The following is a 70,257-nucleotide window of genomic DNA, read 5'->3' on the forward strand; positions in this document are numbered from 1 at the left end:
TGGGCCCCATTTTTAACTGCAAAAGTGAGGGGGCACTGTGTTCTACCTGGAACATAGGGAACAGGGGACAGTGGCAGCCGAGCTGAGGGCACTGGAGAGCGCTGCATGGACCCTGCTAGCTTACCCCTCACCATGACACAGGTGCAGCTGGGTTCTTGGGGTTTGCCCTCACCCCACCCCCTTTGTATCTTGTGGGGCCCTGGTTTCCCAGAGCCAACTTGACAGACCGAAAGGGTGATGGCACAGGCACAGTGCAACCGGGCAGGGAAGTGCTGTCCAGCTGTCGAGTGGCACCGTGCCCATCACCCAGGGAGGGCAGCAACTGGCCCTCTGAGGCCTTTTGAACTCCTTCTCAGGGTAGAGTGGCAAAACAGCTACAGTCTACACACTGTCCCCTATGTTCAGGGTAGTACAGCCTAACAGCTAAAGAGTTGACATACAAGTCCCCTGAGTTCAGGGTAGTACAGCCCCACAGCCACAGAGTCACGGGGTCAGAGTAGTACAGCCTAGTAGCTAGAGTCTATATACAATTCCCCTGGTTCAGGGTAGTACAGCCTAGTGGCCAGAGTCAATATGCAATAGACAAAGCTCCCTATGTGGAGCAGGTAAGGAGGGGTAAGGGGTCCTGGTCCCTCCCTCTCTTTTGCGTCCAAAGCCAGGGCCCTGTCAGCCATGCTAGTTCAGCAGGGAATCCCACCGCAATACACTCCTGGGTAACAATCCCCCGCTCAGAGCTACTTCCTACCCATATCCTGTCGGAAGCCCTCTCCGTCTCTGCACTCCGGTCCGGGGGCTTCCCCTGCAGCCCTTCTCAGCCCAGCCGCCACCGCTTGGTCCCTCAATGCTTCCTCCCCTGGAGATCTTGCAGCAGCAGCATCACCTTCCCCTGCCACAGTCAACCCTGACTTGAGGCTCCACAGGCCTTTATAGCCGGCCTCCAGGTGGAGCATGCCCAGCAGGGCTGTGGGCGGGGCTTCCTCAGCCAGGTGAGCCGGGTTAACCCCTTCAGGCCCAGAGTGGGGTTGGCACATCCCCTCACAGACCAAAGCAGACTCCCCCCACCGCAACAGCAGAGGCCGAAGGCAGCTCTCCTCCTGCCCCAAGGACCGGCAGGTAGCGAGGTCTCCGCTTTTCAGTGCTAGAGGGAGCGCTGGGAGTTCCCAGTGTGCTGCTGGGAGGGAGCTCGGCTTGTTCCCGGCTCACGACGGGAAAGTTCTGCCGGGGGAAGCTGCCAGCCAATGCTCCTGCGCGCTGAGAGGCCTGCAAGTGCCCGCGCCCATGCTGGTGCAGGGAGTTGTCCTCCACTGGCTGGTATGTGGAGAGAGAGGCCGTGAGTTGGCGGCAGATTGCTCCTGGCTGGGACGGTGGAGGGGCAACGCCAGGTGTCCTCTCCGCTCTCCTGATTCGGGGCAGACGCTGGGCTGGCACCGGTGGCAGACGGGCAGCTGCAGAGGCTGCAGGATTCCCACTCGGCAGCAGCGGCTTGGCCCTGTCTCCTCCCTTAATGACATTGGGTCACAGCCACAGACCCCCCCACAAGAGGTTCACACACAGACCAGGCGCGCTGGTGCTCTCTCACTCTCTCGTGCACGTCCACACACGTTCTCTCCAGGTCTAAACTGTACAGGGGGCAGAGGTGCCACCTCTCGCACACACGTGTGCACACACGCTTGGCAAATGCACACGAAGGAGACTGGAACCTTCTTGTGCTAAGTGTGTCAGACCTTCTTCATGCCCAGTGAGGATGTGTCGACCCTACCATTAGGGCCCCTGCCAGCTGGCTTGGGTTTGTGTGGCTCAGCCTTGCGGGGCTGGTTAATCATCTGAGGATGCCTAGGCCTGTGCCCTAGGGTCGGGCGGGGCGGAGGGACCCTGGAGTCTCCATTGCAATTAAACGCACCACAGGTGTCCGCTGGCATGGGCTGGCCATGGTGCGTAATTGCAGGGTGGCAGGGTGGCCACTTTCGGAGGGGTGCTTTCTGTGCCCCCCATGGCCGGACCAGCTGGTTTTCTCCTGCCCTCCTCCCCACTGCTGCCTCTCCCCAAGGCGCTGCTCTCCCCGCCCGGCCTCCAGAGGAGTTCTGGGCCCCAGTGATAGGGGTGCCCCCACCCCAGTGTCACAGCCTGCTGGCCGGCCCTCAAGCTAAGTAAGCGTAAGGGCGTCTGCCGGGCGCTCACCGCGCACCCCGAGCCCTGCCTCCCTCTGGAGCACCCAGCACGTGGTACGGGGCAGCGATCCCTGGCCAGGCAGCCGTTGTCTCAGGCAACAATAGAATCCTCGTCCAAACGCGCCCGACCGTGCTCCAGCAGCGAGTGAGATCAAAGCGCCCGCCAGCCGCTGCCTGCTCCGCCGCTCGCTATTGTGTGGTGACTCGCCGGGGTCAGGCCGGCAGCCCGCTGGGCGAGATGCTGAACAAACAGAGGAGGGCAGCGTGCCTCCTGGCTTCCTGGCTGCCCACGTGAACAGGGCCCCGGGAGGTCTGGGCTGCCGTGTTGTTACCTGCCAGCTCACTGCCGGCGGGGCCTGGAAGGAAGATGTTCCCTGGTGCCCCACGAGCGCGGCTCAGCCACAGGGGGAGGAGAACAACGGCCACCAGGGACGCAGCTTCGGGAGCGGCATTTGGAGAGAGGGGACCCAGAGGTAGGCAGCCGGGGGCGGACGATCCCTCTATACCAATGGGCAAAGGGACTCCTGAGCGTGGACGAGAACAGCTCCTTCCTTCCAGCGTGGAACTGGAATGCCTTTATGCAAGCGACTGCAGCAGAGCCCCCTGGCGGGAGCTGTTTGCCACGAGCCTGGGCAAAGCACCAGAGAAGACAGGCAGGAATCTGTAAACTGGAGCCTAGGCTGTAGGTGCCAGCTGAGTGCAGGAGGGATAGCAGGGACCAGAAGCGAACATACTGGCCAGGGGGTTGCACTGCCACGTTAGAAGGGCCCCTGAAAGGTGCCAGTGCTCAGAGTGGCTCATTCCAGCACCTCTGAGCCCTCCCTGCCCTGCGCCCAGAGAGACTGGGCGAGCACAGCCAGCCTGCTCTGGCCTGCCCGCATGCAGGCAGCCCTGTGCCCAGCGGTGTGCAGCTGGCAGTGCAGACTGGGTGCTGCAAGGCCATGCAAAGTGCCTGCTTGTGTGCGGGGTGTAAGAGGGGCCGTGTGATTGGGGGCACAAAGCATCACACGGGGGTCAGGGAGGGCTGAGTCCCTTGGCCCGAGAGGACGGCCAGGAGCTGGGCTGGTTCCATTAGGAGGGGCCATTGAAATCGGAGTCAGGCGATTCCTTCGGTACTATCCTGTGTCTTGACAAAGCCCTGTCTCCCTGCGCATCTGCCCTTGCTCACGATTCCACGCCTACCTTTCCGGCCAGCACGCTGCCCCAGCCAGGCTCTCTCCTCCCATCTCCCCAGCGCGCCTCTGGCCCGGTCTGCTTGGGACACACTCCGCCCTGGCACTGTAACAATATGGCTTTTCTGTAGCCATGATGGAAGGCCTGAACCAAAGCCGCCTTCTGCAGCCAGACTGAAGAGTAGCAGCCATTACTGTAAGGCCTGGAGTCACATACTCACAGTTCCATCTAAATTGTATTACAAAGTGTCACGCCAGGCTGTGAGGTGGGGGCTTTGTCCTGATAGCTCCCCCACTGTCACCAGATAAAGAAACAGATCTCCAGATGGGTAAAGAAAACTTAAGACACACCATTCTGTCTGGCAAGAAACTGCTATCAATAGAGGATGTTGTGGAATCCTCATCCTATGATCAGTGTCATTACACTTTCCTATTGTTTGACTGTGTGATCTCTGGTTTGTAACTGTTTCTGTCTGCTGTATAATTAATTTTGCTAGGTGTAAATCAATTAAGGTGGTGGGGTATGATTGGTTAGGCAATTTTGTTATGATTGGTTAGTAAAATTATACTAAAATAATTGGTTATGGTATAGCTAAGCAACACTCAGGTTTCATTATATAAACTGGGGTTCAAGAAGAAGATCAGAAGTAACAGAAGGAAGAAAAGGCTGGAAGAGGACCAGGAGGAGGGGGGAAGACCTGGAAAAGAAGAACTCACCTCCGAGACACAGCCTAAGACCAGAGAGACTAATATTGCCTGGCCAACAGGGGAAGTCTGCCTGCCTTTATCAGGATTGGTGGGCATGACACTGTGTGCTTAGCATGTGCATTCTGCTTGTCTGGGAATTGTCAATAAATAGAGGATAAGGACATTACTGTGTGAGGCTCTTTCAGCAGCTACAGATCCTGCCAACCTGCAGGTTGTTACACCCTGAGCCCTAGGAATTGGGCAAGGGTGGGTGTGTAAATTCACAGGGTTGCACCTTGAGCCCTAGGAACTGGGTAAAGGTGTGTGTCCCTACAGTGTAGAAGGGATAAAGAAATTTGTGCGGGTAACAGCACTGGCTGGATCAGACCCTTTGTAGTCAGCCTGAGTTAGCTCTAGCGCAAGGCCCCCTCCCATGTCCAGTGCCTTGGGCAGTGGCTAGTGTTGTTTCATCCATCTGACTTCACATCAGAGCTTAATTGCGTCTTTCGGGTAGCCTGAATGAAGGGCAGCTCGCATGCCCGTCAACTTCAGCGCCGTCTGTGATTGCTCACGGGTATAAGCCATGGGTAGGGACTTGGACCACAGTCCCCCAGCGGCAGGATGCCTTAGAAATCCCTGCCTGGACACTGCAGGGCTCTTCCTGCTTGAGTTCCCAGTTCCACTGTCTTTCCAGGAGCTAAGGGCTCACTCCGGACCCCTTTAGCCCCGTTGGTGCCCCATGGGAATGTGGATTCTGCAAGGGACCGGAGAAGATGCTGAAATGGTGCGGTTACAGCCATGACTAGATAGTCACAGCCCTTTGATCCAGCAGAGAAAGGCAGGACAAGAACCAGGAGCTGGAAACTGAAACGGGCAAATTCCAGTTGGAAACAACACACCTACTTTTCAGAGAGGATGATTAACCCCCAGGACATCTCCCCCAGGAAATGGCGGCGTCTCCATCGCTTGAGCTGTTGCAGTCTGGCTCAGATGCCTTTCGCTTTAGCCAAACCCCAGTGACCAGGCTCAATGCAGGGGTAACTGCGTGAAATTTAACAGCCGGCACTTACGGGGCCCAGACTGGATAATCGCATGGTCCCTGCTGGCTGTTAGCGCAATGAGACCACGTGCGCACTCTGCTCTGGCCTCCCCCCAAACACAGCACGAGGCCCAGAGCAGGCCGGAGTTCGCAGAAGAGATGGATGATGCTAGAAAGCATCAGGAATGACACTGAAACTAACCTGGGAGGACTCACTCCTGGACTGCCGGGCCCAGCCAGCCTTCAGGGGTCGCCCCCCCATCTCCCAGCATCTCCTTCAGCCGACGCGCGTGCGGGTGACAGGATCCAAGCAAAGCCAGCTCGCCCTTCCTTCCCCTGCAGGGCGAGTCCGCTCATGCCGCTTTGCCTCTGCTGCCCGGACACTCCCCAAGTCCTGTGCACAATCCAGCCAGGGGCCTCTCTCCGCTGAGTGCACAGGGCTACGCTCCGCCCTGCATTTCCTCCCTAACTCCTGGCTTCTCATTCAGTGCCTCCATTCTTGCTGCTGCCTGTTAGGTGGATTACGGTAATGCTCAGGAGCCTGGTGCGCTAGGCGCTGTACGAATGCAGAGCAAACCGACAATCCCTGCCCTGGACAGTGGGCAGCCACTGAATTCCACCTTGGCTGTCGCTGATCCTGCGGCCGAGCTGACACGGTCTGGTGCTCGCCCAGCTAAGCACAATTCTCCTGTTGGGGTCTCAGGCGGCATTTGGCCCTTGCAGGCACTGCCCGGTGCAGGTGTGCTGGGAACCGGGGCTATTTCCAGGAGTGGAGACAGGAGCGTGTTCCCTGGCAGGTCTGTGGGATGAGCTGTGTTCTGAGGCCGCTGCAGGGCCGCACAAGAGGAATGGTGGGATGGGCGCCACCAGGCACTGAGCCGGAGGGTAGTGAGTTCCTCGCTCACCTGCTATGGAGCCCCAGAATCAGATCCCGCACTGATCGGAAGGGGAGGTCTCTTCCAGCCATCACTTGTTCTAGCAGGTCCCCTTCGCCTCCCCGTGGGGCTAGCTAGAATTATGAAACATGGTTGCTGGTTTTTAATGTAGTGGCTGGAACTCAGCGCCCACCTGGGGCTTCTGGATGGGTAATAGCTAATTAGCACCTTGCCAGGAAGCAGGGGCCGTGGCAGGCTGCTTTGAGCACGTGTCCATCATCCCAGCTTTCTCCTCAATTAATGAACCTTCGCAACTAATTAATGTTGCAAATCCCTTGAAACTGGCTGGAGGCCGGCGGCCGGAAGGAGGCAAGCGCAGCAAGGACCAATTAACGCCACCAACTCTCTTCCAGCTTCGGGAGGGGGAAAGTCAGGAGCCCTTCTACCTGTTGGGCTAGGCTGGAGCAGCCCTGACTCAGTGCAGGAGAGCACCACGAGAAACACGAGCCTGGGAGCTTTGCAGTTTGTCATTGAATTTGTCAATCGAGTTCCCGGATCGGGGTGGGCAAAAGGGCCTCCGCAGGCCAGATCCGGCCCATGGAGGCCCTACCACTCCACTCCACTGCCCCCAGACCAATTAGGGCCTGGCGGTGGGGAAAGCGCATGAAGTTTCCTCTGCCCTGCCAGGAGCACGTGGTGCTTAGAAACTCCATGTGCTCCTGGCAGAGTGGGAGGAGGCTTCACACGTTCTCCCGCCCCCAAGCCCTGATTGGCCTGGGGGCAGAAGGCGGAGCATGCAAAGTCTCCTCCTACCACCAGGGGCATGAGCGCCTAGAAGGAACGGGGGGAGGGCAAAGACTTCACACGCCTTCCTCAGACCAATCAGTCTGTGGGTGGGGAAGCAGGGAAGTATCTTCCGCTTGAAGCTCCGCCCCTTCCAGTGCAATCCAGGACCACTTTGAAGTAGCCCCCAGCAAAAAATTATCACTCACCTCTGTCCCAGATGCTGTGGCTGGCAAAGGTCTCTTGGCCATTTTCCTGAGAAAATTTGCTTCACCATCCCAGCCAAACACCACGCTGAGTAATTCCACTCTGGCCAAAGAGTACCCTGGATGGTCTCAGTTGGGCACAGACTGCCCCAGTGGGCCGGGCACTTCTCTTGGGAGTCCAGGAACGTCCCTGTTTTCATTGATTCAAATAGTTCAGCTTGCTGCGGATGGCTGGCCTGCTCGAGTGTGCCCTGCGCTGTTTGCCAAGTGTGAGCAGGCTAGTGGCACCAGGGTCCGGCGTGTTGGGAGAGAGGAGGAGAGTGGAATTAGTGCGGGCACCGTCAGCTGCTCCGTGTGAACAGGAGTGTCTGTTTTATACACACACCTCTTACAGAGCTGGCTTCCAAGGCTCACAACCTGCAGTGAGGAGGCCACGCAAGAACCTAGATGAACACTTTCAAACCAGCTGTGCCCCAACCTCTCATAGCCGCTAATTCTGTCAGGATGAGGGCACCTGGTCTGGTCCTGAATTTTCACTCCAGGGCCAGGTGGCGCAGAGCCGGCTGTTCGAATGGGCAGCCACTCCCTCCACTGGATGAAGGGATGGCTGCAGACTAGGACTGGCAAGCCGTTTGAAAACTGAATCGCGATTCAGCGTGCTGTTAAATATTTAATGCCATTTATTTAAACACGCCTGGATATTGTCTACATGTTCAAATATATTGATGTCAGTCAGAACCCAGGGTACAAAGTACATTTGGTTTTGATGGCAAAGGCAAAACCCAGCTCATCTACGTGCTATAGTGCAATCTCGTTACGATGAAAGGTGAACTTCCATATGTAGAATCACGTACCGCTAGAAATGAAAAGCCCAGCTGTGGCCGTGCTGCTAATCAGCTGGGTGGCATTTGAATCTCTGCTGGGTGGCTGCCCAAGCGCTGGCAACCCCCAACCCCTGCTGTGGGCAGAGCTGTGCCAGCGGGGTGGCGTTTCCCATTCACACAGCTCCTGCGTCGTGGGGAGGAGGAGCACAAACTCCAAGGGAGCGCCGGGCCTTTGGCATAGAGTCTTCACTTAGTGCCACGGGGCATCGAGTTAATTAAATCTAGAGTTGCTGACCCATGGGCCGGTGCAGCCTGGAGGGAGGGCCTGCTTTGCCCAGGGAGCAGGAATAGACACAGGCAGGGCTACGTGGATCCCAGCTGGCTGTGGATCTCTCTCTCCAAACGGTGTCCGGCTGCAGGCTCCCAGCCCTGCACGGTTTGAATGCTGATTTGCAGATCTGGGTCAGGCTGCCGGTCTGTAAAGGATTCTTGCGGCATATGCATGAGCTGGGCCTTTGCTCGTGCTTCCGTGCGCTGGCATGAATATGTATGACGCCGGGGGCTGCGATAGCCCTGATGATGCACCGAACTGTCTAGGAGGAGCTCTAATGAGGGCAGAATGTCAAGGTCCCACGGGAGCCGGGCAGCGACTTCTCCCGCAGATGCCTGGCATCCGACACCCAGGAGGGGGAAGTTACCCAAATGTCACGGTGTCAGGCTCGCTAAGAACCCATTAATTAGGCAAATGTGACCTTCCCCACTTGTTTGTTCTCGTGAGCCGGCTGGAAGCATGTGGTGCTCAGCACACTGGCGCTCAGATACACACCACACAGCCAGGCCAGGCTGGCCAATGCTTGCACCGCCAGGAACGCCTGCTATCCCCTCCCGAGGGCCAGAGGGCACTGTGCAGCAGCAGTGCACACCAGGAGTCCTAGAGGCACCCCTAATGCTTGCAGTCAGAAATATGGGGCAGCCGGCCATCCACAGGACTCACAGGCCAGGCAGATGTTCGGAGGACCCCCAGCACTCCCGTGGCCTCCCTTGCGTGCTCTCATGCTCCCTGGATGTTCCCAGGCACAAACTCTCTCCTCTTCCACCACTCCAGCCTTGTTTTCCCTGGACACAGTCCTGCTGAACCCAGTGCACCGCCAGGGAGCCGCTGCTATTGTTCTCAACCTCTGCCAGCCGCACCAGGCCTGCCTGGACGCTGACCGTGCCCATGTTGGAAGCGATGGCTCTGGCACTGGTGCCTGATTACTGCTCAGTTGCACATGACCACCTGCCCTGTGCCATCAGGGAGCCAGGGTGCATGCCCAGCCCAACAAACGTAGCTGGGGTTACTGTAAGCTTACAGACGAGGGGTGGTGAGGATTGGGGCCAGGAGGCAGAGTGGGGGGACTGAGTCCGGCAGGCAGAGCGGAAGCCTGAGTCTGAGGGGGCTGGAAAGCAGAGCAGGGGGCAGGAGGGCCAGGGGATGGGGTTGGAGCGGTGGAGCAGGGGGTCTGAGGCTGACAGGGCAGGGCAGGGCGACTGAGCAGGAGGCAGGGGATTGGCTCCAAAGGGGCCAGGTGATTGGAGCTGCCAAAGCCAGTGCTGCCCATGGCTGCTGGTGGCCCTAGGCACATGCAGCCTCTAGTGCCCCGAATTTAGTGGAGGCCTGTACAGCTGTGTAGGCCTAAGGAGGGCCCTGCCTGGTCCTATCAGATAAAGGTCTCATTGGCTTCCCCGTTAGGTGTTTCTCAAGCTCCTGTTCCCAACACACACTAGCTCTGGGGGAAAGAAGCAGCAGATGCTACACTTGGCTGAGACGTTCAGAGCTCACAGAAAAGGAGCAAGGGCACAAAACAGACTTTGAACCCCAGAACCTTAAACATCATCTGGGAGGAATAAATTCCCCAAGGTGAGGGGAAGGGCAGACCTACATAACTACACTACACTGGAAAAAATTCTAAAACGATTTACATTATATTTACAGAAATGACCCAGTAGAAATGAGCTGAGAATGTGGAAGATTCCTACTTGCACTATTTCAGAAGGAACCAAAGAGGCGTTGGCCTATACCACCCTTTAAGACCTTGGGTTGGTGTCTGAGAAATGCTATGCCAGATGTGGACCAATGGACACTGCTTGCAAAAAAAAGTTTCCGGATTCAGACACACAGAGTGTACACAATGCCCTGTGTGGAATACACACAGGGACCCTCATTTGAAGAAGAAATCTACGTCGAGTAACAGTTAACGTAGTGGCAAAAGCCGCCTTAAAAGCATGGAAATCAGAAGAAGACTTGGGCATTCCTTTCTATCTTCAAACAGCCTACACTGCTATTGATAACACACTGCAGCACTGCATGAGGCTTTCACTTCCATCTCCAACTAAAACGTACACCTGTTTCATCAAACCCGCTACGACAAAATATTAAGGCTGTGTCTAGACTGGCAAGTTTTTCTGCGCGCAAATACTTGCCAGCTGTCTACACTGGCTTGATTTTGCGCAAAAGTACTGACGTTCTACTGTCCAAAATCAGTGCTTCTTGCGCAAATGCTTTGACGTTCCCGTTCGGGCAAAAGCCCTTTTCCGGAAATGTTTTTGCGCAAGAGGGCCAGTGTAGACAACTAAAAACTGTTTTGCGCAAAAAAGCCCCAATGGCGAAAATGGCAAACGGGGCTTTCTTGTGCAAAACCGTGTCTAGATTGGCACAGACGCTTTTCTGCAAAAAGTGCTTTTGTGGAAAAGCGTCCGTGCCAATCTAGACGCTCTTTTCTGCAAATGCTTTTAACGGAAAAACTTTTCCGTTAAAAGCATTTGCGGAAAATCATGCCAGTCTAGACGTAGCCTAACCGTGTGCCCCCATGCTTTCAGATCTATTATATCAACTGATCAGCACATCTGGCTGCTCCCTACTCCATGTAATGGGCCCCCGGCTCTGCCTGGACCCTGCTACGGCCCCGGTTTTGTGGCGGTGTGTAAAGAAAAGCGAGACTCCAATGGAAAAACGGCAAAGCAGGCGAGTTTTAAACGTCATTCTTTCGGTGTCAGTCGAGCTTTCATCAAACTGCCATGAATGCCTCAAGCAGCGCTGTCATGTTATTCTAGGGGGCTTTGGGTTTAGCCATCCCCATTAGACTGGGACACAATACGGGGGGAGGGATAGCTCAGTGGTTTGAGCATTGGCCTGCTAAACCCAGGGTTGTGAGTTCAATCCTTGTGAAGGCCATTTGGGGCAAAAATTTGTCAGGGATGGTACTTGGTCCTGCTATGAAGACAGGGGACTGGACTTGATGACCTTCCAGTTCTAGGAGATAGGCAAAAAAATGTAATGTGTGTATGAAGTGAATTCTAACGCAACCAGGGTAGACACAGATACAGTTGGCCCAAGCTGGGAACACAGCTCCGCCTGCTGGCGCGCACAGGCATTTGCCACTACTTTCCAATCTTGAATCTCAGATGCTCACTCACTGGCTCTTCTATAGAAACCGGAGCGAGTGAAGCGAGTGACCTGAACTCCAAAGTTGCTTGCTGCCTTCTGTGCTATCCAGACTAAGCCATGCCACTCAGCAACAAGATAACAAGCTGCAAAGATATTTATTGATGCCACGAACGAGGGCATTTCATTGTACAGCAGGAATCCAGCTCAAAGCATCTGAATCAGACCCCAAAGGGAATTATTTGCAGAGGCAGATGGCATCGCTTCGGCCAGTGTAACAGGTGCGCGATCGGACCCTAGGGGGTAACTCCTTCCCCTGATCAAAAGGGCCATTTTCTTTCTGAATTCATGCTTCACATTGTTCCACGACTGCTAGACAGTAACAACAGCCATGTGCTCTCTGGATCCAACGCGTTAGCACATGGTTCTGTCCCACGAGAGACTCGGGGCAGAGGGAGGCCTGTTGGCATGGAGAGTCCTGGAAGATCGTACACTCCAGGCTGTGGCAGCAAGCCATTCTGAGCTAGGATTTCTTCACATCTGCTGTGAGCTGCTGGACCAGCTCTTCCACGTACACTTTAAAAAGAGGCGTAGGGTCCTGAGAGAGAAAACTGGTTAATGAGACTGAATCTGAGCAGCAACAGGAAGTGTGCAACCGCCGTTGTGCTGGTTAAACCACGAACAGTCATTCACGTTCATGGCTGTTTTAGACCTTGCCTTCTACCCTCACTGCTGTTCTCTCTCCCTGTACTACGGCACCAGGACTTCGCTACTCACTAACCTGCAGCTCGCCCTAGGGATGTTCTCCCAAGCTCTTCCCCTCTCTCCCATGGAAAGACAGCTTCACTCCTAACAGTCCAGGAGGAAAAGGCAGCATGGTGACCAATGAAAGTGAATTGGATATGTACAGAAAGTAACCTAGCCTGCGGAATCCAGCCGATCTATTGATCTCACAGGACTCTGAACCTGGGAAGTGCTCTGCCGTAAGCCCGTAGGGTAGCAAGTGAGGCTCAACATCTCACGGTATCGTACTGAGCAGTTTTCCATTCCCTCTGAACAGGACTTTGGTCACGATCACCTCGCTGAGCCGAAAGAGCCTAAGAAGGGCTAGGAAAATAGGCAGAGGGCTGGCAGGACTCAGACCAGACGTAAGCTGGGAAGAGGCAGAGCAAGTGGGTACTTAGTGGCTGTGCACTTCGAATTCAGAAGGAATGGTGACAACTGATCAGTCCCTCCGTTCAGCTGTGCCTGGCAGCAATTTCAGCCAGGCCACCTGGGAGGTCAGTGCTGTGGGACAGCAGATGGTCAAGTACTGGAGAGGCCGCATCATTTTCCCGGCCGAGCAACGTGCGGCCCAGCTCTCCTCTTGAGGGCACGCGGCAGTGTCTGGAGGAAAGTGATAACTCTGAAATACCCCATCTGCTCAATTCCAAAATTTCAGGGAACGTTTTACACGTGTCTGGGTAGAACCCTATTGATCTGGGGGAGAAATCAGCCAATTAGGGGAGATGAAGGACACTAACAAGCCCTGTAATTGTCTTCCACAGATCTAAGGACCAATCGACAGCGGCCATCACCTTCCTGCATAACACCCCGCTCCTCTCAGCTCTGCCTGTGGCCGGCTGAGTTAACAGCTTGGCCTGGAGTGACTTTTCTCCCAAACACCGGCAAGGACATTTCAGGAGGGGGGCGGCTGAGGAGCAATGATGCAAGTCAACAAGATGTATCACCCATACGGGGGGGGAGAGCACACCAGCAGGGGGGTGGAGGGATGTGACCTCCCCGGTGATTCCGCCCCATACCCTGCTCGGAACCCCCCACGCTCTTCCCTTCCGTTACCCATCCCACATTATCAGGGCGGGGGAGCTGGAGGAGCTGCTGGCAGTTCTGCTGCCACATCTGGGTACAGGGCTGGGAGTTTTGTTCCTGCCTCTGCTGGGTGGGGCGGCGGGAAAAGGAGCAGAACGCCGGCAGCTCCTCTGGCTCCTAGCCTCGCTACTGCGGCTGAGTGAGAGGCGCTTCTGCCCCCCGCATTTTGCTGGAGCTAGCGAGCGGCGCTGGGTGCTGGGGCAAAGGCGGTGCTTTCTGTGGCCACCCTGAACCCCTGGGTGGAGCCTGTTAGGCAGCGACTGTGCAGCTCAGTGGGAACTTAGGTGGCCCCCACTGCCTACCGTTGCCATGATCTCTGGCTTTTTCCTCTCGGCTGTGCCAGACCCCCCCACCCTGAAAACGGTGGCTTGGAATCCCATCCCTCATGCAACTCTCCAGTCATTAGCCCCACAGTGCTGTAGCTTTCTGCGACTGCTGAGATTGCAAGAGGCGTGAAGGAATCCTGGGGGTGAGCGTGGGGCACAGACCGGGAAACTCTCTTTTGATGTACTCTGACTGCCAGTGGGATCCCCCAGCCTCTACGTCATAGCACTAAGCTTTGCAGAAATACTCAGCAGGAGGAAGTGAAACTGAGGTGCTAAGAGGGGTGCAGGGAAGACCCGGATCCTGCAGTCACATCTATGTCCCCTCTGAAGCATGGAAGTGACCCGAAAAGAAAGAAGCCAGCAGACCCAAGCCATTTCCAAGATAGGGTTGGTGTGCATGTGTGGGGGTATAACTGACCCTACTCAAACACCCTCAAGGAAATCACTCCTACCTCAAACATCTCCTGTTTAAAGCACATCCACCTTAGCCGTGCTGATAAACGTGGGGCTTTCGAGGTGCCTATGTCAGAGCAGATCAAGATCAGCACTGCATGGGCTCTTTGAGAAGGGCCTAGACACACAGCTAGTGCGCGCTGCCCGGGGCGAGTGCAGATACCGCATTCCCGTATCGCACAGAACTCACCTTCTTCTCCAGGAGTCTCTGCTTTTCCACCGCTTCTTCCAAAGTCAACCCAACCCACTCAGCCTCTTCTTCCGGGATCACAAATTCCTGTGACAAGAGGAACTGGATAACGGTACAATCTTTACTGGGGCAGCTAGTGACCAGCTCCACTGGACTGTGGGACTGTCCCAGGCGACAGGAGGGTGGGGGAGCGAAATAGAACAGAATCATGCCCAAAAGAAGTGAGCAATTGTGCATGTGCACTTTCCATTTCTGGCGAGCACACGGGAAGTTTATTCCCGCCCCGCCCACTTCTCTTCTATTTAGCAAACAGGTTGGTTTCTTACTGCACACCCGCTGCCAGGCTCGGTCTTAGGTCAGCAGAGGCCATGCCAGAGTAGCTTTGAGGCCTGGGTGTTATGTTAACTTGGCTCTGTGCTGACTGACTGCAGCCGGGAGCGGCATTAAATGTTAATAAGCAGCATCCCAGACGCGGGGAAAGGGTTTAACTGCAGCAGCAGCTCAGATAGCCCCCGTCAACACAACGGTGATGCTAGATGCTCAATGATCATTTCAAGGCCTTATTGGCAAACTGGCTAACTGTGAAAACATGAGCCTTTGTCCTTCTGACTGATCAAAGGGGTACTCAGCAAACAGCCTACGTACAGTGATAATTGGCCAAATAACATTAGAAAAATATTGTTCCTACCCTCTAGTTTTAACCCTCAGAACAAATTCTTGAACTATTCGTCCCGCCACTGCCTAGCAAACGTTACCAGTTAGGAGGGACAGACGGACAAGACTCACTGTATACACAGAGTTGATAAACAAAGGGTGAACTACACACCCGGTACTTGTTATAGATCGCCTCTCTCTTTTCTGGATCATTTGGATGCAGGCTAGGGTCCCTCCGAGCAAGCCGAAGTAGCAACGTTCGTTTCAAATCCATCCCTAGCTTGGAACACAGATCAGCCTTTGGAGTCTGGAGGAACAAAGTTTGAGGATTCACTGATGTGGATGGATGGCTTTGAAGGACTGTAAATTACTTCTCTGCAATGTCAGTGAAACAATAAGTCCTCCTTCCCGCACCTACTGGTGGCTACTCATCAGTGCTGCTTGCTATTTTATCGGCAGCACTGTGGTAACAACCAGGAAGGAAATTTAAACTGAGCACTAGGAAAACACTTCAAACATCTGACCACAAGCTGGTAGAATGAACTGCTAGGGAGGTCACTGAAGTTCTCTCACTAGAAGGGCTTGAGCCAGACAGTTACAGCACCTAAGGCAGGAAATGACCGTTTAGATTTACTTAACTCACGCAGAGATGCGGTCAGTCAGTCACAGCTGCCCTAACATTAAATGCCAGCCCCCTCCAGTTAGCCAGAACCAGTTAGCCTTTCACATCCCTAGGGTCTACTCTCCCGTATAACCCAGTAAAGCAGATCCACATGTGCCTTGCCTTGAGGATGTAGAAATCAAATCCATAGGCTGCGTCGATCAGGTCCAGGGTTCTCATGGTGACTGTAATGGTCAATTTCTTGTCCAGGATCTCACTATACAGCTCCCGCTCAAACAGCTGCGGCTTCCAAGTCTTCTTCAGTCTGTTTGAGAGCTAAGAGAAATAAACATGATTTCCAAAGAATAAATCACCTCTCTGTTAATGGCCATGTGACTCAGAAGAGACAACAATCGCACCCACAAACACTGGCTAAATTTGGACTGGGCAGCACAGAGCCCCCAAGGTAGGAATGGGCAAACAAGACCCACACACAGATATACCATGTGGGGACTGCAGAACCTAGCTCGCAATCTGAGCAGCCAAACTACGCTGCCATCTACTCCATTTTATGCAAACTAAGCTCCTGGCAAGCAGCTATGGTCCCAAGTTGGGGTGCCCCAAGTCCTGCCCAATGATTTCCGCTTGCTCCCCCACATCATCTTCTTTCCAGTCGGTGTTTGTTAGTTTTCATTCACATTCAGGTTTCGCTTGACCCAAGACTTGAGATATTTCAGTGCTGCGCCAAACCCAGAACTCAGGGTCATAGTAGGACAAACCAAGGGAGAATGTAGAACAAAATGAACTCTTACAAAAAGCGCAAACATGCCCTGTTTGTCATCCCAAGACCAGCCCCAAGCCAGGAAGCCTCATCATACCGTAGGAAAGCAGACACACTGTTGTTGCCTTGGTTTCACACACTTACGTTTGACATACACAGTGCGAACTGTCAGTTCTGCTGCGCAGCAGATTTACTGCTGTGTCAAGAACTTAGATCCAGATTCTCAAAAGGTATTTAGGTACTTAACTACACAGATTTCAATGCGAGCTGGGTACGTGATACCCTAGAATAGGCCCTTTGAGCCTTTCAGGAACTACAGAGTAAAATCATGTGATTGCAGAACTTAGATCTAGGTGTGATTTGCTGAAAACTGGATGAAGTGTTTACTGAAGAAGTCTGGAGGTACTGCGTTTCAGTAATTCCAGAGCAAGTTTGCAGACAAGTGAAATGATGTTTGTTCTACCTAACACCCTGGCTCGCTCACACCCTGGGTTCTGAGATTTAAGCTGGGCTCTTTCTGATCTGCACATCACCAGCACTAGAACCTAACACTAGAACTCTGGCAATTCTGAATATGCTGCATGAATATGCAGAAAGCAAACACCACTGGTTTGGTGAACTTACTATATCCTCTCTACATACATGCACTCCTCATAAATCTTTCCAAAGATTATGTCTAAGAGGAGGTCTGATATGAAGCTGTGAATTCGTGCCATCACCACTGAAATGGTGATGTCACCATGAACACTTTAAAATGGCCACTTTTGAAATATTTGCATTTGTCTCGGTTTCAGAAACAATGCATCAATTCAAGACATAAAATTGGGTTTCTTCGTTGTTGTGATGCTTTGAGGTTACAATCTAACGCAGTGTTTCTCGAGCAGCGGTCCACGCACGTGAGGGTCCACAGACTAGGTCTAAGGTTTCCAAGCACATCCATTCAACATTTTTTAGGGGGCCAAAAATGAATGAAGGCTTAGGAAACACTGATCTAAAGGGTAAAGCAACAACTAACATCAGACTTGTACAGAAATCACGGACATGTAACTGCACTGCTGACCTTTCTAGTCAGCATCATTACTGTTGTGAGCAAAGGCATACGCAGGCATGACAGAAACCTACCATGGATAATAAGAGTCTATTCTAATAATGTTTAGCAGCGTAAGCAGAACTGTAAGTAATTGCAGAGCAACCATGCACCTCTATCAAATCTCTCCATTTGTTCTTCCCCATCTGCATTTTCCTGTAGAGTCTCTTGTACATCTGATGTAACATCTAGTCCAGCAGATACATTGATAAGCACCACTGGATGCAATGCCATGTCAAATATGCTTTTATGGTTGTTAATAGGGATGTCAATCTGCCAACGACCGCATGATTAATCGATTAAGCCCAGGCTTATCAGTTAATCCACTCGACTATATGCAGGGGGCTCCCCAGGCGTGGGGCCAGTAGTGCACTGGCTGCCAGCCCTGCCTCTGGGGACTATTGAATAGTCATGCAACTGCTAAATTTTGATGCGGTTACACAACTATTCACTTACACGCTATCCCTAGTTGTTAAGAGCTGTAACATGCTCTTCTTCAGAGCAGAGGGAAGGAATTATTTCTGGACTTTGTCTTTGCTACTTCTCATTAGGTCACATTTGTCTCTCACAGCTTTTGCATATTTGTAATATGAACCTGTCATCTCTAACACTAATACTGTTCTGTGAAAAAGTGTTACTGAATTAAAAAACTAGTTCCTAGACTATTTCAATGGGTGGTTGCATATGAAATTACAAATTAAAATATACCAAGCTGACCAGATACTACATCGTATGTATGAAAGCTCACAAATGGAGAAGCAATATTAATTAATACACATTACTACAAAGCACAAACTACAGGTATGCAATCTACTGCTAGCAGTGCACAACCTCTTCTGTGAGAGACTGACCTGGACAACACATTTCAATTGAAAATTGATACAGTGAAACCTTTGTTATCCGGCACTCTGTTAAACCAGAAAACTTTGTTAACCAGCATTGCCCCCAGCCACAATACTGTCACATCTTCAGGCGCACAGGCCTGGCTTGGTTTACCATGATTGGCTTTATTTTGAGTTAAAGATTATTAGAACTTCTTAAATAAAAAATTGAAATGCAAGAGCAACTGCCTCACACTACAAAACTACCAATATTAAAAACTGAAGTTTTACTATTATTGTCCATTGGTTTTTCCTAGGTTGATGGGGATTAGGGCGTTCCAGTTATCTGAGGGTCCCGAGTGTGCTGGATAACACACGTGTTAGTCTGGTGTAGCTGAAACAAAAAACAGGACTGTGTAGCACTTTAAAGACTAACAAGATGGTTTATTAGGTGATGAACTTTCGTGGGCCAGACCCACTTCCTCAGATCAATATGTGGAAGAAAATCAGGTTTTATTGTAATCACACGTGATACACTGAGGAGGTAAGCGACTAGTCCACTACCCGATAAGCATATGCTTATTGGGGAGTTGAGTTCTGACTTGACTAGGTGCATCCCCCCACCCACTGTTGCCTCTATCAAAGAGAGGCAGCAAGGGAGGGCACAGGAGTCAGTGCTGGGGGGAGCCAACTTAAAAGCCAGTTCCCCTCAGCACCATCTCCAGGGGAGCAAGGGAGGAAGAGGCGTAGTAGGGGACTGGGCACCAAGCAGGAATCAGCTGATTCCCAGCTCACTGCTGGTCCCCATTGCTGCGCATCTGTTTTTTAACTGTATTAAGACTCTGGAGGCTTTTAATACATTTAAAAAACAGAAGTGCATCCCAGGGGACCGGGTGCAAGCCAGGAATCACCTGATTCCTAGCTCACACTCAGTCCCCCACTATACCTCTGCCTGGTTCTTAATACATTTAAAAGTCAGAGCCGTAATGGGATTAGCTCCCGGTCAGGAGCTAACTCTGTTGTGGCTCTGCAGTTTCTCCCGTTATTGAATAATCAAGTAGTCGATGGAAATTCCATTGACTACTCGATTAGCTGATTACCTGCAATTCAAGATCCCTATGATACACATTAACAATTAAGAACATATGAAGTCAGCATGTTGAAAATGTTTATATTTGTCATTTTTGCTGCATGCTAAATAGCATTTCTGAAAAAAAAAATCCCCATCCAAAACCAATAACATCTTTTAATACATTGTCATTTTGTAGCTTTAAACAATAAGCACAAAATTAAGGTGCTGAAATTAATTTCAACAGTAAAAATTGTAGTCAGTCGTGCTGCAATGTTTCTGGAACTATAAAAAAGTTACACTCATTTTGGGTACCGCTCTTTCACCTTACCCACAGGCTTACAACGCCATTTGACAGCGCCACATCAAACCTCATCTGAAAACACACAAAATAAGCTTTCAAGTAATACATAACACGTCTAAGGGTGCGTACTTCCAGCATCAAAAATATGGCACTGTTTGGAGAACTGCCACACATCTAAACCAGAATAGACACCAGCTGTCTTCCAGAGATGTACTGACACTGCAATGCCAACAGGAGTAAAAACATGTTTGCATCTGTAAAGTCAACAGATAAAATTGAATATGCACAGGTAGCAGGTTTTATGAAATAATAAGGTTTTTTTTACAGCCTAACAATATATCATTAAATAGGCATTAATGGAAGTGTGACAGTATGGTTATACATAAAGCATATCTGCAATAAATCAAGAGAAAGTTCTTGTTTTCAATATAAATCAGAAATAAGATCCAGGGCCTTACAAAAGGAGAAATAAAGTGGCTTAAATTTATTTACCTTTTGACATGTAGAACTATGCCTCCCAACTTCATGGCCAGAACTAACCTTGACACTCTCACAACTCTGCTTCTTATAATAAAAGTTACCTGTAGAATACCAGGTAAAAAGCCATGACTTTCAAGATGCACAGGCCTCCTTCTAAACCTCTTGGGCTAACTTCTTCAGACCTCACACCACCTATCTATTGCTTTGCTTCTTATCACTCTTCTCCCTATTGTAGCATTGCAGCTTTGATTATGTTCCTTTTCCACAGGTGGTTGGGTCTCTGTTATATAATCCCTTACAACGCTGCATATATAGGGATTATTTCTCAAGGTTAGCAAACAAAAGAATATCAGATCACAGTTTGTATGATGCTCTCAGTAACACAATGAGAGAAAGAGGAACAATTAACCCTCACTTGGAACTCTTTCTGCTACTGGTGAAGAAAAGAGTATGAATTACAGCACCTGCCATTCAAGATCCTCACTACTCAAGAGTGTGAGGAGAGAGGAAACAGAGATAGGATTCAGCTTTCCTTTCCTTCTGATTTTGCTGCTAGAGTGTGGTGATGCCTGCCATTCACTGCACACTCTGTTCCTGTTCCTAGTACTAGCCCAGTGCATCCATAGACAAATGAAGCCATAAGATGAGAATGCACCTAATATTACTAGTTATTTGGTTTGCCCTTTTAGATGCGGCTCACCCATACTTCATACTCACTTTGTCATTCCCAGCATACCGAAAGCCACAAATCCAGCCTTCCCCTCCCCAGAGCCCTTTCTGAGATTCTGGGGGGTAGTAGATTTTAATAGGAACATCTTGCACTCGCTCTCGTTGACCGGTTATTTCATTTAATTTATATTTCACCCCATGGGGTTTCCAATGAACTGGGGTGGGCGGTGTTTTGTCTTGTAGTGACTTGAGATAATGAGCAGGCAGACGGGCATAGATCCCCTCCCTCAGTTTCAAAGTGTCCCAGAGCCGCAGCGGGTACTTGTGCAGCGGCATCAGGCAGTGAGTCCTGTTGAGAGACAATAGGGCAGATTAATGATAATATTGGTGAGCACAGACAAGACAGCCATGAGACAGGCACAGTAAAGCCAACCATAAGGTACTAGGGATGTAAGTAACAAGACACTACTCAACTAGGTGCTCAACTAATTGCTCCCCTCATCCCTTAATGCATCTATCAGAGAGAGTCAGCAAGTGGGGGGGGGGAGGGGGAAGAGAGGAGACCATCTTAAAAGCCAGTTCCCCCCCAGCACCAGCTCCATGGAGGGGGGCAGGAGAGGCAGAGGGGTAGCAGAGGACTGGGCGCAAGCTGGGACAGCTGATGCCTGGTTTGCACCCAGTCCCCCTGCTGCGCCTCTGTCTTTTCATCCCCCCCCCCATCAACTCGCTGAGTGGTGGGTGGCGATTTCACCCATTCCTTGATTGGCTGGTTACATGCAATGTAACATGCCCACGGGGCGCGCCTCGCTCTGTCTGTTCCTGCGACAGGTGCCCAGGGGCAATGCCCGGGGGGGGGGGGGGGGGGGGGGGGGGGGGGGGGGCTGCATCTGGGCCCTGGCTGGGCACCCCTGGGCGTGAGTGACACTTGAAGCCGGCAGGACCAGCTCGGGAGGCGACGCTCCGCCCCCGCCAAGTTCCACTGAAGTCTCCTCTCCTAGCGCGGCCCCAGCAGGCTCCCCCCACCGCGTACCTCAGCACCGCGGCGCCGACTCGCTCACAGGCCGACTACCCAGCTCCTGCCACCGGAACCGGAAACGGGCGGCTCTCTGCTTCCGAGCGCGGACATAGGCTGCCGCTGGTGTCACTCTCAAGCCCCGCCTCCCCCGTCGGGGGCCGAGCGGAACGTGCGCGCGGGGCGGGGCGGGGCAGAGGGCGGCTCCATGGGCCTGGCGGGTGTCTCAGCGCTGCGCCGGTGGGGCGGGGCTCACGGGCCTGGCGCGGTGGCAACAGGAGCCACGCCCCCCGCCCCCCCATGGCCGGGTGCTCCCCCCCCTTTATCCTCGGCTCTGGGCTCCTCGCCCATGCGCACGGCTTGTCGGTCCGCGCGGCGCTGCTAGACCGGGGTGGGCAACCATCTGTGCCCAGGGGCCGCTCATTCCCGGGGACACCCTGGGAGGGGCGGGGCTCCCCACCCCCAAACCATGATTGATCTGGGGTGGGGGAGCCCCTGTGCCCCTCCTTCCCACTAGGCACCCTGCCCTGCAAGAGGCTGGGCTCGCTCCCCCGCCCCCAGGCACTAATTGGCTCGGGGGTGGAGGAGCAGCAGGGCCTCCCGCGGCCGGATCCAACCCACGGAGGACTTTTTGCCCACCCTGTCCTAGACTATGCCTTGTTTAAGTGTTTCCTGTCACAGACTAACTTGGCTACCCCCTACAGCAGGCATGTCCAAAGTCCGGCCCGCGGGCCAATTGCGGCCCGTGTTCCGGTTTAATACGGCCCCACAGGTAATTTGGCAATATCTATCTTTTATGGCCCCCAACGAATCCATATGTATTGAGATGAATACATTGTAAAATCTCAGTTAATGTCAGTTGGTCTAAATCAGTTATAAATATATTTGGACACAGCATGTATAGTTGGTGTTATGGTCCTGTTCATGTTTTTTGAACTTAAAAGTTGACAGACAACCTTTATTACCAATAATATGTAATGTACTTTACAATGTTCCTGACATATATTTCAGCTTCTTGGATTTTTTTTTCAACTGGCCTTCAGATATGAAAGGCAGAGTGATTTAATACCTGTTTAGATTTGTCATCCATGTGACGAAATGAAAAGTATGCTGTTTGCAATAAACTTTGCATAAAATAGTTAATTTGCATTTAATTTTAATGGTTCAAATAATGTCAGGCAAAATGGTCGGCCCTCACTCATGTTCGCTTCATAAAATCTGGCCCTCTTTGAAAAAAGTTTGGACACCCCTGCCCTACAGCTTTTGAGCAATTTACAGTAGCCTAACTGCAGGTTCATTAGATAAGAGAAATTCTATGGGGAGACGATTTCAGCCTTCAGGGCAACATTTCCACATAATCCTCAAACATCCCCATGAAAGAAGAGACTGGTTGGGACTGCACAACTTTGTTTTGCATTTTATTTGATTTCTTGTCCTAGACATACAAGTATAAAATCCCATTTCAGAAAGTGCCATTGCAGATTGGACAATCTCAAGTACAATTACATATATTCCATTATAAAAAACAGAAGCTTTAAAATTCACTATACAACATAAAATTAAACCACAGGCATTACAGCCCAAAAAAATCAAATATTTAAATATTGGCATCTGCTCAAATTCTACCCAAGGTAATTGACAAAATATTTTTTCCCCAATAAAATTACACAAGATAATTCTTTCCAGTTGTAGTGATAGGGATGAAGAGGAATAGGACTAGCAAAATAATTATAGGGATTCCCTCCCCACCCCCCCATCCCAAAGATCAATGTGCTTCACAGCATTGGAGACTATATTAAAAAGGCATAGAGTATTATTGCTCCATCTAGTTAATACGCAGCATCCTAGCTGCAAATGCAGCACTCTGTGTATGAAAGAGTTGCAAACAATGTATTATCCTCTAAGGCCAAGTGCTCAGCTTACAACTAAGTTGTAACAACTGAAGGGAAAGTGCTTAAAAACTGGTGATTAAGTTATAGGAATCCCAGAGTGTATGAAATCCTGTGCCAACAGGGTACAAAATGACTAACTACTGCATTGCTACAGGAGGTTAAAGGAACAATAAGACAGCGCCCCTGGTCTATATAGCAGCATTATAATAAAGGCCAGTAGATTTGGGACGTTATGTTTCGATATAAACATCCTGTCTTCATGTTGCTTAGAAAAAACAAAAAAGTCTGACCGCTACAACATTTAGTGTTACCATATGGTCCCTGTCATACAAATTCACCTTGCTGTAACAGAATGAAGAGATACAAGTGTTTCTAAACAGCCTGCAATAGCCAGAACCATTTTTCCTCCTTCCAGTAGTGGCTTTTTTTATCTAGGTAAAATGAGTGTTATTTGCTCAGCCGTACGTCTGTTTGAAAAAATTAATTTGTAAAGAAATATGGCAACCAATGAGACGTTCTCTCTGCTTTTATTCCAGGAGCAAGGTACAACAAGTCAGCTCAGCTTGCAGGTCTTCCCCAGAAAAACCAGCACCAAATCTAGTCCAGGCCCCATGAAGAGAGTTGGCTGGAACTTTAAGTTAGCTTGGGGCTGAGTTAATGGCTAGAGAAGGGAAAGTTTGTGGCTGTAAGCAGCTGGCAAAATGCTGGGCTGTTTTTCAGAAGCCAAATAATCCTGTCTAGAGAGAGTGGCTTTCATTAGCAGCTCTTACACTCTTCCCCTCTCAACCACATTTTAAACAGCCTTTTCCATCTTCCTCCGCAGCGGACTATCCTGAAGGAAAGATCCATGATGTAAAACAGCAGTCAGATGCCATATGGTATACATGAAATATACAACACTCTACTGACATCAGATCTAAGTATGAAACAGGAAGCATTCCTGAGGGAAAAGCAGGAAGTAGCATACATTGAACACCCCCCTCCCCTCCCCCAATGCCAGATGTTCAGGCACTGGCTTCTTTTTGCTTGCCACAAATTGCACACACAAGCAGTTAAGAGTTGCAATTTTCCTCCTGCAGTTCAACTTGCTGAGGTGTCTGATCCCTGGGTTGGTATGTGCACTTTGACATTGGTATGATCTCAGCTGTGGATGCAGGCGAGCCAACAGTCTCCTGGGGCCCTTGAGAGGGTGGGTGGGAGGAGCCAGGGCCAAGGGCAGCCAACCTTCCATGGTGTCTGGAGCATGGCTTCCCCCCCCCCCTTAGTGTTGCCCTGAGTGTGTGGTGCGGTGCTCAGGTGGTGATTTAAAGGGCCCAGGGCTCTGGCCATCACCGCTGCAACAGCACTGAATCACTGGGACCACGGGGCAAGTCCCCTCCTTTGCCCCCTCTGTTGGAAGAGCCTGTGTGGATGCAAAGCAGCAGCATGTGGATAGGGAGCTCTAGTTAAGGTCAAGTTGAAAAGGTGTCCTGCCATGTTCCGCAAGACCCTGCTGTAACAGCTGCCATGGGCCTTTCACCACTCCCCACCAGCTGCTGACCTGCCGCCTGACAGGAACAGGCGTGCAAACCGTTTCCGGTTCCGGTGGCAGCCTCCCGCACCCCAGCAGCTCCCCAGTCACACCATGAGGGGACGACACGCCTTAGACAGGCAAGCACAAGTAGCAAAGCTACCCTGTCCTGGGAGACCATTTGGGGACAACAATCTTGCGGCCCACTGAGATGAGGAAGGCCCTCTCCTGTGGCCCACTCACTAGCCCAGGTTGCCCCTCCCTGCTTTAGTTGGTGGTTCCCAAATATTTGGGGGCAGCTACCCTCGCTAGCAGCAAAGAGGCCAGCTGCACTAGTCAGTGCCCACTTGCCATTCAGTGTCAACGTGCACGCCAGCCGAGGTCCCTGGGACTGCTGCAAGCCCATCTCGCAGCAGGTGCATGACAAGGCCCAGCTCCATCGCCTCCCCATGCGGAGGAGGGGAAGCGGAGCGCTGCAGTGCCTGGGCACAGGACAGTGTCTTAGCAGAGCATGTCCCTGGAGCTGTGTGCATGCCCACGGGTCCATCTCGGGAGCACTGTCGGACCCGCTGTCCTAAGGATACTACAGCGACTTGGTGCAAGCCCTACACCCAGGGGCCTGACCCCAGTCCCACACAATGTGCAACCAGGGCTGGCCTTACCATAAGGCAAACTGAGGCGGTTGCCTCAGGTGCCAGACTGGGGGGAGGAGGGGGTGCCACTAGGACCCAGAGTGTAGAAAATTGTGTCTGCTGCTGGTGCATATGGGGGCGTCATTTGAGCTCCCCGCCTCTGGTGCCAAAATGTTGTGGGCCGGCCCTGTGTGCAACTGACACCTCACTGAGCTACGTGTGACACAAACACGGCTCTCCCCAGCACAGCATCATCTGCTCACCAGCTGGAACACAGCTGGCTGGGCTTGCAGGAGAGCATACCAGGACATGATCAGTCCCTACTGCTGCAAGAGGCGCATGGAGGGCAGCTCAATGCACAGGCCCTCCCAAAGCACTCACGATGTGTCACACCTGTAAACTGTCCACCACAGAATCTACACTGATCACACAGGCTGCCGCCTGCCACTGAAGCCGCAGGGAAGAGACAGGAAGGCGAGTGCCTAACTGCCAACACCACAGAGGGCCAGGCCACTATGGTGACTTCATGGCTCTCCTGGGATTCACTGACCAAAACAGACGCTCCGGGAGCGTCAGATCCCTGCTCCTGAATCCACCTTTGCAGTTCTGGGTCAGGGCTATGTCTCCCCTTGGATGTCACTGAAGTCTCTCAAAGACAGATGCGCTATGGTGCCATCGAATCAGATCCTGAAGTTTAGCCCCAGTTCTGTTTGAATGCAAGCCCCGGCCTTCTCAGGGCCTTGCTCCGCTGGTAACACTCACCAAAAACAAACACTAAGACATCATTCACCCACAGGATCCCAGGGTCGGACCTATGATCCAGAGCAGCTGCTTTGGAGGATGGCTCATTACTACCCCCCCAAAGGGCACACACGCTGAGACCTCATCAGCTCCAGCTCATACACAGCTGGGTACCTGCCCTTTCCATGGCAAAGCGAGGGGAGATCACAGGAACTCCAGGTGGAAACAAAGCCAGGCTCCATCCTGCGGCTTTCTACAGACAGGTAACAGCGAGCCCCAGACCAGCTGCCGAGGCAGGGAATGGAGCGCTCTTCTTTCGCGCAGAACGTGGATGCAGGCTTCTCCTTTATTCATCAGAAACCCCTCCCCATTCCAGAGGAAATGCGGAGGGACTCCATGTCACCTGTTTCCCAGAGGCTGAGGCCCAGAGTCCGCAGTGTCAAACCTGCTGCTTTGGGCTCCCCTGGCTAGCCAACGAGTGCATTGCTGAGTTCTGAGCATGCACGGGGGCCGCTCTCCCAGGCCTGGTGAAGGGGGACCCAAGCTAGCCCTTCGGCCCGCTGGCCGGTGACCCTGCATGCCAGCCCGACTCAGGTCACCGCATAGAGCTCCTCTCGGTCATTATTGCATATCTGATAGCGACAGGTGAGCTTCTGTGGCCAGGTCCAGGCCTTCTTATGCTTGTCACAAGGCGGGAGCAGGAAAGCCACGCTGCTGGCCACCAGCATGTGCCAGATGCTGTGTGTGTAGTAGTAGTTGTCATTGGTTTCCATGAACGCGTACACCGAGAGGGCCACCAATGCCAAGACGATTCCTGGAGTGAGGTAGAAAACCCAGCGCTTCCACGTGGGGGGGTAGCAATGGCGGCGCTTCACGCCATGGTAAACCTAAAGGCGCAATACCAGAGAGGAGTTATGGCAGCACACACCCACCTCTCCCCTGGGGACTGGCAGGCACTCGTGCTGGTACCGGGGATCCAGCCGGGAGCGGAACAACCCGATGACTGACCCCACCACTTGCACCTTCCCAGGCTCGAGGAAGAAAGCCCAGGGCCTGCCCAAGCGTGATGCAATGCCTGGCCTTGTCTAACTGTATTCACAGCCCCAATACTTCACTTACTAGAACAGCCAAGTTACGTATTTAAACATGGAGTCAGGCAATGCCCAGGGCACAGTTGCTACACCTGGAAAGGCCCTGAGCACCTAAGTAGCCACTAGACCCGCAAAGACCCAGAGCTCACACACAGCCACTAGACCCACACAAGCCCCGAGCACCCAGGTAGCCACTAGACCCACACAAGCCCCGAGCACCGAGGCAGCCACTAGACCCACACAGGCCCCAAGCACCCAGGTAGCCACTAGACCCACACAGGCCCCAAGCACCCAGGTAGCCACTAGACCCACACAAGCCCCGAGCACCCAGGTAGCCACTAGACCCACACAGGCCCCGAGCACCCAGGTAGTCACTAGACCCACACAGGCCCCGAGCACCCAGGTAGTCACTAGACCCGCACAGGCCCCGAGCACACACGCAGCCAGCAATCACCAATGGGCCATGCAACATGCTGAGAGTTAGCGCTGCCAGGAGAGCTGGGCCAAGACTGGTAACCTGGGAACTCCTCAGTTAACTGATGGCTACAAGTTGGGGTGAAAGCACCTAACCCTTCCCCGCTGCCCCACACTGCCTGAGGCCTGCTCATCAGGGCATGCCAGGGTCTTGTCCCACTCAGCCACTGTGGCAGCTCCTCCCTGCCGCCACCCGGTCAAAAACACGTGTGTCTAAGCAGGAACAAAGGGAGCCAAGTGCCGACCGGATGCCCCTACCCAGTCACTTACCCATGCCACAATCATGATGATGAGAGCAAAAAGACAGGGCCCCATCATGTTCCAAATGCCTCTGCGGTCCAGCTGCAGGGACATGGCAATTAGCAGTGTCCCCAGCACAAAGAGAACCTGAGCAAGACAAGAGGATGACACTGACATCAGGAACGTCCCGCCCAGACTGCTTCACACTGCGCTGCACATCACTGCAATCCCGACGGGTGCCAATGTGCGAACTCAGATGCAGGGTCCTGCGGAGAGGTGCCAGGATCTGGGTGGGATAGGGCAGCGCAGCATAAAAAATGCCACCTGGACAGACAGACGCTTCCCACCCACCCTCCAACGTGGCTGTGGCACAGCAGGGTCAGTGCGGAGCACCCCGGGATGTTGAGACACTGGAGGGGGTCAGAGATGGGCAACCCTAACCCTCGCCTTGCTCCACGCTCACAACGTGGCTATTTGAGTAACCATTAAACCCAGGCTACTGAGACAGAACAAGGCTGTTCAGACCCCAGCCCGCCTGAGCCACGGCGGAGGAACAGGGCGGGAGGCCGGCCCAGTTTCCTCCAAGAGAAGTAGCTCATTTCCTCATTAGCCCAGCAGATGGCGCACCCACGTCACCGGGCGCAGAGCAGGCTCGGCACAGAGGTAGGACCCTAAGGGGCTGTACTTGGAGCGGGACTGTGCTAAGGGCCCTGGGTTGCCTTACCAGACATCAAGCCAAGTACCAAGGACATTTGGAATCCCAGGACTTACCCACTGACACAGGCCGGGGTGCAGAGCAGCACACCCTGCATTGCTAGCCAGCCGTTAGAAAGCCATGTGCCGCTAGGTCAACCCCACCCCAGTCCAAAGCCCCGCGAAGTCAGTGGGACCCTATCTGCCAAGTACAATGGCCTTTGGCTTGCGTCCCAGAGCGCAGTGGCCTTTGCGGCTCTCAAATCTAGGAACTGAAATGCAAAAGAACTGTGCAGGGCGCAGGCTTAGCGCTTGTTGCAGGGGAACGTGCAGCCTTAGCGCTTGTCTGTATTACACATGTTGCCCTGGGTTTTAAAGGGATCTTGGGGAACCGATGCCCTTTTCTGTAGGGCAGGCCTTTGAGTCACATGTGGCCTCTTTTGGGGCAAGAGCCAGGGGGGGGTCTACGGCTGTCGGAGACAGGTCGGACTGGCTGGTGGAGTGTGGAATGACGGGCAGAACAACAGCTGAGCCTGTAGCACGTGCTGATCTTTGGGCGCTTCGCACCACAACCTGACTGGTGCTTTGTGCATCCATCGCCCCCGTTACTCACGTATTTTAAGATTTTCTTCACTCGGGCCATACATAGGATTGTAACCCAAATGGCGACGACGGAGCCCAGGAAGTCGCAGTACTGCAGCGTGTCGTAATCCATGATGCACATCACCGCAACTCCGGGCTGGTCACACGCATGGTAGAACTAGAGGCAGGGAAGAAGAGGAGCCAAGTGCTGCAGCCTGGCCTGGCCAAGCTCCTTTTTGGATGGAGATGGTAGCCAGATACAGAAGGCTCATGCCTGGAGCTATGGATACCTGCAAGGACCCCCGGAGCAAAATGCTCCTGGCCTGCTACAGGCATGGAGAGCATCTGCTTGTGAACTATTTGTTGGTGACAGGTCTGCTGAGGTCTGAGGGGCAGGGCAGGTCAGTTTCCAGATAGTCTCAGCAGCTCCTCCAAGTGCCTGGAGCAGACGAGCCTCACTTGATATCTCTGCTCAGGTTCCCCAGAGATCTCGCCAAGAGCTCCCGGCCAACAGGGGAAAGAGAGCACCTGAGATTTCTAGCATAAAAGAGCTGCAAACTGGCCATTCTGCTCAGCAGTTCACCCACAGGGCCCAAGGATGAAGGAGAGGGGAAGGAGGCTGAGTAATCTTGTTCTTTGGAGATTGCACTGGTCAAGGCATAGGAGCAGCACCTGGCCACTGCCCCCGATTCCTCTCTCAAGGCCCCCTGGCTTCACAACTCTGTAGCGACTAAAGCCATCTCTTTGCCTCCTTGTGGATACCGCTGCTTCTGGCTGTCTGGGTTCCCTCCGCAAGAGAGGAACACTCGGGGGCTATGTCTAGACTGCAGGCTTCTCTCAGAACAAGCTTTTCCGGAAGAGATCTTCCAAAAAAACTTCTTCCAAAAGAAAGCGTCCACGCTGCCGAAGCGCATCGAAAAAGCGATCTGCGTTTTCAAAAGAAGCGTCCACGCTGAATGGCCGCGCTCTCGCATGTAAGCTGTGATTACTACAGGCGGAGTGGCCACCAGGGCACCTGCGCTTTTTCCTCTTTCCTCTTAGTGCGAAGGAACTCCCTCTTCCCCGTCCACACACGCCTTCTTCCAAAAGAGCTCTGTCGGAAAAAGGCTTCTTCCTCGTAGAAAGAGGTTTACCGAGGTTGGAAAAACCCCTCTGTTCATTTGTTTGTTTTTTCGAAAGAACGCGATTGCAGTGTGGACGTAAGTGACATTTTTTCGGAAAAACAGCCATTTTTCTGAAAAAACTCTGCAATGTTTTCCCCAGGGCTCCCGTCCCGACCTGCGGTGCTGGAATGCAGGGGCTGCTCTGGTACTAGAAGCGCCATATTTAGGGAGACTTTAGAGCTGATCCCTCACAAGCCCTCTTATGGGCGAAGTGGAAGACCCAGGCTCCGTGTCTGACCCAGTGCCCTGGAGAGGAACATGCCCAGATCCCTCAGAATTACTGTCTCCCATTAAGAGCCGTTAACCCACAGACAAGCACCCCGCCCCTGCTGCTCCCTCATGGTTCCCAGGGGTCAGGCTGCAGCTGGGATGCCAACCGGACACCGGAAGGAGGCAGGCTGACGAGGGGATTTTCATGCCAAGTTTCAGATTGAGCTGCAGCCCTGGCAGGTTCCCCACGTGGGCAGAGCACTCAGGCGGGGCAGGGCCTGTTCTCCACTGGGAGTGCTGGCTGGTGGCAGTGAGTATCCCAGGAACCAGGGGGGAGCCCCGCCCCCCTCGCTAAGCCCTTCCCTCTCAGGTAAAGAGCAGCATGCTCCAGGAGCCTGTCACCTTGGGGATGGAGGCAGCGGAGGGCTACAGCCTGCGGGGAGGGCCCAACAGCTCGCGTCCAGGGCGGCGGAGCCAGCTGACACGACCTACCGTGGAGAAGAACATGGTGTAGGTGTACACAGAGGCCTCCACCAGGTAGAAGCGATACAGAGCGACTGCGATGGCCGGCAGGAACATGAGGTTACTGAGCGTGAGCAGCAGGGTGGCCAGGTTCTGCGAGCCGACAGACTGGGCTTTAGTGTCGTCGGTGCAGCTCCAGCCGCCCCATCCTGGCACACAGCAGAGAGAGGTTACAGAGAGCGGCGTTAGAAACCAATAGCACACCGGCCGGGCTTCCGCCCCGTGCTGACAGCCCCCCCCCCAGACTCCCTAGCAAAGGTGGACATGACCCAGCCCCACACATGACAAATTCCATATCCCCCTCGATTGCCTCTCTCTGTATCCTGTGGACACTGCATTAGCCATCTGTCTATTCCCCAGCTCCTGCAACCCAGGCTCTGTTGCAGTTCAGCCTGGCAGGGAATGGGCTGGACTGCACCTTCCTGTGCTGGGCCTCAGTGATTCCAACAGGCAACGTGCATCAGCTGCCCAGGGCCCCTCACACAAGAAGGGTGACAGACCCTTCCTGCTTGGCCAAGAGTCCCAGCTAACGTGGCACCAACTGCCTACAGGAAACCTTCAGCCAGTGACACACCTGCTCTCAGCACCCCCTCAGTGCACAGCGATGCGCCAACCCCGGGAGGGGGGAGGGGTCCAATTTACACCGGCACTCGCCCAGACCCCAAAGTGTGGGGAACATCCCTGCAGAGCCTAACCTGCATTATGGACAGGTTTCTACACTGCTCCCGTACAGAGGGGGTTATTGGGAATGGTTGTAGGGGGGTTGCACTGCACTCTAGGTACGTCAATCCCTTCCGGAGGTCGAGGCCCTCTCCATCTGCAGGGTGACTCATATCAGGCGTCCCCTACCCGCGACACTGTATTTCAGATGCAGTGATCGGTGGATCAGGGCCTGATGCCCTCCAGCGGATGGGGGCTCAAAGGGGAGATGCCTACAAAGCCAGAGAACAAGGACTGAAAACCAGTCCCATGGTTTGCAGAGCAGGCTGTGTTCTCGCTCCAGGGCTACCCGGCTGCAGCCAGACAGCCAGGAAGCAAATGCCTGGAAGCAGAGAACAGCAAAGAGCGAGGGGCGAATTTCACCTCTGTGGCTGTGAGGAGCTTACAAGTGCCTCAGTTTGTCCAGGTCTGGAAGGATCTGTCGAGTAATTACAGGTAGTCCCCGAGTTACGCGGATCCGACTTATGTCGGATCCGTAGTTACGAACGGGGATTTTCTCGCCCCGGAGGACTCGAGCGGCGGGACGCCTGGTCCTGCCGCCTGCCTCCTCCGGGGCGAGAAAAGCTGCTCCCTGTCTTCCTGGTCTGCTGCGGGAGCCAGCAGACCAGGGAGACGGGGAGCATAGCGGCGGAGGACCTGGGGCCGGACCCGCGGCCGCTTCCAGATCAGGGAGACGCTGCAGTGCTGCAGACCAGGGAGACGCTGAGCAAAGCCGCGCAGGACCCGGCCCAACCCGCGGCGCTTCCAGCTGATCTGGAAGCGGCCACGGGTCCGGCCCCGGGTCCTGCGCCTCTTTGCTCAGCGCCTCCCTGGTCTGCAGACCAGGGAGACGCTGAGCAAAGCCACGGATGACCTGGGCCGGACCGCGGCGCTGATCTGGAAGCACCGCGGTCCGGCCCGGGTCCTCCGCCGCTTTGCTCCGTGTCTCCCTGGTCTGCTGGGGGGAGGGACGCAGCTAGTGCCCCCCCCAGCAGACCAGGGAGATGTGGAGCAAAGCCCGGGGCCTGTGGTAGAGCAGGTGGGGCGCTGCTGGTTGGTCCCGCAGCACCGCTCCTTGGCGCTACTGGACCAACCTGGCAGCACCCCAGCTGCTCAGCCCAGGAGTCCTGATTCAGCCGCTGCCGATCAGTTTCAGCAGTGGCTGAATCAGGACGCCTGGGGCAGAGCAGCTGGGGTGCTGCTGGGTTGGTCCAGTAGCTCCGAGGAGCGGCCGCGCTACTGGACCAACCCAGCAGCACCCGAGCTGCTCTACCCCAGGCGTCCCCAAGTTAGCCGCTGCTGAAACTGACCAGCGGCTGACTACAGGAAGCCCGAGGCAGAGTTGCTCTGCCCCAGGCTTCCTGGAATCAGCTGCTGATCAGTTTCAGCAGCAGCTGACTTGGAGACGCATGGGGTTCTTAAGTTGAATCTGTATGTAAGTCAGAACTGGTGTCCAGATTCAGCGGCTGAATCTGGATGCCAGTTCCGACTTACATACAGATTCAACTTAAGAACAAACCTACAGTCCCTATCTTGTACGTAACCCGGGGACTGCCTGTACTGTGAAAGGCCATGCTGCAGCGGGTTTGCCAGCCACTTGCCCTGAGCCACTGAGTATTTCCCCTCCCACTCCCCCCCAATCCAGCAGTGCCTGTCAGTTTTGGTTGGACACCAGCTCATTGAGTGGGCAGGGGTCGCTCTGCAGGCAGATCTATGGGGGGGAACACTCAGATGGGAATTGCAGAGCTCAGACTGACGGACAGCAAACACAATGGTCTACAGGGCGCACGATGCTGGATCTGATGTGCTGCATATTTGCAGAAAAGACACAGAGAGTTCCCCCAGCTTTGCAGCTGAGAAGGGACGTCTAGAGCCCATCTGTGAAGTCCAAGCGCTGACCCATCACAGTACAATGAATAGCGTAGCGCAGGCAGAGTCTACACATCTCAGGGCCTGAGCTAAGGGCCACAGGGACATGGCTCTGTACCATCCTTGCTGTAACTCTTAGGCATGTTGCAATTGTCAGGAAACAGCCCCTGATGGCTACACGGGGCCTAACACCACAGGCCACCAGCCAAGTCATCCTCCACCTGCCAGGGGCTATTTTCTATTTGACAGACTCACGACTCGCAAGGCCCAACACAGCTAGGAGCTCTTGGGGGTCACTGCTCTCCTAAGGGCGAGAGGCCCTGGGCTCACTGCCAGGACACTGGCCCCCGAGAGCTGTCTGGGGCTACTTTCCTACGGAGGGGAAGTTGGGCCTCGAGCAGCAAGGAGAGACCCTGCCCCAGGTGTTTCAAGCCAAAGGCGGCTGTAGCTCTTCGCTAGCACACGGGTTGCGGAGCAACGCCCATGCAGGAGCAGTATGGGGCTGTGGATGCACACCTACGCTCTCCAGCTCCAGGAGCCCCTGTCGGCACATCCCCGGAAGGGGAAGTTCAGCCTCAGGGTGGACATGCAGGCCTGCTGGGAGGCTGGCCCAGGCGCCGCTGAGAGGGGACTCACCAGCTTTACAGTTGCAGCCGGCGTAGAGGTAGCCATGTCTTCTCAGAAGGCTGCACTGTCCGTACGTCCCACAGTCGTCGAAGCAGGGGGTGAGGTATGTGGAGACGGTCACTTTGGCTTTCCCTTTGTTACATTCCCTGCAGCCAAGAGGTTCCACCGTCAAATGAGCCTGGACGTGCAGGGGCACTTGCTGCTGCGAGAATGCTCTGTGATCCTCTCCCCAGGGCTAGTACGCAGCTTGGGCCTTCCCACACCGGGGTCAGGGGATTCTGGGCCTGACATTCCCCCGGCAGCCCACCGCTCAGCGTGCCGTGCTGCCAGCGACCGGAGCACTGCTTGTAGACTTGTCTCTCTGCAGCAGCTGGGCTGAAGGAAGGCTGCAGACGGCAGGCACCAACTGAGTCTTGTTGAGGGCACTAGACAGTCTCCTCTGAAACGGCTCTGCCAGCCAGCCCTGGCAGCACGTGAGACGGATCTAAAACATCCCAGCAGCGCCCCGACCTAGATCCCTCCCACCCCAGACCACCTCCTGTTGGTACCCCAGAAACACAGCCCGGGGGGGGGGGGCAGATCAGAGTGGGGGGTGCTCCACAAAGGTTCTCTTCCGTTGCCATGGATGTGGGACACAAGGGAGGACTCCGGCCAGGCTGATGCTCGGTGACCTGCTAGTGGCCCAAATGGGTTCTTGATGCCTCTGCCTCCCCTGGCCCCCGGAGACGGTGCTGGGGGAACCGGCTTTTAGGCCAGCTCGCCCCTTGCTGCCTCTCTCTGGGTATGTCTACGCTGCATCCCTAGTTCGAACTAGGGATGCAAATGGAGACAATCGAAGTAGTTAATGAACCGGGGATTTAAATATCCCGCGCTCCATTAACATGATCTCGCCGGCGCGCTAGTTCGAATCACAGCTGATTCGAACCAGGAAGCCCTTTATGAGGAGTAACATTAGTTTGGACTAAGGGCTTTAGTCCGAACTAACGCGTCCCGGCGCGCACTTCCTGGTTCGAATCAGCTGTGATTCGAACTAGCGCGCCGGCGAGATCATGTTAATGGAGCGCGGGATATTTAAATCCCCGGTTCATTAACTACTTCGATTGTCTCCATTTGCATCCCTAGTTCGAACTAGGGATGCAGTGTAGACATACCCTCTGATACAGGCAGCAAGGCAGGGGAGGAGGGCAGGTGACTAGTCGAGTGACTACTCGATCCCGATAAGCAATGCTCGCCGAGCCGCAGCGAGCCCCACTCATCAGCCGCTTATTGAGTAGTCGACTTGTCGCTTACATCCCTACACTGGGCAGGCAAGAGAGCCAGCCAGCACCCGCCTCCACCACTGCCTCCTCTAGGGGAGCAAAGGGGCTTCCCGCCCAGCAGAGCACAGTGCTGCAGTGTGTCCGTGTGGTGGCGTCTGTCAAAGCGGGGGGCTCCCAGCCAGCCATCACACTCACCCCTGGCCCCACGGGCAGACGAGCTGCAGGGAGAGGAACCAGTTGTCAGTCTCTGGGTAGGGAATAATTAGGGTGGCTTCTGGGGAGGATGCCGTCATGTTCAGAGGGTAGCCCTGGAAAAAAGCTTCAGAGAAAGCGGCATTCGCCAGGAGTCACGTGATGTGGCTAAACGCTCTCTGGGGCTCTGCAGCTTTGAGCATGAAGGGAGAGAGACAAGACCCACAGAAATAGCAGGCTGCACCAATCCCCTGAGCTGTGGGGCATCTAGAGATACCTCCCCACGGCAGCCTTGTTCTCTCCAGCATTGGCCCTCGTGAGATCAGGGCACATGAGGGAGCCAACTGTCATTACCAGGGATATGGGGAACTGGGAAAGGCCCAGACCCCCGGGCACAGCACTCTCCAAGACCCCATGTCTGCTTGGGACAGCATTGGGAGCCCAGGTGCAGCCGGGCTGGGGCGTCTCTGCTGAAGGACAGGGCGCAATGCTACGCTGCTCACAGAAGGATGAGTAAGTGCTTAAGTCCAGCAGCAGCCTCTGCAGCAGCGCTCCCAATGCAGCTAACTCCCAGGAACCTACCAGTCCCCTCAGCTCCTCTCAGCCAAGTCCTGCCCCAGCAAAGCAACTACACTTATTCCGGCAGCAGTGCTGGCCGCATCTCCCCCTTACCTCGCTAGCACAGCCAGCTTCTTCCCCAGGGACCCTTTCTACCCGGGGGCACAGCTTGGAGAGGATGGCTCAGGCTGAGACAGGAGCTGCCGGGCTCCAGCGCCAGCCCGGGACCATGCTGCGAGAACCCTGTTACAGCGGGAATACAAGCGGAGCCCTGCGGTGGGAGCCAGCGGTGCCGTACCTGTGCTGCAATTCGGCGTGGCATTGAGGGTCAGCACCGGCGAGGCAGCACTCACGCACGCGGTCACGCTCGCATTGCCTATGCTCAGGGAAGTCTGTGCAAACAAAACACACAGGCGCTGAAACAACATTACGCTAACCCCTCCTCCTAAAGTTACCACCCCGACGTGCATTACCAGCCCTCCATGCTGTTAACCAGCCTCTCTGCACAACACTCCCCACCTCACCCCCTCACACGGAGCATTTGGCCTGGGACACTGCAGAACAAAGCCATTTGGCAAGACTTCGTTTCTCTTTGCACAAGCCAGGCTGAGGCATAAGGAGTGAGAGAGAGACCTACAGGCAAGTGACAGACAATTCTGTTGGCCTGATGTTCCCGCTTGGCACACATGCATATCATTTGCAAGCCTACTATGTCTGCTCTGACATGAAGTACGGTGTGGAGCTGTCACATGGTGCTTCTACCAAGAAACAGGGATAAACCATGCTACACCGCTGCTAAACAACATCAACAAGCTAACGTGACCCCTTTGAAATATTTGCATGTGTTTCTGTTAGTTTAACAGCTCTATGCTCCATTTCAAGACATACCAGTGCATTTCTTGGCGACTTCCAAGTAGGGATGTTACAAAATCGTCTATTAGGGTAACTGTGTAACTGCTGACAACCCCAGCGGTTACTCAGTGTGAAAGCAGGCTCTTCGCTGGCCATGCCCCTCGCGCGTATTGCCACCAAGCAAAAGGTCAACTTCCCCTTGATGAAAAACCCTTACACTATGTAACTTAAAGATCAGCGAAGAACAGGAACCAAAACCAGACCTGAAAGGTTCATGTAAAGTTTGTGCTGGTTGTGCCGACTGTGCCATGCCCAATGAGGCAGAAAAGGAAAAACAGGAAACCATCTCACCCCCTTACTCCTGTCACTTAACAGGCAGGGTCTGCTAGCCTATCACAAAAAGCGTGCAAAAGCTCTCTCTATAAAACAGCTTTCCCTCCTATATCAAATTGAGGAATCCCGAATAAACATTGAATGGCAGAATATGAGCCAGGTCCGAGGACTGATCACCCAAGGGCCACCTCCCGCTCACCGAACCAAACGAGTTCCTGTAGAGCGTAACGTATACCAAACATAACGAATACCAAATATGTTGTTGTTTTAGTTTGTGTGTCTGTTAAATGTAAGTGTTGTTATCTGAAATTGTTTAGAGGTATTGTTAAGTAGTAGTGTTAAGAGTTTTAGATAAATGATTAGTCTTATAAGTAAGACTGATGTAAATGTAACTGTTAATAATCCCTGGTCCCTTGTTAACAACTATTGGGATTTAGAGAAACCTCAAAGAATTTTCTTTACTGTATTTCATTTTGCTTATTGGTCATTCTAATTATTTGGTGCCTACGTATGTAAGAAATGGATAAAATAATACTTTATACGTAGAAGCCCTTTAATAAAAGTGTAAAAGCTATTTAGTAATAGTTTGCCTGTTTCTGCGCCTTCCTGGGGCTAGCCACATTTCTGAACCTTTTATTTTAAAAACCACACCCGTGTTGGGTGTGTTGCGGGCTCTGCAGCATACCGCTTAGCAGAGATCATAATGAAACCTCCCTAGGAGCAGGGCTGCCAGGCCCTGCCACCCAGCTCCCAGGGCCTTCGTTATGACCTCGGGGCCTTCGGAGCAGCAGCCAAACCCCTTCCCTGGGAGAGGAGCAGGCAGTCAATCTCAATCTCTCAATCCCGTTTTCCCCAAATTTCCTCATATGTGCAGTGAAGCATCATGAAATGTGAAACCCACCCCAGCAAATCACACTGGTATCAAGCTCATTTGGGAGAGTCCATGACTACCTCATGTTGTCTTGCCAATACCAGCTACAGCTGCTGATCCGTGGTGTGAATGTCATGCTGCTGGCCTTCCCTTACAGTTCAGCACTGTTGTATCGACCGTGACCACGCCAGCTAGTTTGGCTTCCACAATAGGTATAAATGCGGGTGCTTTTCTTTGTGTTTGTGGTTGAAACCAGGCCAAAATGGAACTACCTGAGTGTGATCAGCAGCAACAGCTGCTATTGGGAAGACAACATGAAGTAGTCATCTTAAAAGACACCAGGAGAGATCTCGGACAGCGCTTAGTAGGCAGGTGACAAGAGTTTATTTTCTCATGTTCTTTTTCAGGGTAAGTTGGTTCTGGACATGTTCTAGATTTCTCACACTCTGCACAGTGACTTTTCTTTCCCACACTTCAGTGATATTTCTTGTGATGCTGGACTGCTTGTAGACTATTCTTGAAATACCAAACTAGCCATTGAATGGAAGGTATTATTTCAAATCAATGCTCTCTACACTGATGTCTATATATCATCTCTTCTATGGAGATGTTTTCCATCAGCATGAAGTAATTCAAATCCATCTGGAATGAATACATCTCCCTGGAGTCTTTCCACTTCAGTTTTTTGGAGCACTAGCAATGAACCAGCTCAGCTCACTGTAAATGATGCTGAATCCAGGAACATGTAATGTCAATTCATTTGCAACACCCAAATGGCATAGAGCTGCAGCAAGCCTTCCATGCAGTGATATGGTAATTTTGGAGCTGTTAAGAATTACGCACTCTACAATTAAGAGCAATCTTCTTTAAAGGTCCTCAGAAAGATACTTCTTGCTGGCTGAATTATATGCTTATCAGTCAGCCAAAGAACAAATTCATGCCCAAATCAAAAGACAAACGGAGCTGACCTCTGAATTATAATCACCTAGCTTTGGATACTATTCCAAGGGTTTCATTTTGGCTATTTCAGAACGAAAGATTGAAGCAGCATTATACAAAACCGCTTCTTCACTTGTTACTGTTGTGAGCAAGACACAAGAAGTAATTCTTCCACTCTATTCTGCACTGATTAGGCCTCAATTGGAGTACTGTGTCCAGTTTTGGGCAGTACACTTCAAGGAAGATGTGGAAAAATGGGAGAAGGTCCAGAGAAGAGCAACAAAAATAATTAAAGACCTAGAAAACATGAGCTATGAGGGAAGACTGAAAGAATTGGGCTTGTTTAGTTTAGAAAAGAGAAGACAGAGGGGACATGATAGCAGTTTTCAGGTATCTAAAAGAGTGTGCTAAGGAGGAGGGAGAAAAATTGCTCTCCTGGGCCTCTGAGGACAGGACAAAAAGCAATAGGCTTACATTGCAGCAAGGTAGATTTAGGTTGGACATTAGGAAAAACTTTCTGTCAGGGTGGTGAAAAACTGGAATAAATTGCCTAGGGAGGTCGTGGCTCCTCCGTCACTGGAGATATTTAAGAGCAGGTTAGATAGACATCTATCAGGGATGATCTAGACAGTGCTTGGTCCTGCCGCGAGGGCAGGGAACTGGACTTGATGATCTCACGAGGTCCCTTCCAGTTCTAGTGTTCTATGATTAGAACATTCATAAACCATTTGGATTACTTCAGTTCCTGCTTCAGATTCCTAGCAGCTTGGATAGCATTAGCTAACATTACTGCACTGTCCAAAACAATGGTAGACTTGCCTCGTCCATGCTGTGCATGGAATGAAGTGCAGAACCATCCTGTTTTTTCTACTCTTGCCTATTCTTTGCTACTGGAACAGCTTGTTATTTCGACATCTGCGGGAGCAGGGCTCCCTATCTTTGTTGCAGCTTGAACAGGAAGAAAGCCTATGGGTTAGACAACGGTGTTATAGATCTCGCTTCACATCAGCTGATAATATAAAGGTGACTATTGCTGCAGTGTAACTAGATAATTTTGCTTTAAGATTCATTTTAGTCAAGTAGGAAGAAAGGTCTAATTGAGTGGAAAACTGCATCCATCAAGTCTCCCAAGGATATTCTTTGCAACATGTTGCCATCTCTGCTTCCAAGTTCTGCCTCGCTTGGAAGGGGTGCTCTCTCATAGGTTTCTTTTTTATGAAGCTTTTGTTTTTTTGTCTGGTTTTCGCAAGCGAACAATGCAGCAGGACATATTTGATCTCGTGGCTATAGATGTGGGTGAACATCATACTTTTTTAACAGCATCAGAGCGTATTTTTTTTTCCTGAGTTCAATACAACTCTGATATATGCCAAAATTGACTTGCTCATGTATTTTTGAAAGCAACCCCTGTGACAGAGTATTGGCAACAAATCCTTTCAACTAGAAAACTCATCCAGAGGCTGCCCATTCAATTACTCTCTCCTGGAGTCTGCCGCCAGCATCACAGAGTTCTGTTCAGCACTGGTGGTTTTTGACAGTTTTGCATTCTTTTGGTTTAAAAAAAAAAAAGTTGTTCAAAGTTTGTGGAAAGCCTTTTTCTCTTGGGCTACTTCTAGACTAAAGGCTTCTTTCAGAAGAAGTGTTTTTCGGAAGAGATCTTCCAAAAAAAGCTTCTTCCGAAAGAGAGCAACCACACTGCAAAAGTGCATCAAAAAGCGATCTGCTTTTTTGAAAGAGAGCGTCCAGACTGAACGGACGCTCTCTCGCATGTAAGCTGTGATTGCGACAGGGCACCTGTGCTTTTTCCTCTTTCCTCTTCTTCCAAAAGAACTCCCTCTTCCCCGTCTACACACGCTTTTTTGCGAAAGAGCAATTGCATTCTTCCTCGTAGAATGAGGCTTTCCAATGCCGGAAAAACCCCTCTGTTCTTTTGATTTTCTTGAGGAAGAACGCAACTGCAGTGTGGACATTCCTCAAGTTTTGTTGGAAAAACGGCTGTTTTTCCGACAAAACTCTGTAGTGTAGACATACCCTTGGATGCAGACTCTAAGGGGCTTATATCCTCTGTGTCTTTATATATCGTAATCTTCCTGTAAAGGTAAAATTCCCAAAGCATGTTAGCATTCCTACTGCCCTAGCACCATTTTTCATCTTGCACAAGTACACAGACTTGTGCTAAATTTAATGAACATATTAGTGTCAAAATTGTCATTTTTGTTTACTGAGCACTGTGACTGAAGCCCAGTATGAAGCTGCGTATTGTCATCTCTAACACGAATACCAACCCGTGCATAAGCACCATTGAATTAAAAAGCTTCGTTTCTAGAATTGCTAGAACAGCAGCTAGTACTGCATCCATAGTCAATTACAAATTAAAGCCTTTCACCAGGCAGACTAAAGGTTATATTGGATGCACAAACGCTTACAAATGGAGAAGCATTATTTTAGGAACTCACATATATTTATATCTGCCCACTATGCAGTACAAACCACGAACAGGCAATCTACTGCTATTGGTACACAACCTTTAGCGAGAGACTGATCCGGTCTGCACATTTAAACTGCAAATAGAGCAAACCATGATAGTCACTCATCAGACACTTTGACAGTTAAGAACGTGCGATGTGAAAACATTTCATATCAGCATCTTGCAAAACACTGATATTTGCTATTTTTTGCCATCTGCTAAACAGCTTCATCTTTTCTGGAAAAATAAATAACTTGCGCAACCAATACAAATCTTTTAATATGCTGTCATTTGGTAGCTTTGACTAATAAACACCACATTAGGGTGTTGTAATCAACAGTAAAGGCTGTACTCTCATCGTGCAGTGTTTCTGGAACTATAAAAATTACACTCGCTTTGGGTACCACTGCTTCATCTAGTCTACAGGCTCACAGCATCACTTGATTGTGTCACTATAATAGGTCTGTGCACATACAGGGGATACATTCTACTCCAAAAATATGGCCCTTTTTTGGAGAACTGCCACAAGCCAACCAGTTGTGGAACCCAGGAGCTGCTCTCATCCCCCGGCATCAGGGCTAACCTGCTTGGAGCACTGGGAAGGCGTCTGTTCAGGTGCTGCTAGTTATGAGGCATGCACTGCAGTGTGCCTGTATTACATGCTCACTGGCAGGCTCACAAGTTGCTACCTTGGCTATTCAGCAACATGTCAGGGTGAAGCTCCCCAGGAGGGGAACAGGCGGTGGATCTGACTCCTACCACAGGCTGTTCACTCAAGTGTATTGTTTTGCCAGGTCCCAGGCATGGAGAAATGCATGTTGGTTGTTATCATCCAACAGAGAGGCTAAGTGACTTCCCAAGGTCCTGGCAGAACCTTGCCAGTGTCTTAACTACTGGACCATCCTTTCTTCCCTGCTAATGCGAATGGCGCCTTGCTTCCCTCGGCTGTCTGGGAGGCTCTGCTACCTGATTGGGCTAGGGCTGTTGTGAATGCTCATATTCTTTCTTGCTGCATCTCCACAGGCTGGGCTTTTCTGCTTTGCTCTGATGTGACCACGAGACCCTCTGCCTGCCCCAATTCCTCCCCCACCCAGTTCAGTCAGGGCACTTTTCTCCCCAGCAGATGCAGAGACAGCTGGCAGGATACGTAGACTACTGTAGGGACAAATTAGCCAACAGCCCATTAACACGTAGGTAAAACTCCTGAACTACAGCCTCTGGTTAAACTTTGCACAGAGGCCTTGCTGCCCAATCGGAGCAAAGTCAAGGCCTCGATGAGCCACAACAGACAATAGACTGCTCCGGGAAAACAGGAACACACAGAAAAGCAGCCTGTCTGTTTATGAGCTAGGCAGCACAACAGCAGATGAAAAGCAATAATTGGGCACCGTTATCATGAGTTTCACCCCACCCCCCGCAAGGTTACGGCTCTACAAAGTGCTGCTCAGTCTGCTTCTTGGCATGGGAAAAGGACACCCAGCTGCCTTTTCAAGGCCAACCATGAATTGTTAGCAAGAAGCTAGAAATAGCACACCCCTCAAACAAGCCTAACTCGCAGACCTACCAAAAGCATTCTATAACACAACTGCGTACCTTCCTCTGTCTTTGTTTTATACCCCCAGAACAGCACCTACGGACCACACCTATCACTATCGGGAAAGGCGCCGTCACCGCTCCTAAATCCCAGTCGGAATGTAGCTATGCCTTGTAACCCAAACCCTGGGGGGAGAGGGGCATAGACGTGTTTAGTGACTATCTTAGCCTGAGCCATGGGAAGAGCTACCAAGTAATCTTCTAGACTATTGGCTTACTGTGCCTATTATGCCTTGCTGCTAGAACCTATCCAGGGGCTCGGGAACTCCCACCCCGTCGCTTCTCTCTGCCCATCAGCTCCCTATATAGTCTATTGTAGCGCTGCGCAACCTGAGGCTCTCCTGTCGAGGGGTTGCAGTGCTGGGTCAGCCGCCATTTTCTTTTCCCAGCTCGGCAGGGAGAGCGGCAAGCGAGCAGAGCAGGGCTGCGACCTTTTTTTTTTTATTTCCGGGGGTCGCACAGGAAAAAGGCTGTGCACCACTGGTCTATTGTAATCATTTGCTTGGTGGTGTTTGCTGAGCCCATGTGGCAAGGTGGCACTCCGCCAGCACTGTGTAATAAACACTCCTGCTTGAATCTACACAGTGTCTACATTTTGGTTTCCAACAGTTATGTCTACACTGCAGAGTTTTAGCACAAAAACTAAGAACATCCACATCTCAAGTGCTTTTTTGGCAAGAAAATGTACAGTGAATTGACAGAACAGAGAGTTTTTTGTAGTATAGGTATTCCTCTTTCTACGAGGAATAACTCCTTTTCGCACAAGAGCTCTTGCGCAAAAAGGTGTGTGGGGACGGGAAACAGGGGTTTTTTGGGCAAAAACAGCCTATCGAAAGAAGCACAGGTGCTCCGGTGGCCATCATTCAACAGAGAGGCTAGGTGACTTCTGTTAATGGCAATTAGGGCTTTCTTGCGAGAGAACGTCCATGCGTTTTTCCGATGCGCTTTTGCAGTGTGGACGTGCTCTTGTGCAAGAAGTTTTTGCAGAAGACCTCTTCCGCAAAAAGCTTCTTGCGCAAGAAGCCTGCAGTCTAGATGTAGCCCTAGATACAGAAGGACACATTTGTAAAATTCTTTGTGAAACTGGAAGGTGAAGAGCAATGAACAGCAAAATTCCCCCACAGTTCTGCAGCACCCCACAAACTCCCAGCCTGCCCCTGTAGTTCTGTTCGCGTTTCCACTTCCCACATGGCTCTCCACCAGGATAGATGCATGCATGGTGGGGCAACTAGAGAGAGACGTCACCACCGAGGCGAGAGCTGACACAGGAGAACGCCGTACCTCGTTCAGCAGCAGGTCCACCACCAGGGTGCCTCCGCTGTCCATGCCAGTATTCAAGTTGAAGAGGAGAAGCGTGGGGAATTCAGAGTGGACAGAAACACTGGGCCCATTTAGGACTCGGAACCTCACAGAGGCAACGTCCAGGTCCTCCCGGATGACGAGGTGATTCTGGAGGCAGAAGGTCTCTGGGTTGGATGCACCGTTTGCAGTACTCGCTGTGGGCAGAGTGGTGTTTCCCACCGTTCCCGCAGTGCTGGCACTGGGACCCCCACCCAGGGCTGGCGTGCTCTGGCTCTGGTTCAGGCTGTTGTAGAAATTAAGGAATGAACTGGTGCTCCCCGGCTTGCAAGCTGCAGAGCAATGAGGAAAAGGAAGGTTGGTTACTGTGGGCGGGGCCAGCGTGAGCACCCTCAGCTGGGATGTTCAAGCTTGTTGCAACCAGAGGACTTGGCTTTGGCGGCTGCTGGGCCGTCAGCTCACAGCACAGCAGTTTGATCCCAACACCAGGGCTGGGAAGCAGGCCTCACCCTTCCAGGCCCAGTAGGCTGAGACTTGTAGGGTGCATGCACTGAGTGGCTGGGACATGCCCTCATGCCCTGCGAGCGTGTGGCTGCGGTGAGCAACTCCAGCCATCTGAGTGACAGGGACAGGACGGGTTTGCTGAAATAGCTGTTTTAAGACACTGCCAGTGCCGGCTGTGTCCCTTTCAGAGCCCCATTGTGACTGGAAAGGCCAGTGTTGGAACCGCTAGCCCTGGGGCCTGACAAAGGCCAGAGAGCAAGAACTGCCCCACCCCCTACTCGTGAGCCGAGTGCCATGTGTTGGCAAGGCAGCCAGGACAGACGATCTGACACCTCTTCTGCGAACATCAGCTGGGCACGGGGGTGCAGGGCACCCGCACTAACGGCTGGCCCATGGGAATGGGGCACTAGCGCTGGTCGCCTCCAAAGCACTCCACATACACAAGGCACCGGAGCTCCCCACAGGCCTGGGAACGCTGCTGCACTGAGCAAGGGGGACGGGTGAAATCTGCCTTGAGCCCGGTTGCACCATCAGGAAGGAACCCCAAAGTGAAGGGCAGAGTCTGAACTGCAGAGGCAAAGTGCCCCATTAACTGAGCTCAGCCCCTGCTCCAGCAGCAGGGACACGGCTACCCCACGAGCACCTGGATTATGCTCTCCTCTTGCCACGAGATCCCACCAGCTGCAGCAGAAGGCAGAGCGCCCCCACCCCCAGCCCTCAGGTCTGGAAGGAGAAACGGGCTGCCAAGAGCTATTTTGTTAAGAACTTTCCCAGGGTCAGAAACTTTACATAGTGAAACCCGGCTCCGAGAGCCAGGCCGGGAGTCAGAGGGGCCCAGCTTATGAGGCCTTTATGGAAGCCACGGAGATCTTGAGAGCCCTGCCAGGAGCCTGCCAAGGCAGCAGGTCCCTCAGATGCGTATCTGAAATGGGTGAGAGAGCACTGTGAGGCGGTGGGCGGAGGAGCCTGGTTCTCTCAATGCCAGCAGCCTGTCAGCACCCTCACTCCAGGGCCAGGCAGGGTTTCAGTCTTCACGGCCCCTCGCTCCCCAGGGCACCACTCACATCTCCTCACTGGTCTGCCCACCCGGCTCCGAGCCCAGGCTCACTGCAGAACGGCCACGCAGCCAGCAGATGGCTATTGCCTCAGTGCTGGCCGGGGGGGGCTGCCTCTCCCACTGCAGCGGCCTGAAGTCTGTGCCTCAGAAACCCTGGGCTCTCTTGCCTCCCGCTCCACAAACTGGCTGAGCGCCACAGCAGGGAGGCCTCCCCAGCCAGTGGCCTGTGATTTAACAAGCAGCAGCACACACAAGGTGCAGTTGGGATGTTTCAAGGGCTTGGCCACGCCAGGCAGCAGGGGACAGGGACCTACATGGCTAGGTCCAGTCATACTGTATAGGCTGCCCCATTTGAGACATGGGCTTGTCCCACCTCAGAAACGCTCGGAAGGGCCCGGGAGCAAGCCAGCCTGTGCTGGTGAAAGCGCAGCGGAGACACGGCAGACTGCTGTGCCTGCTGGCCTTCCCCGCGTGGCCGGCAGCACCGCAGAGCACACCTGTGAAGGAGGCCTTCATCTCCACGGAAACGCTGGTGTTGGCAGGGCCCAGACTCTCCGCCATGATCTGCAGCCACTTCTCCCACGGGGGCGAGTCAAGGACCAGGCTGCAATTGGCTCTCCCCGTGCACTGGACAGTTTTCTGGAAGGACCGCGGCAGCGTGATGGAGCCCAGCACGAGCCGCACGGCACACGTCTTTGTGCTGTTCTCCACACAGCTCCGCAGCGTGAACTGCAGGGTGGCCGTGTACTCGGGGATGAAGATCCTGCAGGAACAGGAACCATCGACAGCTCAGCACCTGGCCTAATGACAAGCCAGCTTGGGGTGGAGAAGGTCTGCCGCTTTAGAAAGGGAGTAGTCACCACTAGGGTGAGTCCAGGGGGGCTACGGAGCCTGGCGCAAGGGCACGCTGGTTTGCATTGCTACAGTCCTGTCCAGGATGGTGCATCCTAATGCCAGTAACTAAGAAGGCCAAGAAGGCGCTTGTCTTCCCCTCCCTGAGGAAGGGGGGGCCCATTTAGTACAAGCCCCCAGCACAGACCCTCTCCTTCCAGGGGAACTCTCCCAGCTCTCGCTCACTGAGCGCAGCCAAGGGCCCTCAGTGATTCTCATGCCAGCCCCTGGGGAGAGCTGAACTCCAGCCGCGTACGGGAAGGGCCGCCCGGAGCAACCCCTGCTGCCATACTCACTTACTTGACATGCAGCGGCCTCGCAGGGGAGGCAATGGTTAGCTGCAAGGGAGTGTCTGGCTCCAGGACAGGGACATCAATGAGTCTCAGCACAAACATGTCCGGCTGGAATAGATAGGTGCACGGAGTAGAGAAACCCTGCGGGGAGAGGAGGGACGCTTAGTGCCAGGAGCGCCAATCCGGAAACTGCTCCATCGAGTGAAGGACCAGTGGAGAGCTCAGCTGCCACCATGGGACCTGCCAGACCTCCCTGCGTCCCCACCAGTGCTCTCCTTCCCCTGCCAGCACACACAGCGACACCCTCCCCCATGCCGTGGCAGTGTGGCTGGCCTGTCTGAGGGTCATCTCGCTGCGCGCCATGAATCAGAGCTACATAGCCCACCCCCGTAACATGCCCCACTCTCTGCTGCTCTGAAAACCCATATCTCCCCACCACAGCCAGGCCCCAGTGCTGCCAGCCGCCTCTCTGCAGTGCTTGTGGGTCCCTTGCCTGGAGCAGCAGTGGCTCCATTCAGGCAGGCGCAGGCTCTACCGAACACCAAGGGTTACTGCTCCTGCAACTGTCCCACCTCCCACCTGTTCTCACTCCAGTGGACACAGCCCCAGAGCCACACACCGCCCCCAGCTCCAGCCTGCGTCAGAGCAACACCCCCCCAGCAGGCCCTTCCGACACTAATGGCAGCCTGTCACGTGGCGTCTTGGCTTCCCTTGGGGAAGCTCCCGTACCACGGGGAGCACGCGGGGCTTGAGCGAGAGAGGATGCAGAGGCAGAGAGGACGTGAAAAGGCGTTGGGGTGAGGCGCGGTGCTAAGAGGGGTGGTACAGGGAGCGCGCACAGCCGGCACCGAGTCACCAAAACGCTTTTCCACAACAGACGCGGGGTCAGTCCAGAGACAGCGCGGCGCAAGTGTCACCCAGCAGGCAGCAAGCTTGGCGTGGGCCCCGGACTCCCTCAAGAAGCAGAGATCATCTGGTGGGGAGGATGCCCCAGAGGAGCCTGCAGGCGGAGGCAGAGCGAGCTCCCAGACCGGCTTTCCAGAGATCTGGATTCCTCCGGCAGCAAGTCTGCACTCATGGAGCCTAGCACGCACCAGGAGAACCTCCCAAAACTCCTCAGTAGCAGAACCAGCCAACACCGGCCTGCAGAGACCCTCATCTCTCCCACTGTTCGGCAGAGCAGTCCTGATGCCACCTACCCCCGCCCCTAGGGCTCCTCTCTCTGGTAGGGGCTCTATCCAGATGCCTCCCTAGGGCAGTGTCCCTGGACCAAGGGACAGAGTGGAGAGAAGGGGGGAATTTCTCAACAGGCCCAGTCCTCTGGCATTGGCTACATTTTTCAAGTCCTTCTCCAATGAATGTTCCACCGGCATCTGCAGCCAGTCTGGCTCCAGCGAAGACTATCCCTCCTGGGAGAGCCAGACACCAAAGCCAGAAGGGACCAATGGGATCATCTAGATCATGGGTTACCAAACTGGGGGGGGGGGGGGGGCAACATTTCAGGGGGGTGTGTGTGAGGCGACCCAGGCCCCACCCCCAAGTTTTTTGTTTTTTTGGTCCTGGACAGGTTTTTTTTTTTTTTTTGCTCAACAAGTTTGCTGTTATTGGGGGGAGGGGGGCGTGAGGGTTTCTCAAAAATCAAAAAGGGGGCGTGATGTCGAAAAGTTTGGGAACCACTGATCTCCATCTTCTTGAAAATCACCTCTCCACAAAGCAGAGGGGTGTAGCTGCCACACAACCTTTCGCTCTGCGGCCCAGCGCCCCAGTAGAGGGGGGACCATCTTGCAGCCTGGCTGGATGCCCAACGGGCTCCCACTGACCATGGGAACAGACCCATGGTCCAAGTGGGCATGGCCAGCCCAGCGAGTCCCACCCCCATGCGGCCCTCTTCCACACCTCAGCAGCAAACTGTGAACCCTGGCTGGTAAAGTGACTCTTCCGTGGCCAGAGCATCATTCCGTGACCAACTGCTGGGGTGCCAGTGAGCAGCACAGCCCAACCCCTCTGCCGTGGGGAACAGTTACCTCCACCCCTCCCAGAGCCGAGGGCTTCCCTCGCTGAGGGCCTCAGACAGGCAAAAGGATTCTGCACCCGTGCCCCTGGCAGCCCCTACCTTCACTTCGATCTTGCCTGCAGCCTCCGGCAGGTGCACAGCAATGAACCAGTCTCCGGCAGCAGGGGTGGTGATGTTCACAAAGGAACTGTTCTGCAGCGTGGTGCTCAGAGTCATGGTTTGGTTGTAGGACGGGCGGACGGTCGCATTCGAGGGAAACCGAGAGCCCAGCGGGTTAATGACGGGAGGGGCTCCGTAACGGAAGTGGCTGCAAGATAAAGCAGGGAAGGATGCACATAAAATGCAAAGCCTCGCCTTCCAAAAGCAACAACGAGGCAAGAGAGCAGCCAGCACGTGTTCACACTAGGGAAGTGCTTCCTGGTTAACTGGGTAATCACCCTTGCCGGGTGATGCTTCCTGGAGACAGTTAACCGGCGGGGGCTGGAGCAGCCCCAAAGGGATTGAAAGGTGTGGGAGAGGAGGGGTAGAATCAATGCCCATGGATGCCAGGTTCTACGTACATGGTGATCTCCATGCTGGTGCACTCAGGTCCTTTTCCCTTGGAGGCCTGCAGAAGCCAGCGCAGCAGAATGGTGTCCTCCGGCACATGGAAGCGGAAGAGTCTGGCGTTCCCATACCAGCTGTAGAAGGACAGCTTCTGGGCGCTCTGAGAGAAATACTCAGAGATGTACAGGAGGTCTGGGCGGGAGAGAGCAGAGCGCTGGTTAGCGACCCGGATGCTGGTCCTACCCACAGGGAGAGATGGGCATTCTAGTGCCACTAGAAAGGGCCCTGCTACTTCACTGACTTTTCCCACTGGACCCTCCTCTCCTGCCACAAGCCAGTCGGACACCTATGGGCTACTTCAGCCCTATGAGAGGGACAGTCACTACTATCAGCATTAACCAGACACAGGCGCCAATCTCACCACACTGGTCACATTGCAAGATCTCACTCTCCTGCTGGCCAAGCCTGACGTAGCCGGGATATGCTGGAGCAAGAGGAATGGGCCCGCTGGACAGATGCATTACATCCCATGCCATTTAGTTACTGCATAATATGGGGGTCAAGGGAAAAGGGAGGGACCCTCATGAGGGGAAGGGGAGAAACTAGCCAGGGAGATGCTAAGGACACAGTCAAGCACGATGGAGGCAGAGAAGGCCAGTAGAGGAGGACAGAGTGAATAACTGGGCCAAAAAGACCTAGGCGGGAAAGGCTGGCAAAGGCCTTGGACTTGGCAAGGGGAAGCCATTAGGAGCTTTGGGGAGTGGACTTTGCATCTCAGCAACCGTCTGCAAAGTCACTAAGGGTGCGTCTGGACCAGTGTTTCTCAACCAGTGGTACGAGTACCCTCAGGGATACTCGAGAGAAGTCTGGGGGGGTGCGTCAACACAACTGAAATTTGGACAAAACAGAATTTTTGTTTTCAGTTTTACAGCACTTTATTATTTGTGTACTTTTTACACACCTGCTGCACCGTGACCCAGAGGAACCACCGACTTCCCCGGACGTCCCAAACACCTGGCAAGTAAGCCACTGAGGAGTGGCCAATGGACCTAGATCCCCCTGACTCCGCGGGAGGCCTACGCAACTGTCAGGTACGTGCCACGGGGGAAGAGGCAAGTGGCCAAGGGACAGAATGGATGCAGACATGCCTGGATCAGTGTGTTTCGGGCTGAAGCCCCCACTGATCCAGCAGCAGCAGCCTGCTGCCCCTAGGGCCCTGGGCCAGGGCACAGTGGAGTGGGCGGGCTTGTGCCCTCCCTGACCCCACCTTTTGGGTGGTAGCTTCCCCCCATCTGCCATTGCCGGCGAGCTGCCCGCAACCCTCCTGAATCAGGAAGCTGCAATTGGGTAAATCACGTTATCAACTGTGTTCCTGCGGCCCCACCCTGAACCCGGGCTGGGCCTTGATAAACTATTGCCTGTCACCCCGCCCTTACCAAAGGCCGGGCTACAAATGGTTTACCGCCGGCCCCACCCTGAATATGGCCGGGCCTGCCTCACCATAGACTTGGCGGCCCGCCCTGAACAAAGAGGCCAGGCCTCTGTGTGTCATTTGCTGGCCTGCCCCAAACCCAGCCGCCTTTGTTATCGTTTACTCTCGTCACCCCGCCCTGAGGTAAGAGCGGGGACCCTGGACTGGTTGTTATTTGTGTTAATTCCCCCCCCAGAGGCTGATCCGGGTGTAATGGGTTGGGGTGGCCACCCACTGACCTGAAGGGGAGGTGCCCCTCCCAGAGCTGACCAGCTTACAGGGTACTTTATAAAAAAAAAGGTTGAGAAACACTGGTCTAGACTACATTCCTCTTTCAAAAGAGGAATGCAAATGAGGGAAATCAAAAATGCAAATTAAGTGCAGATTTACAACTCTCACGCTTCATTTGCATAATCGCATCTGATCGCTTTTCGAAAAAGGTTTTTTGGGAAAAAAAGCAGTCTAAAAGCGAAAAAACCCACCTTTTTCAAAAGAACCCTATAAGCCTGGAAGAAGGATTCTTCTGAAAAAGGGTTTCCCCACTTCCCCGCCCCCCCAAAAGAACCGCATCTAGACAGGTTTTTTGGGGGGAAAAAAGCATTTTCAAAAAAGCAATTGTATGTGATTATGCAAATTAAGCGCGAGATTTGTAAATCTGCCCTTCATTTGCATTTTGGATTTCCCTCGTTTGCATTCCTCTTTCGAAAGAGGAATGTAGTGCAGACACACGGTAAGAAAAGAGCCAAGCCGCACTCCCTTTATCTCACGGTCACTCCATCCCTGGACTGGCTACGAGGGGATCAGCACTTCGCTGCGCGCTCTCATACATTCTTTGAAATCGAAGGCACCTGCCAGTGCCTGGCCTTGCTTCCTAGCCCTGAAAGACTAGCAGGGCATGGCCAGACACAAGGTGGCTCAGGAGCGGGCTCACACACACACAGCTAGGCAGTGACTGTCCATAGCCACGGCCTCCTCCACGGGCAGCAGGGCTCTGAATGGATGGGCCAGACCAGTCTACTGGCCTCATGTTACTCCAGGGAGGTTCGACAGAGCAGTGTGAATCACGCTGCCCAAGACAACCATGGAGATCAAACCAACTTTCCTTGCCCTGTAACTGGGGGACAAGGCAGCTGGGGGCAGCATGAAATGTTCAGCCCTAACCAAAAGTGCCAGGACTGTGGCCAGGAGGCTATTGAGGGTACAGAGCACTGAGGATACAGCTGCACTCCAGTACTCACTCCTGGCGGTAGGGCTGCAGCTGGCTCGGCTGGCTCAGGCTGTGAGACTAGCAGATTGCAGAGTGGTCAGTGTTCCCTCTCACCCCCCCCCTTACCCCCGATGGGCAGAATGAATTTGGTTACATGCACTGACATGGAGCTGATGTGTCACACATCACGTCATGTTGGCGCACATAATATTCATGTGGTAGGACTGGGAGGCTCGGGGTGCGAGAGGCGGCTCAGGGCTACGGCCCAGGGTTGGGGTGCGGCCGGGGTGTGGACCTGGAGATGAGGGCTCAGGGCCGGGGCAAAGAGTTATGGGGGGGCCACAGGGTGAGTGTTCCAGCTGGGGGGGCGGGCTCTGGAGTGGAGTCGGGGATGAGAGGTTTGGAGCGTGGCTGTCCTGGGAGTGTGGTGGGGAGAGAGGACCCCCCACAGCTAGCTCACTGCAGCAACTATGGGGCTGGGATCACAGGCCAGGTGCCCTTCCCCCAGGGGCTGGACTAGGTTGGGACGATGGTGTCTGTCTCCTGGCCACAGCAGGTCCAGGGGACAGGCGCCTCTCCCCGAGATGTGGCTAGGTTGGGGCTGGAGGGACACCTCTGCCCAGTAAGTTGAGACTGGGCTAGGGCCCCTCTCCGGACGCCACAGCAGGTCTGTCAGGGCTGGGTTCCCTGAGCATCTGCACAGCGCTTCATAGGCGGCCACACATCTTACAGCTGATTTGGCTCAGAGACTCCCCCTCATCCCCGGAGGATGGATCTCAATATCCAGCCCAAGCCGAAAGAGTCTGGAGCCCAGGGCCCCTAGAATCTAGGGGAGCCTATTGCCAGCAAGAAACACGACTGATACGTCAGAGCAGGAACTGGCCTGGCCTGCCCTCCAGGCACTGCAATTAGACAGGCCAATCATGGGTTTAACTTCTTGGCACAGGGGCCAGGCCCAGTTTTGTGCTCTGCCAATCAGGGCTTTCCATTTCCTAGTGCAGATGGGAAACAGCTTGAGTGTGTATTTAACAGATGAGAACTGCTCTCACCGAACCAGTTTCCCCAGAGGGACAATGCTGTGCCAATTTCCTGGTCTGTACCGAGGGATAATGATGCTTACCTTCTTTGGAGAGCACTTCCAGACCAGGAGTGCTCTACAAGAGCCAGGTAACATTTGATTTGCTGTCTCTGGGTTATTTGATTTGATCTGGGGAGCTGAGGGGTCTGTTTATTTTCGTGTTGATTTACGGTTGCCAAGAGCATGCACCAACAAGCACTTTTGCACTTTACAAACACTCCAGGAAGTCAACAGCTACTGGAGACCATCAGCAGCTCTTTCACTTCTCCCCACCTCTGCTTTGGCCCCAGCCAAGAAAGTGCATCAATACAGAGAAATTGAGGTAATTCAGACTTGATTCTCTTTCCCTGCCCTTTAGAAAAATAAACTACAGGCTGTGAGTTCTTGTCTTGTCTCCCTTCCTGCCCCACCCCTCCTTGACCAAAGACTGCTTCACCTGCCCTGCTAAAGGAACTTACTGGGGCTTCTGAGACGAGCTAGTGGCTTGTAAACACACTTGGTTACACTTTGTAAAGGAAACAGATATTTAAAAAAAGCCACTGCCTGAAAGCACCAGGAACTGGTTGGGGGAAGAAAAGACAAACCGATGTTCTGCGGAGGAGGAAGAGCCACACAGCTGTCTGCACCTGTTTAAATTAACTCGAAAGCTATGCCAAATAGTCCTGCGCAATGTGTGTAGACAAGGCCTTTGCTGTTTCTTGGATCAACTCCCCCTCACTCCCCATACTAGCTAAAAGTTTGAAATAGTTCTTGGGGGGGGAGGGGTGATTTGGCCTTGAACAGATTAATGTTAGAGACCTACTAGATAGGTGCTAAGCACAGCTGCTAGTGCTGGGGGATTGAGCAGAACCAGGCAGCAGTTGGGTTCAGAGCCAGTGGGTGCAACATGCAGTCCCGCACCAGAGAGGGGATCAAACAGAAGTGGAGCAGGGAAGAGCCTTCCTGCAGCTTTACACTTAGTTCCTGACCCTTGGTATGACAGGCTGTGTTCCCAGTTGCTGTGTGGAGCAACGTCAATCACTCCACCTATTCTGTCAGCTTCCTTTGGTAAACTGGTACAAAGCCCTGCCAATGAACCAATGTTAATTACAACTGTGGATAAACCAGTGTAACCTGAGTGTAGACAAAACCCATCACTGCTGGGCTGGCTCCCCTTCACATGACCTTTTACAGGAGCATTCTAAGGACCCAGCTGGCAGTACTAGTGTACAAACAGAAGGGACATTCTCTGCCCCAGTCCAGGTTAGTCATGAGATGCCCGGAGGAGGGATGTAATCAGACATGGTGGAGGACAGATAACCATGGGCACAGTGTGTGTTCTCAGGTAGTTTAGCCACATACACAGAACAGCACCTGCCTAGCTATCTCCAGACAACAGGCCAGGCCAGGCCAGGCCAGTGAGATTTAAAGAGAGAATAAAGAGAAAAGTGATGGACTGGGACAAACCAATGCAAGCAGAACTGCGTTGTACCTAAGGGGAGTTGAGCAGGGAAGCAGCTGCGAAGAACGACATATTCCCAGCCAGGGAATGAGCGAGTGAGGGGGGTGATGGCAGGGCAGCTCCCCCCAACATTACAGCTCATTGGGGAGTGGGGAAATGGCATTTGCTGTACGGTGCAGCTGTACAATTAGAGTCCTGTGCAGAATCTGCAGCCGCATCTGACCCGCAATCCACAAACAGATACAAAGCAGGTATCTGCAGATTTGCAGAGGTTCTAAGCATGGTGGACTGTCTGGCTACCCCACTTCCTTAACTTATGCCTTGAGTCAGGCAGGTCATCATCCTGGAAATGAAGCAGCCCTGCTGGGAAAAGCCATTCCTTTGCCCTTTAGAAATTCCAGCTGTGTGTTTTAACGCAGGTCTAACATGCTCTGCCCCCCTCCCTCCAGAAGTGCACTGTGCAGAGTAAGAGGGGTGGCAGCTTGAGTGAAGGGTGGGGTCGGTTAACCCCCAAACAGCATGCCAGATGAGGGTGAGGCTAGAGCACAGATGTACCAGGAACTGGCTCCGTATGTGCTCAGCTGCTTGAACAAACACTGCAAACAAGGAGAGAGAAGCAGGAAAGAGAATTCAGTCAAAGGATAACCAAGGCAAACCCAAAAGGAGCAGCAACCTTAGCACTGCAAATAACCTGTTGCACTCAGGCAGTCAACCCACACTGGGCTCTCCAGGGGACTATGCTGCACCAGGGCCATGGGAGTTAGAGTCAGAGTGCACAAAGGCTTGATCAACTACCATACAAACTCTACTAGGGAGCCATGGGCAGCTCAATGCAGAACAATACAAACAGATCATCTACTTATGAATACCTTGCCCCCAAATGGCCACTGTCAACTTAAACATCACCTGCTGTTTCAGTGGGTATGAGCAGCTGGCTATAAATATTTGATTTTGTTTCTTTTGTGCATGTGCCTCTCACCAGTGCTACCATCTCCCTTTGTGGGTCCTTCTGAGTTTGTAAGCTAGGAAAATGTGATTGAAAATCACGGACCCTTGGTAGGGGCAATATCCTGTACAACCGATGATTAAGTCACAGTTTGACACGATTCCAAGATACACTTGCAACTGAAGATTCACTTTACATGGAAAGAAGCCAAAGCGCCTCACAAAAGGCACGTCTACACAGCAGGGCAAAAGTCGAATTAAGCTATGCAACTTGAGCTATGTCAATTGCATAGCTTAAGTCGAAATAGCTTAATTCGGCTTTTGGGGCTGTCTACACAGCAGGAAATAGAAGGAAAAAAAAAACACTCTTCCTTCAACTCCCCTTACTCCTCATGAAATGAGGGTTACAGAAGTTTGGAGTAAGAAGTCCTCCAGCTCAACATTATTTTGAAATAATGGCTTGCAGTGTAGACACGCTCTTTGTTATTTCAGAATAACGTTAGTTATTCCGAAATAATGCTGCTGAGTAGACATAGCCAAAGAGAAAACTCCAGCATGAGCTGACACCACTACTGGAACTCTGTACAGTAGCTTAAACACCACAATTCAAACTACAGGCAATCCCACTGATAGCTTGTCATGGACAAACCCAGGTACAACCTCAACCCAGACAGGTAGTCGGCGTTCCCTGAGAGCTAAGCTCTTGGGTGGTCACCCAGGAGAGATTCAAACAGCACACAGCCAATTAGCAGAGCACCCATGATGCCTGCAGCCAACAGCATGTGTTTCTACTGGTGGCACACATCTGCATATGCCTCAATGCACATAATAAAATGTATTCCACACACGGATGGAAAAAATTGGAGGGAACATTGGTTACAACCATCAGGCCAACTTCTTTCCCAGGCTGGTCCCATTTCAATGAACTTCCCTGAACACAACCAAGTTATAACCTGCCACCCTCTGCTTCCTGATCCAAGGCAGCGTCACTGCTTTCAGACACTGCTGAGGTCAAGGCACCTTCAGGCAAGGTGAAAATTAAAACAACCTGGATGGCAAGGGCAGGGATCCTGAGGCATTAACATGATCATAGGCGCGAACTATGCAACACCAGCCGTAGGGAATGACAAGAACAAAAACCGGAAGGCCCAGTTCGGCCTTATTTGTCACCAGCCCTGTTCACTCCAAGGGCAAAGTGCTACAGAGGGAGTGGCTAGCTAGGCTCTGTAATCAAAGAAACCCGTGTAACACTTTATCCATGAGAATCATAAGGAGTCAGGTCAGACCTGCCACTTTCAAGGTCATTTTAGGGTCAGATTGTTTATTTTACTCTGTTTTGCAGCCCTTATTATAAGCAACGGCCTAGTGCTGTTTGAATCCGTAACAGAGCAATGAAAGCAGAGAATAGCCTGTCTGCCCTTTCAGCTGGAACTCACTGCTCTGCAAGACTCATAACAGAAATATTCTAACAATGAGCCATACCAAGGGATGGCAGCCTCAAGAGAAGTGTGGGTAGATTATTCCAGCAAATGCCAAGCTGGAAGGGCTGGCAGCCCTAGGACAGGATTTTTACAGCATCCCTGGCATGCTTCCCTGACATGATGGCATGCTTCCATGCCCATCTGGAGAATGGCCGGAGGGAAGGTGAGCATGATCCAACTCAGCATGGGTGGGGAAGGATCTTGCACTGAAACCTGGCCTCTCGGATAAGGAAATATGGATGAACATTCCTCTGAAACAGCACCGAAATGCATTCCCAGGATGCAGGCCAGGGGAGCAAAGTCAGCTGAGAGGTGTTGGGACTTCCACTAGAACATGTGTGGGGAAGCACCTCAGATATGGCCTGGGAACAATTCACCCTCTTTGGGATAATCCTCTTCTGAGGCTTCTCAGACAAGCCAGTTTGCAGCCAGGACAGAAGGGAAAAGGCAATTTATAAAAGTGTTCAAAATGGTGTTCCACATTTTTAGAACAGCTTGTCCACCTAACCAGGAATGTGTAAAAAAGTCTCCTAAAAGTCATCTTGATGCAAAGGGGACTCGCCTTTTATACACATCCAACTCCCAGCCTGACGTCAGTATGCATCATCTTCCCTAGTGCTTAAATGCCCTTTACCCAGGCTGAGCAAAAAAAAAAAAAAAAAAAATCCTGAAGTCTTATTAATTCCACTTCACTGATGAACTCACATACAGAACCAGTTTGAAGTCAAGTCAAAAGCAACTCCTGTTGTAAACAACTCTGTTGTCCCATTTCCACCCCTTACAAACACCACAATGCACCAGAGAATAAATCACTGACCATGGAATTTGATTACGCTAATCAGAGTCTCAACTGATAAGAGCACATGGATTCAACTCTTCAACCCACTTTGTCTCTCAAACATCCTGGGACCAGCATGCCTGCAACACTGCAAACAACTTTCCTAAATAGCCATTTCTCTGAGAAGTCTGCCTGGTGCCTACAGGGATGGGGAGGAGGTAGCACTGAAGATCAGAATGCAATCTTACACACAAACAGAATTTTGCAGCTCTGAAGCTATGCTGTATGTAAACCATTTAGAGAGCATCTGGTAGTGCTAATTAAAATCCATTACAGATTGAATGACCTTACTAGGCAGTAAATTCAATCTAACATATTTTACGCAGGCAGCAGAATCTGGCAGGTGGAGAATTTGCTGGCTCATGTCAGAGCTGGAAAGAGATTACGATTTGATGTGCCCTCAGATACAACTACTAAATGACAGTGAGGCAGGCTGCACACACCAATCACCATTACCAAAGAGTCCAGAAATCCTGCCCTCTTCCAGGAAGGATAACACAGTTAGCATATGGAATTCTTAAGTCAGGAAAAAGCCACGCCAAGGCAGTGTACTAGGCGCCTCACATACATCTCTCCAGTGGGGTGACGTGAATGAAGGCCACAGTTAAAAGGGCTGGACCTGGGAGCTGTATCCCACAGGGCCCCACATTTCCAACGCTCAATTCTAGGGCTGCAGGGTTCTTGTAAGAAGGCTGCCAGCTTGGGCAGCCACTCAAAAGAGAGTCAAATGCTGCCCAGCGGATTAGAAGACCCCACAGGCAGGTTTTTTGTTTCCGCTGGGGGTGCGCACTGGGCCAGGCCTGGTGCACAGAAAACCATTGATTCCACACATGGACGGAAGAGCAGAGGGACACTGGCTGCCAGCCAGCCGGGGCTCAGGAAGGCAGCGGGTGCACGAAGTGCTACGCTCAGCCCACGGAGCGGCCCGGCCCAGGGGCTGAGTCCAGCCAGGGAGCGGGGACACGGGCAGGGCGCGGGGCTCTTCCCACCCCCCGGCGCCCAGGCCGCTCCCTGCGCCTCCATGTCCGGGACACCCCCACACCAGGCTCCCGGGCCGGGCTGCCCGCGCACTCACCGGGCCGGCTGCTGCGGGCGGCGGGGAGCGGGAGAAGCGGCAGCAGCGCCAGGAGCAGCAGCCCGAGCGCGGGGCCCGCCGCCCGCGCCATGACGCCCGCCGCGCTATCCCGGCATCGCCGCCCGCCGGCTCCTCTCGCCGCGGGGCCCCATTGCCGAGCTCCGCCCGCTTGCGGGGAAGGGCCGGGGCGGGCACCTCCTCCGGGCGGGGGGGCCGGAACCGCCTCCCCCCGGAGCCCTCGGCGTGGCCACAGCGGCCCCCAGCGAGCGCCCTGCGCACCCCGCGCCGCCTCCCCCGCTCTCTGGGCGCCCCGCAGCCGGGCTGGGCGCAAGGGGCTCGCAGCGCAGGCCGGGCTCTGGTTCAGAAGGAGCGCGGCTCTCGCTTGATTTATGCTCGTTCGCAATGGACGAGAAGAGGCCACTTGGAGTGTGAATGAGAACGGCCGCGCAGATTTATTGCTGACTAATCCACACCTATAACTCACGTTAAAGTGTCCTTGTGTAAACACGCCCTTGTAGACACGCTCCAGGGGCTGGAAGCCGTGCTCCAGAAAGAACCACAGAGCTGCTGCCAGACAATGCGAGGGCACACGTTTGGTCTGGCAGGCACAGTCTTCTCCAGACTAGCCTAGTGCTGCTCGGGGTCGATTTCCGTTTAAATGAGAGTGGTTTAAGTAATCATTTGTGTTTTGCCTTTGTACATTTGAGGTAGTTTCCTAAAGAAAGGTTGATTCTCATTTGCTGAAAATCATGTTAATTTGCAACTAAATGCGGTGCTTGCTTTTGCTAACCCTTCTAGGGTATACGTTATATCGGTACATTGATGCAATTTCCATTTTTATGTTAAGAAAAAGACCATTCAACATTTTCTATCTACTCTAGATTATGTTTAATTTTTTATTTGTGATTTGAGTCAAGCTCCAGTTGGATAGAAATGTAAGTTCAGTTTAAAAAAATCACAAAAATGCATTACTTTTTAAAAGTTTAAATACGTGTATCTTAAAATTGATGGAAAGAGAAAGGAAAAAAATTAATCAAAATATGTTTCCCATTGAAAACTTATTTATTCAAGAAAGGATTACTATAGTTAGAGATTTAAATTATTTCTGGACACCAGGCCTATGAAGACTTTAACAGTAATCAAGCTCATCCTCCCACACCTCATTTTTATTCATAGAATAGAAGAAAAAAATGACTTTCCTGCTTTTTCAACTCTCAATTGTTTTCTTAACATTAAATGAATTAGTCACTGAACGGAACTAGTTGAATAAACTGAAGTGAAGAAGATTTTCTTTCTGCATCTCCAGAAGACACTATTACTGTCAAAAGCTGAGTTCACTACTTCCAGGTGCTTAGCCAGTGACTTCCAGCTTCTTAATACTTTCATTAAAACTGGGCAACAAACCTGGATTGCTTAATATTATTTTTGATATTTAATTTGAATTGTTTTAATAGGTTATATTAATAAATTATAATAGGTTTAGGCCAGTGCTGCTGGCTGTGGGGGCGGGCTGGCTGGGGGGGCAGTTGCCCTAGGGCCCAGCAATTTAAAAGAGCTAGAGCCACTCACCCTGTGGCCCCGTAATAAAGGCTGGCTGAGGGAGACCAGCTCCCCTGCCATGACCCTTCCAGGGGCCCCGGAGCCAACTCCCCGCTGGGCCCTGCAAAGTCTCTTGTCAGCCTTAGTTTTGGTCTAAATATAAATTGTCAATGTCAAATAGTTTTCTTTAAATCAACTTGTATTTGATCTAAAAAAAATCCAATTAACGTTTTAAAAAATCTGATTTTTTTCAATCAGTATTTATCCATCCTGGCTCAAGCTTTGGGGAAATTTCTCGGGCCTACTTTGAGCGAGTGGCATTGGTGTGGCCCGGGCTGTCGGGTCCAGGGGCCATTAGTTCCATGTGACTGCCTCTGCACTTCTGAGGGCTGGTGCTCCCAGAAGTCATGTGAAATCAGGCAGAGATTCCCCCCCCCCCCCCGCCCCCAATTTAAGAATGTTCGTGTTTGATTTTAGGTGCTAATATTTGTTGGACCTAGAGCTCAGGATATGTGTGGAAGGCGCTAGGGACAGCAGACTTTTTTGCAGGTAGCAAGTAGAGCTCACATCAAATCCTTTCTCTGCCCACATACAGGAATTTGAGGGATGAGGCTGGGGAGCCTGCAGGGATTCACCAGTCATCATGTCGATCTAGGTTCACTTGGGAGTAGTGCTCCCTGTAAGCTGTGTTCTTGTGCGACTGCTCAGGAGAGCTTCAAATGCCACACAGCTAATTAGCAGAGTGCCCACACCTACGTTTTTTGTTTCTACTGGTGGTTCACATCCACACATGCCTCATAAAAAATTATTCTGCACATGGATGGAAAAGATTTAAGGGAACATTGTTTGGGAGCCCCAATAGTGCAATGTGGTGTGAGAGAACAGGGCTGCTTTATAACTTTGAGGCAAGGTGGACTGAAGTCCATATGGTATAGCCCCTCTCTGATAGAGCCATGGAAAGGTGGGTAATGACTGTGGTATCCCCAGTCAGCATAAGGGGAAACGTGTGATTAGAGTCTATTCCTGCTGTGATCCAGGAACCTCTTGACACTAATGGGTCGAGGGCACAGGGCTGTGGAGCTTTAGAGGGATCCCTAGGTCTGTTACATGCATAATTCACTAAAAGGTGGCATGTGAGATCTGAGAGCCAGTAAGACACTGGGCATCATAACCATTATGAGATGTAGGTAAGGATAATACATAAGGAGTTATTACCTATACTGGAAATTATAATCTTCATTCTGTAAATTAAAGAAGGTCACTAGGAGATGACCAGGGTTGCCAACACCGGGGGGGGGGGGCAAAGGGGGCAGCTGCCCTGGGGTCTAGTGATTTAAAAGGGCCCAGAGCGTCAGGCTGTCATTGCCACTACTGCAGCAGCAACTGGAGACCTGGCCCCTTTAAATCACTGTTGGAGCCCTGCGTGGCACAGTCGAAGCCACGCTGAGGGCTGGGTGGGGGAGGCTAACCCCCAATTCCATCCCAGAGCTGAGCCCCTCTCACCCTTACCCTACACACACACACGCACCACAGAGAGGCAACACTCAGTTGTCTAGTTATATGCAAATTCTCTGTTTCACCAGCCAAATCAAGATTAACAAATGAATAAGAGATTACAAAACCTACAAAGAACACAGCTGCAGGATGTCCGGTTTATGACTGAAGATCAAAGCACTGTATATCTGCAGTGGCAAAGGACACCCTTGTAGCTTTCACCTAGGAAGGCTTGTATCTTGAATGGAAGGTTATAGCCAAACCTGGCTGTAATACCCTAGAAGGCTTTAGGGCAGAGCCGGGCAAGATGTGTCCCAGAAGCCAGATCTGGCCCACCTAACAGTCTGATCCAGCCCGTGGACTGAATTTGGCTGCTTTCTATTTATAACCGACAGCCCATACCACTGAATTTCCAGGCAGTGGCTCAGGCAGCAGGATCCTACTTTAATGGCTTACAGTTACGGCGCTACCCCAGCAGGGGCTGGAGTCGTAAGCCTTTTAAATAGTCACAAAAAAATTGGGTGGCTGCCAGGCAAAGCAATAGCAGCAGGGCCGGGAGTAATGAGCCCTTTGTTGTGTTTTTAATTCAAAGCCTCTGGCTCCGGACAACTCTTCCTGGTACTCAGCCCCACCCCTTCCTGCCCAGGTCCCACCCCTTGTAAGGGTGGGCCCAGTCCATGACCACATATTAAAATTCATTTAGTGGCCTTTTTGTGAAAATTATTGCCCACCCCTGTTTAGGGTGAACCTAGGCACTTAGGATATAATGTCATATTGGTGAAGTTTAAGTGTGTTGTATATTTAACCCTTTGGTTCTGATATTTCTGCTGGCTATCATTTGAATCCCTGTTAAATAAACGTAGATGTCTTTCAAGAGACGGTGTACATGCTGTACGAGGCAGAATTTGTCCTGCAATGTAACTGGAAAGATTGGGTGTACCGTCCCTTTGGGAAGAGAGGATGTTCTGTGAGCACCCAGCAGGCTGGGACTGGACTTTCCAGACATGCTCAGAGGAGGGAATGTTCCATCCTTAACCTGTAAAGCAGGGGTCTCCAACCTTTTTAAGCACAAGATCACTTACTGAATTTAAGTGCAACCCAGGATCTACCTCAAACCCAAATAACCTTGCCCCACTTCCTTTGTGCCTCTTTTCCAAGGTCTTGCCCCTGCTCACTCCATCCTCCTCCCTTTCACCAGGCCAGGGGCAGAGAGTTGGGGCACAGGCTCTGGTTTTGGGCTAAGGAATTTGGAGTGTGAGAGGGGCTCTGAGCTGACCCTGGGGCAGGGAGTTGGGGTGCATAAGGGGGTTCAGGCTCTGTGAGAGAGTTTGGATCCAGGGGGCTCAGGACTAGGACAGGGCCTGGGGTGCAGAAGGAGGTTCATGCCTGGAGCAGGGGTTCTGAGCTGGCTCCATCTGGACATTGCTTACCTCATGTGGCTCCTGGTTGATGGTACAGTGGGGCTGAGGCAGGCTGCCCTGGCCCTGCACCACTTTCAAAAGCAGCCGCAAATTCCCTCCATCTCAAGCCCTGTTGTGCCCCCCCATTCTGTGACGACAGACTATAGGGTGGGAGAGGGGCACCCTAACATCAGCACCCCCCCTTCTCCCTTCCCTGCTCTGAACTGCAAGCAGGATGCTCCCCATGGTGGGGGGAGGCAGTTCCAAGGCAAAGGACAGGAGATGCACTGCAGTGGGGGGAGAGGCAGCTGAAATGCCAGCTCTTGATAGCCTCTTGGCCAGCCAGTCAGGATCACCTGTCAGAGGCTCCAAGATCTCCAAGGAGAACCCGAGCTACTGGTTGGTGACCACTGAGTACAGAGAGCGGGGCTGGCAGAGGTCTGACGAGTAGTGCTGGTGCGGCCCGTCGCTGGAGGTGTCGGGCTAGACAAGAATTCCTAACTCTAAGGTAGTAGGGCCAGGGAGGTGCCTCGCAACCCTGCGGTACCCCTGGGATGTGTCACATCTGCTGCCTTCTCCACTGTGGTTCAGTTTTAGGAAGGAGCAACAGGTGTTTATTGACACCATGGAATTTGTCTGTTGTTTCCACGATGATCTTTAGTAAGATATGTGCATTGCCTACTTCCTCTTCTACAGCCTGCTGTCTCTTCAGTCCACAGCCATTTGTATTGTGACAACAGCAGTGCTGTGCTGGGGGAATGCCCGTCTGTTACATCTGCAGTCAGGTAGAGGGAGCAGACATAACCTTTTATCCTTGGCAATTTACATGACCAAAGCAGGCGGTGAAGTGGCAACAGAAGCACACTTAAAAGTTACCTTCTGGAGAGAGCCCCTGCTTTTGATATGCTAGTGCACATTTACATTTCCCTGCGGCTGTAATTTCCACTCCAGTGCATGTGACAAAGTGGCTTTTACTCGTGAAAGCTTATGCCCAAATAAATCTGTTAATCTTTAGGGTGCCACAGGATTCCTTGTTGTTTTGCAGACACAGACTAGCAGAGCTACCCCGCTGAGACTGGTTCTGGCTGGTTACTGCTAGAAGCAGGTGGCGAGAGATGAAACAACAATGGGAACACACAGTCACGTGCTCCTGATTATATTGCTTGTGCGGCTGGAGCACTGTCTCCTTTGAGTTCAGAGGAGACCAGAGAGCATGAGGAGGAACAAGACGCTTATAGCTGGAAGCCCTAGCACCCTCACGCTATGTTGCCTCCATGGTTCAGTGGGCTGGCCTGAGAGCTCTGGTTTGCCACCCCACACACCACAGCACACGCACGTTACCTGCAAGTCATGCAAGAAATCCTAAACGATGAAAAGAAAAGCTGATGGCTGCAATCCAATTAGAAGCAAGGGGTGGAACCAACGGCAGCTACTCCACAACCCACAGAACATGACCTCTGGGAGAAACCTTGGCACCAGTGCCCACCACATGAACCCTACACAAAAGCAGTTTATAGTGACTGCCCCTCACTGGAGCGGAGTTGTCTGTACGTAAGACTGCCCCATACAGTCTCTTTTCAGGGGGTACTTGACTCCCCTCTGGCCCTAGTCCTGCCCCCACTCCACGCCTTCCCTCAAGCCCTTGCCCTACCTCTTTCCATTCCGACCTACTCTTTTCTGCCCCTCTCCTGAGCATGCCTCATTCCCACTCCTCTCCCCCTCCCCCCGGCCTCTTGCACACCTTGAAACAGCTGTCCACAGCTGGCAAGAGGGAGAGGAGTTGATCAGCATGGGACAGGGGAGAGATTCTGAGGGGAGAGAAGGGAGCTTAGCTACTGGTGGGTAATGATTCTCCAAGGCTGCTCCCCGGAGCACCCACAAACTTGGCACCCATGATACTAGCATGTGGAGAGCTAGAAGAATCCATCCATCATCTCTGCCTCAAAGAAGTCTCATACCACCACCCATCAATTACCACATCCCCACTGACAATCATAAGAAAAAGGAATCCTTTGACCGGACACTGCAGGGTGAGGAAACCACTCTTGAGCGTTACATGTATTGCTTCAGGAAAGTGTTGAAATCCTTAGCAAACATCACATCTGCCAAAATCTCTCCACAGCCAAAAGGACAGCCACACAGTCCCTGACATCTAGCTACCAGAAGTCCTTTGGCACCTTAGGGTACGTCTACAGTGTGGTGCTATTTCGGGATACCAGAAGTATCTCAAAATAGCTATTCTGCATCTATTGAAGCAGCCCATTATTTCAAAATAACAGGCGTCTTGTGCTGACGTCCCGATAACCCTCCTTCCACGAGGGTTAAGGGGCATTTCGGAATAGTGAGTTATTTTGAAATTTGGTGCGGTGTGAACAGCGCCAAATTACGAAATAACCTATTTCAAAATACATTCGAAATAAGCCACACAATTTGCATAGTGCAAATTGTGTAGCTTATTCAAACTAAGGATGCTGTGTGGATGCACCCTTAAAACCGAACAATATATATAAAGCATCATGAGCTTTCGTGGGTAAATCCTATTTCATCAGATAAGCACTCTGAAGGAGTGGGTTTTGCTTAGGAAAGCTCATGATGCTATATATATACATTTTTTTAGTCTCTAAGGTGCCACAGGGCTCCTAGATTTTAAAGTTACAAAGTAACCTGGCTACTCCTCTGAGAATTTATCTAGCTACGTCAAACCAGCAAGACAAAAGATGTGCCTTTGTAGTTCTCCACCAGGAGGACTATAAAAACAACAAATAGTTCTGCAGCACCTTAGAGACTTACAAAAATGTAGATGGCATCATGAGCTTTCGTGGGCACAACCCTTTTTTTAACTTTTAGGGTACGTCTAAACTACATGGCTCTGTCGACGGAGCCATGTAGATTTGTTATTTTGGCAAAGGCAAATGAAGCCGCGATTTAAATGATCGCGGCTTCATTTAAATTTACATGGCTGCCGCGCTGAGCCGACAAACAGCTGATCAGCTGTTTGTCCGCTCAGCGTGCTAGTCTGGATGCTCCCCTGCCGACATCAAAGCCCTTTGTCGGCAGCCCCGGTAAACCTCATCCCACGAGGAATAATGGGGCTGCCGACAAAGGGCTTTGATGTCGGCAGGGGAGCGTCCAGACTAGCGCGCTGAGCGGACAAACAGTTGATCAGCTGTTTGTCGGCTCAGCGCGGCAGCCATGTAAATTTAAATGAAGCTGCGATCATTTAAATCGCGGCTTCATTTGCCTTTGCCTATGTGTTTAATCTACATGCCTCTGATGACAGAGGCATGTAGTCTAGACACAGCCTTAGTTACAGACTAACGCAGCTGCCCACAGCTGTGACTGGAGAGGTGTGAATGGGCCGCTTCACTTGAATATTCCTTTGAATTATGTGCAAACTACTTATGTTAAACAATCCGTTCTGGTTTGTAACTAGCAGGGACACTTTGACGGCAGGTCTACACACAACAGACTTGCATCAGAGCAGCTGTGCTACTGTGCCACTTCTGGTGCAGATATTTGCCTATGGTAGAGAAGTCTCCCATTGACTTTGTCTCCACCCCTGCCTCATTGCAGTTTCTGCACTAGGGGTTAAAGGGCCATGTAACTATGGCTCTCAGAAGTGTAGATTTTTCCCCTGAGCAAGGTATACCAAAGTAAGTGTCTCAGAGGTGTAGCCATGGTTATCAGTTCTGCCTATTTGTTTTTCCCTTTGATATTTTCATACCTTCTGCTCCTTGTTTCCCACCCCTTTACCTCTATTTATTTTGGGTCTGCACATCCTAAACTCAAAACTGAAGTGAGCTGTGCCCACGAAAGCTCATATTTTGTTAGTCTATAAAGTGCTACCAGACCATTTGTTGTTTTTCATGTTTATCCTGTACAGAATAGTGATAGAAATGTAGCCGTGTTAGTCTGGTCTAGCTGAAACAAAAAACAGGACTATGTAGCACTTTAAAGACTAACAAGATGGTTTATTAGGTGATGAGCTTTCGTGGGCCACGTGGGTCTGGCCCACGAAAGCTCATCACCTAATAAACCACCTTGTTAGTCTTTAAAATGCTACATAGTCCTGTTTTTTATCCTGTACAGACTAACTCGGCTACCCCCTGAAGCTTTAAAAATGAGTAGTCCTGTGGCATGTTAGCGACTATATATAATAATTGACGTTATTCCAAAATAACAAAGAGCATGTCTACACAGCAAGCCATTATTTCGACATAATGTCGAGCTGGAGGACTTCTTACTCCATCACCTGTAACCCTCATTTCATGAGGAGTAAGGGAAGTTGACGGAAGAATATTCTTCCTCTGATTTCCTGCTGTATAGACAGCATCAAAAGCCGAATTATGCTATTTCGACTTCAGCTACGCATTTGACGTAGCTGAAGTTGTATAGCTTAATTCAACCTTTGTCCTGCTGCGTAGATGTGCCTTAAGATGCCACAGGACTACTCAAAGTAAATGTGTACTTTAGACTTCACCTGAGTTTCCCAGACCTGAGGAAGATCTCTGAATATGCTCAAAAATGTGTCTCTCACTAACAGAAATTGGTCCCATAACAGATATTTCTTTACCTGCCTTGTCGCTGTGCAATCTGGAAGGGATTTCCCTCTGCAGTTTGATGGGTTGTTTCCTCTTTCATCTTGAGTTCGTTTCTAAGGCCAATATGAAAATAATATTTCAGAGTAAATATCAAATGCTGGTTCAGTACCTTTCTCAATTTTTTATTTTGTTCATGACTGTTCCTAAAAACTGCAGTTTAATATTAATAAACAGGTCACACGTTAAACTCATAGGCTTACTGGTTGCTTTCCATCAGAGGAGGAAAGGAGGAATTTTCTAGGTGGATTTTCCCCCCTTCAGTGGAAGGAATATACAAAGCCTCCAATTGCCATTGGCTCTAACTGGCAATCTCAGTAGAAAGGCTCAGGCTGGACAAGGGAAATCGAAGTATCCTCACCTGCCTAGAGAGGATCCCCCGGATCAGGGCTAAGCCCTTGGAGGAAGTGTGGGAAACTTGCATTGCCTTTGTCAGGCCTATACTGTGCTTCTTGTGAGTAGAGGTCAGTGTAAACAAAGAAACCAACAGCAGATACCGCCTCTTGTGGTTCTATGGAGAATTGCAGCAATAGTTTTAAAAGTTCACTAAAAGCGTGAAATTCTGGCCCCTGTGAAGTCAATGGGAGTTTTCCATCGACTTCACTGGAACTCGGACTTCCCCCTAACACTAGGTGCAACACTAAAAAAACCAACAACCAAATGCACCATGGACACTATACTGCAGATGCCCCGATAACTGACTGATGCAGGTGTTGTGCTTTGTTAGGACTGAATTGCTGCTGTGCAGTTTCTACTTAAGGATTTTTTTTTTCAGGTATTGAAACAGGAGTTCAAAGAAAGGGGGGGAACCATTTTAGAGTTGAAGCTGAACAGACAGAACCTTACTCTTGAAAGAACTTTTTTTTAACAAAATATGAACTATAGCTGGCGAGAAGCTAGGATTATTTATTGAAGCTAAATTCTGAAAAATAATATACATAAATCACTAAGAGCATGTCTACACTGCAGGGCAAAAAGTCAAATTAAGCTACGCAACTTGAGCGACGTCAATTGCGTGGCTTAAGAAGAAATAGCTTAATTCGGCTTTTGGGGCTGTCTACACAGCAGGAAGTTGAAGGAAAAACACTCTTCCTCTGACTTCCCTTACTCCTCGTGAAATGAGGGTTACAGGAGTTGGAGTAAGACAGCCCCCAGCTCGACATTATTTTGAAAGAGCAGCTTGCTGTGTAGACAGGCACTTGGTTATTTCGAAATAATGTCAGTTATTCTGAAATAATGCTGTAGTGTGGACGTGCCCTAAGGCAGTGGCATCAGATACCTCTGAGAGGAGCCTATACAGGATTTAAATTAACTCCTCCAAGGTGGCAAGTTTGCCTCCACAGATATGTTTTTTCCTTCCCGCCTGTCACAGGGTGAGTACTCCCAGCCGCCTCAGAGGCAGGGCATTGAGCCTGTCAGGCCCCTCAGCATGTGCTCCATCCCATGAGTGTTACAGCCACAAGTACCCCTAGGCTTCGCACTACCCCCTTTTCCCATATAAGAGTCCAGCCTAGCAGCAAAAGTCAGTAGCCATCCCCGGTTCGTGGGGCAGTAGGGCCCAGTGGCTTGAGTCAATAGCAACC

The 70,257-nt window shown here is 52.1% G+C and overlaps 2 protein-coding genes across 5 annotated transcripts; both read right to left on the reverse strand.

The window, feature by feature from the left end:
- Positions 1-11,317: 11,317 nt before the first annotated feature.
- Positions 11,318-21,675, reverse strand: MRPL28 (mitochondrial ribosomal protein L28). Of its 4 annotated transcripts, none has more exons than XM_075899167.2 (6): positions 21,521-21,675; positions 20,531-20,831; positions 15,455-15,607; positions 14,843-14,977; positions 14,017-14,103; positions 11,318-11,776 (listed from the first exon to the last, which is right to left on the reverse strand). In XM_075899167.2, exons 2-6 carry the CDS (start codon positions 20,816-20,818, stop codon positions 11,702-11,704), a joined length of 738 nt encoding a protein of 245 aa, XP_075755282.1. In that variant the 5' UTR covers positions 20,819-20,831; positions 21,521-21,675; the 3' UTR covers positions 11,318-11,701. The 4 variants fall into 4 exon arrangements, with proteins under 4 accessions (XP_075755282.1, XP_075755281.1, XP_089638353.1 ...); XM_075899166.2 differs by having other exon boundaries at positions 14,017-14,118; XM_089782227.1 differs by having other exon boundaries at positions 21,513-21,669.
- A 1,224-nt stretch (positions 21,676-22,899) lies between these two features.
- On the reverse strand, positions 22,900-59,955 carry PGAP6 (post-GPI attachment to proteins 6). Its single transcript, XM_075899165.2, has 13 exons — positions 59,644-59,955; positions 50,122-50,299; positions 49,661-49,868; positions 47,555-47,688; positions 46,861-47,126; positions 44,785-45,134; positions 36,747-36,840; positions 35,894-36,017; positions 34,449-34,585; positions 31,215-31,393; positions 29,381-29,527; positions 28,105-28,221; positions 22,900-27,156 (listed from the first exon to the last, which is right to left on the reverse strand). The coding sequence occupies exons 1-13, from the start codon at positions 59,732-59,734 to the stop codon at positions 26,860-26,862; spliced, it is 2,322 nt and encodes a 773-aa protein (XP_075755280.2). The 5' UTR covers positions 59,735-59,955; the 3' UTR covers positions 22,900-26,859.
- Between the last annotated feature and the right edge of the window lie 10,302 nt (positions 59,956-70,257).

The sequence above is a fragment of the Pelodiscus sinensis genome, chromosome 15 (genome assembly GCF_052426305.1).
Source record: "Pelodiscus sinensis isolate ZL-2025 chromosome 15, ASM5242630v1, whole genome shotgun sequence".
Classification (NCBI taxonomy): Eukaryota; Metazoa; Chordata; order Testudines; family Trionychidae; genus Pelodiscus; species Pelodiscus sinensis.

Bases quoted from the DNA above. Each gene is read 5' to 3' on its own strand.
- PGAP6 (XM_075899165.2), bottom strand. From the start codon at position 59,734: ATGGCGCGGGCGGCGGGCCCCGCGCTCGGGCTGCTGCTCCTGGCGCTG. The intron at 49,869-50,121 runs GTACGTAGAACC...TTTATCTTGCAG, and splicing joins ACCAGCATGGAGATCACCAT to CCACTTCCGTTACGGAGCCC. The intron at 31,394-34,448 runs GTGAGTCCCCTC...GCTGTGTGCCAG, and splicing joins CGGCTGCAACTGTAAAGCTG to GATGGGGCGGCTGGAGCTGC.
- MRPL28 (XM_075899166.2), bottom strand. From the start codon at position 20,818: ATGCCGCTGCACAAGTACCCGCTGCGGCTCTGGGACACTTTGAAACTG. The intron at 14,978-15,454 runs GCAAGGCACATG...TTGTTCCTCCAG, and splicing joins TTGATTTCTACATCCTCAAG to ACTCCAAAGGCTGATCTGTG. The intron at 11,777-14,016 runs GTGAGTTCTGTG...TTTCTCTCTCAG, and splicing joins AGAGACTCCTGGAGAAGAAG to GACCCTACGCCTCTTTTTAA.